General features: G+C 36.4%; 4 protein-coding genes across 5 annotated transcripts; 2 read left to right on the top strand and 2 right to left on the bottom strand.

Moving 5' to 3' along the window:
- Window positions 1–23,332: 23,332 nt before the first annotated feature.
- On the top strand, window positions 23,333–27,909 carry LOC133859217 (cyclin-B1-2). Its single transcript, XM_062294545.1, has 4 exons — window positions 23,333–23,569; window positions 23,943–24,043; window positions 26,324–26,421; window positions 27,632–27,909. The coding sequence occupies exons 1-4, from the start codon at window positions 23,444–23,446 to the stop codon at window positions 27,730–27,732; spliced, it is 426 nt and encodes a 141-aa protein (XP_062150529.1). The 5' UTR covers window positions 23,333–23,443; the 3' UTR covers window positions 27,733–27,909.
- A 1,583-nt stretch (window positions 27,910–29,492) lies between these two features.
- Window positions 29,493–34,978, top strand: LOC133859215 (uncharacterized). 2 transcript variants are annotated; one of them, XM_062294544.1, is made up of 7 exons: window positions 29,493–30,184; window positions 32,109–32,252; window positions 32,554–32,915; window positions 33,221–33,965; window positions 34,052–34,120; window positions 34,230–34,284; window positions 34,563–34,978. In XM_062294544.1, the coding sequence occupies exons 1-6, from the start codon at window positions 29,659–29,661 to the stop codon at window positions 34,262–34,264; spliced, it is 1,881 nt and encodes a 626-aa protein (XP_062150528.1). In that variant the 5' UTR covers window positions 29,493–29,658; the 3' UTR covers window positions 34,265–34,284; window positions 34,563–34,978. The 2 variants fall into 2 exon arrangements, with proteins under 2 accessions (XP_062150528.1, XP_062150527.1); XM_062294543.1 differs by having other exon boundaries at window positions 34,052–34,148.
- Window positions 34,979–36,038: 1,060 nt separating this feature from the next.
- Window positions 36,039–38,335, bottom strand: LOC133859214 (transmembrane ascorbate ferrireductase 2-like). The gene is made up of 4 exons (XM_062294542.1): window positions 37,483–38,335; window positions 37,334–37,382; window positions 36,600–36,799; window positions 36,039–36,486 (listed from the first exon to the last, which is right to left on the bottom strand). Exons 1-4 carry the CDS (start codon window positions 37,624–37,626, stop codon window positions 36,181–36,183), a joined length of 699 nt encoding a protein of 232 aa, XP_062150526.1. The 5' UTR covers window positions 37,627–38,335; the 3' UTR covers window positions 36,039–36,180.
- A 1,213-nt stretch (window positions 38,336–39,548) lies between these two features.
- LOC133859213 (protein decapping 5-like) lies at window positions 39,549–54,977 on the bottom strand. Its single transcript, XM_062294541.1, has 8 exons — window positions 54,694–54,977; window positions 52,530–52,630; window positions 49,478–49,546; window positions 48,440–49,339; window positions 47,543–47,602; window positions 40,458–40,628; window positions 40,234–40,344; window positions 39,549–39,941 (listed from the first exon to the last, which is right to left on the bottom strand). Exons 1-8 carry the CDS (start codon window positions 54,842–54,844, stop codon window positions 39,792–39,794), a joined length of 1,713 nt encoding a protein of 570 aa, XP_062150525.1. The 5' UTR covers window positions 54,845–54,977; the 3' UTR covers window positions 39,549–39,791.
- Window positions 54,978–72,089: the final 17,112 nt, after the last annotated feature.

Here is a 72,089-nt window from a genome sequence, read left to right as displayed (position 1 = left end):
AAATATATACCTTAAAGTAGACTTTCTACTATTTACATAATCAGAAAAATTCAAATCTGAACAACTAACCACCTCCAAATGAAAAGTGTATCTTTAGGTTAAGTTGTACTTCTTGGTTCCTTGCGTATACCGCAAAATTTTATTTGCAGCACTTTATTGACCCAGTATTCTTACTATCAGTCCAATGGTCAAGTCTAGGTTGCATAATGCAGATGCTTACAAAAGAACTTTTCATCTGCCCTTGTTCCAATACATTTTGGGACATTAATCTGTATTGAATTAGTCCCTATTAATTGCTATTGAAGGTGCAAAAACCTTCATTCTAAATCTTTCCAAAAAATTTTTAATGTAGGCCTTCCGAGACAATAATAATGTTCTTTGTCTCTGTGACTCTCTATGTTAAAAGACATAAGAGGTTTCACCAAAATCCTTTATTTCAAAGTTTTGTTAAATGAACTTTATGTAGCAAACCTAAATCTCTACTTGCAAAATAATATCTACATATGGGTCTAGAAATATTACTTTACTTCCACTGACCTTAAGGTATATATATTAATTAACAAGGTTTTCAATAAACAATGAAGCAATAACTTTGTAAAAAGTATACCACCGATGAGAGAGATGTCACAGCCCATGAATATAATTATTTAATTTGCAAGCATTTTGACTATTATTTATAAAACCTTTTGGTTATTTCATGCAAACCTCTTACTTAAGATCCTCATTCAAGAAGGATGTTCTCACATCCATTTGATGTAGCTCTAGGTTAAAATGAGCTACTATATCACAATGTGAAATTATCTCTACTCATGGCTTGTGAAAGCAATTTTGGATCATCTTTAAGTCCGACATCAAAATTAGACTCTTGAGGTATACAACATAATCACTAGAGATTGTTGATCTCCTTATTCTATTGGATTTGAACATATTATTCATGAGTTGACAATTCTAAAACTGGTTGTAGCTCAAGGTAATCAATTTGATTTTCTATAAGTACAATCAAACATCTTTCATACGAAGGAGTTTTAGTCAACTTTCGTATTTCCTCTAAGTAAACCCTTTTGAGGATAGATTCTCCCACTAGGTTCAACATCCTCTAAAAATTCTACAATCAATAACTCTAGAGTTAATAATAAAACTTAAAACCCCTTAGAGTTTACTATGTAGCATATAAAAGATCCACTGGTTGTCTTTGTAAATTCCATCTTTAGCGAGGCAACCTCATATGTGTAAATAATTTAAACTTGGCTTTCATCTATTTCATAAAAGGTGTCTTAATGATAACCTTAGATGAAATCCTATTTAATACACAATGTTCTTCAAGGCTTTACTCTATAAGGGTAATAGAAGATTATTATTACTAATCAATTCTCTTTTGTGTGTACCTACCATAATACTCTTTGCGTATATCAGATCTTACGATCTTCATGTTGTTCCTCTTCTTCTACCTTATAAGCATTGAAAGCATTCAATACCCCAGCTTTATTATTAAGAAGATAGAGATACATAAACCTTATATGATCATCACTTAAAGAGAAAAAATATCTCTGACCATTTAGGCAATGAGTATGAAAATGTTAACACCTATCAATGTACATGATCTCAAGAATCTTAAAAGGTTCTCTTCGGCACCTTTAGTGGTCTTGTTGATATGTTTTTCCTTATGCAGTCCATACAAGTACCAAAATCAGTAAATTATTATTTATTAACTTTTATTTTCTGTATGGAGATATATTTCAATCTTCAATGCCAGAACAAGAGTATTTTAAATTCACAAAGAATCTACTTTACGTCAACATCAATATGCAGAAATAATTTTGTTTCAAAAATTTGGAATATATTTCAATTTTAAATAGACTTTAAATAGACCCTCAGCCAATATTCCATCCAAAATAAGAAAAATTTCAAGTTTAAAATAAAATTGAATTTTTTTTTAACAAACTAAACTAGAAAATAAATTTCTAAAAGATTATGTAATATAAAACATTTTTGAGATAAAAAATTATAGCTGAATTGTAAAATTAACCTATAGATCCCAACAAACTCCAATTATAAACACGTGTTATTCATTTTTAAAAAAAACTCTGCATTTGTGTTGACAACGTGGATTGCTAAATCATAATCAATCCACAACCTATTTAAAGGAGTTAATAAAAGAGATTCACTACACACTAGATATACGAGATTATCTTTATTTTAAGTCATTTATCATATTTTATGCAATCTTTCTTTATATGCTCTCAGTTCTCCTTATTGCAGAAGAAATAAATGTCTTGATTGCCATAGTATTTCTTGGCACCTTATTCTCATGCTTTAACTGATGGACATGATTGCATTTATTGATCTTTTTCTTGAATAATAATGTGAACACTTCATGGATTCTCTCATCTTCTTGAACACACATGGTTAGAAATTCCTTTACTAACCATTTATCCTTATGTATGTTACAAAATAAAATTCTAGACTTAGAAGAGAGAATTCAAAAATGAAATAGACCAATAATGACTCAAAAAATCTCAACATTTAAGGACTTAAGCTAAGCTATAATATCTTTTATTCCCATAATGGGATTAGAAAAACTTTAGAAACTGTAAAATGTTTGTCTTTAAGCTTTTTCTATTAGGGTGCTGGACAAACTTTATTTGAACTTCCTAAAAGTTCATTAGCAATCTTTATAAAATTTTTGACCCTGAAACATTCAGGAATAAATCCCTGATGACTTTGGTAATTATGTTACAATTCATGAACATCTAATAAAATTCTTTATGATGTTCATACGTGTAATCCTGATGTAATTATTATTAAAAATAAGATGATATGGCTCTCCCAAAATTATTATGATAATTACATGTGTGTGTGTGTGTGTGTGTAATCCTGATGCAATTATCATTAAAAATTGGGATGCTGTGGCTCTCCCAAAATTATTATGATAATTGTGATTTCATTAACATCTAACAACTTTATAGATGCCCTATAAATAGCCTCAAGAATAAAACAAACCAATACAAAAATGGGGTAAACAGTGTTCTCCAAGGTACAAGTAGGTGAGTTCCCAAGAAGTGAGGGGGGTCACATGGATGCTCTTAAATTCCAAGACTTTATTTGCCAGAATTTTTTCAGACATTGCATTCTTGGATAGTGCCGTAAACACACTAACATATGTGGTATTGTTAATTATTCTTATGTCTAGGCATCAACCAATCTATAATTAAACAATATAAATTATATTCCTCAGTTCATGCATTAAAGAAACAATAATATTAATACAGAACACTGAAAATAATAAAGAGAATAAAACCTTAATGTGAAAGCATAAAATTAAGCCTACCTTGATGGTTTGAAATTTGTCACTTAATGGACTCAAATGTCCCAAGTTCAAATCCCCACCTAAGCCCAAATTTTCCTTATTTTCACAAAATCCAAATGGGCCACTGTATTGGGTTGGTCCAATTGGTCAGCCCACTTAATCGGGTCGGGTTTCCATATTTGGGTAATCAGGTTGGGTCGCTGTATTTGTCACTTAATGGGCCATTTTTTTTTTAAAAAAAAAAAATAATAATAAATCGGAACGGGCTTGGGTTAAAATAAACCCATACCCGAAACCCTATGGAACCCTACCCGGCTTCCCAAAAATGTGACCCGACATCCTTAACTCTTGAAACCCTAACCTGTGCCACCGCCACCACCCTCTTCCTTCTTCAGTTGCTCCAACCGCTGCCCTTAGCCCAAGCATCCTCATGCGACGGCCACGAGAGGCCGCCGCTCAACAGGCCATAGCGACCCACAGGGGTCGCCAGTTGCCCAGAACCCAGGAGGCTCGTAAGAGCCGCCTTTGCTGTCACAACCCCTTAGTCCCACCACTATCACACGCAATGACGGCGGCCATGAAAGGGCCGCTGCCTACTGCCTGAGGTAGAACTCCCTCACCCTTATGCAGCTTTTCGCCGGCGAATACCAATGTTGCTATGTGAGGATTTTTCCATGGTGACACGGTGGTTTCACGGCTAAAAATAGTACTGACGGCAAAAAAAATTTCAAGATTCTACTTTACAGAGGAAGAAAGCAGCAAAAATAGTTTCGACAGTGAGGGTATTTTACACGGTGGTTTCCATGGCTTTCTTCAGAATAGACAGAGTATATCACAATACACAGAATAGTGATAATCAAAAAATGCTCATATCAAGATTCATGGGTTTTATCATTATGCATTTAAATGGACAATATAACTTAACAACAGCAAGGTTGACAAATCCCTTACAGTCAAGAATAAATAATGATAAACATGTAAACCGAGAATCACAACTTAATGCTGAGCAAAACAGCATGAGGTTGCTCTGATACCACATGTTAGAACATATAAATATATTATGCTCAACTAACATGCGTAGCGAAAAATAAAAGATAAGGATCTAGGTTTATCTCTAGCCATCTTTGCTCAAACGTTTCCACAAAATTCTGAAGAACAAAAATATTATTTGAGGGATCTTCTAACCTATGTCTTACTGTATTACCGTACTGATAGCGTACACAGACTATTAATTTATAGGTTAGGTCAGGGACTATCAAATATGGTAAATACTGTATTATTCCTCTCATCAAGAAAACAATATTATTAATTGATTTTTAATGAATTAAACGATTCAATTACTAATCTAAATTAATAGAAATTACCATAACCGTAATACTATATATTATATTCATTTATTAACAATATAATAAACACCGTAATATGTGATATAAATGTCATATAAGGAGATAATATCTAACACGTATTTGATTTTTGTGCTATAAAACTGAAGCTAAAATGAGTCTTTTGCTGGATGTCTATACACTCCATTAGTGTCAAATCTATGTTGTCTCTTCTCATTATTAGAAGTGAATTTACAGGGTTGCAGTTCATGATCTTTGTTAAAAGAATTATAGATTAATTCCACTATTTCTGTTCACTAGCTAATGTCTAACACCAAAATGCTATATTCAATGTTTATCCATTTTATATATGCAAAATATTCTATGATTCACTTCACTGATATATTGTTGCATAATTTGCATTAAGAAGAATTAAAATGCTCTCTTGGCGTTAAGCAAACGTACGTTTTATGCAAATGCTTTTCTCCATCAAATCTTCCGAACCATATCTTCCACTCTTCTTCTTCTTCCGCGGATGAACAAGATCGATCACAGATGAACAAATAAGCACTTTTTCCTACGCTTTTGCACTATAAAGAACTGTGTCCATATTTTTAGTATCTGTCAAATATTTGGTCTACGGTGCAGTATAGCAGAATGTTTTTGTGTGCCTATGTCCGTGATGTGTATATATATATATATAGAGAGAGAGAGAGAGAGTGACTGTTTCATGCTTTAGAGAAAAAGCTGGGAGTAGTACCTGAAATCTGTAGAAATAATATCACAAATTATTCCTCAGGAAAGTGTAGCTTTTTATTTTTGAATAGTGCATATATCATGTTGGCATGGAGTGCTGTCCGGGCCGCCACTGCACCTGTACGTTAATTAAATCAGAGGAAAACAAGCGGACGGGTGAGAGGGCAAATTAAGAGAAAACGAGCCCAATGACTAAGACAGTCCGTTGGGGCCCAAAAGTACTGATTGGCACGTGTAATTGGCACTTTTCCAATTACTTAAAGCGAAATTTATCAAGTAAATGGGTTTTTAAGATTGATTTACTTAGAGCGAATTTTTACAAGAAAAGCAAAATTTGTGTTGAAGCTATGAGAGTGGCTATCTCACTATCAAGAAAAACGCTAATTACATTCAATATTACAATTGGAGCTCTCTATCACTTATTGATGCAGCATGATGCAGTAGTTCGTAATCACATGCAACGACTCTTCCACGTGTACAAGGCTAAGAAAATTCAAGATTTTGAGGGAAAATTGAAGAAAAATCACCCTTGATAAGTTTCTTATTCAAAAACTGAGATAAACAACATAAACTGACGGTCAAGACGTCATTATATAGAAACTAGGGTCACAGCCTTGAAAAATAAGAGGCAAAATATACCCTGCCACAACTCAATCGACCTAGTTAAATTCTCAGTCGATCGAGCCACTTTTTATTTGGAAAATAAAACCCTTAATTTTTAAAGCGAAAAAACCTTAATGAGCCATCCTCGATCAACCGTGCCGTACACCAAGTGTATTGGGTTTTGTTATGGAGACTTGATACAACATCCTTAACTTCTTGAAATAGCTTTTTGTATTTCTCTTGAGTGCCTATTTTTACCTAGTAAATGTTAGAATTGAAAAATCTTCATGAAATATGACTTTGTAGCTCTTTGAATAAGCTTTCCAACCCTACTAATATTGTTTTTATCTAATGTTGGAATCTCAAGATTGGGCTGATTTAGTAAGATTGGTCTGCTCGTAAACTAACATGCATGCATCATCATCTCCGAGTTGGAAAGAATTCGTCATTGAATGAGGATTGTACTTGCTTCGACCTTTCGGACGTCCAATCAATTCCTTCCATCCCATCCTTCTCAATAACAACAGAAAAATAACTTGCAATCAATCACAAGATAATTCTAAACAGAAATTCTGAAACCTTCACACCAGCTTGAGATAATTCAATTTTCACACGTCCTTTATTTATCTTCTCAAACTCAATCTTCATAAAAATCTCCCAAAAATGATTACTTATTTCTTGTCCACTAAAATTCATAAATCGGTAGGGAATTCCAATCCATAAAACATTGAAAAGAGTCTCCAACTTCCTCTTCATGTTAGAATTCTTCATCAACAAATTCATCTTCCTCATCGACATGAGATGAATTTGGTAGATGGGTTTGAGCCTTGCTAACAATAGTCAAGGCACATAGGCTACGTAGCTGACCTAGTGCATCAAGCTTTACATCCCTCTGTTGAAATTGCATCTCCTCAATTCTAAACTCATCATCCTCTTCCACGAAATGCGGATTTAGTTGATGGCAACGCCCATTCGCACCACCCATGGCGGTAAATTGCTCGGTTAATGTACCAATTTGTTTGCCAATTTGATTTTCAAACTGATCAACTTGCTCCTCCAATCGTTGCAAACGTGCCTTCAATTGCTCATCAAGTGTTATCTACTTGTGCTCATACACTCCACCAAAAGCTTGCATGTTTGTTTGCTCCTCCATGTGCTCCTCTTCATGCCATTATAAAAGAAAAAAAAAAACCTTGGCTCTGATACCAATTGATGTAGTGTGGTATAGTGCTTCGCAGATTAAACAAACACCCAGGTCATAACTCTTCCACAAGACCAAGCAAATACAAGGTTTTGAGGGAAATTAGAAGAAAAAACTACCCGGCCCCTGGTGAGTTTATTATTGAAAAACTGAGATAATGAATATAAACTAGTGGTCAAGGTGTCCTTATTAGACTAACAAAGAAATTAGGTTCACGGCTTTGAAAAACAAGAGATATCTTAATGCAACTCGGTATACCGAGCTATAATCTCAATCGATCAAGCCACTTTCTATTTTGAAAAAAAAAAAAAAAAAAATCTTAAAAATACCTAATGAGCCATCCTCGATCAACTAAGGATCGATCGAGAGATCCACCAAGTCTCTCAAGTTTTAGTATGAAGACTTAATGTAGCATCCTTGATCGATTGAGCATCTACCGAGAAATCCATTGAGCTTCTTGAAACAGTTTTTTTGTATTTCTCTTGACGGCCTGTTTTGACATAGTAAACGTTGTAATTGAAAAATCTTCATGAAATAAGACTTTGTAGTCATTTGAATAAGATTTCCGACGCCATCAAGATTGTTTACATCCAATGTTAGAATCTCAAGGTATGACCAATTTAGTAAGACTAGTCTACTTGTAAACTGGACTGCATTACTTATAAAGCATAATCTCACCTACTAAAAAAAAATCAATGTTAAACTTAACATCAATGCAATACATTTACAATCCACTCATCTAATGTAAGTAATTTTCTAGGATGTCATGATCTTGCCCACTAAAATCTCTTACATCTTTGTCCGAGCCCACGTCATGCCACAGGCACCATATGTTATTACTAGATTTCTCTAATACCATTTATCATGCCTCATGAAAAGCGCTATCACATCTGTGTTATTATCCTAAAATGGTCAATTCATGTTACAATTGAAGTTATCACATCCCGAGCCCAAAGTCGGACATGACACCTACTAAAAACTGATATTAAACCCATTTTAAACATTTCCTTACAATTCTATTTCATCCAATAATCAACTACTTATACCATCAAATTATTTTTAAAACATAAATTAGAGCTTTAGAAATTATCAAACAAAACTTAATAACGATATATAAATCGATAACACACTTTCTCATTAAAGTACTCCACAATGCCAAACATAATAACTCAGAAATGCCAATTCATCTCTAAGATATGTTCCCAAGCAGCATAATCTCAATCCAATATACTTAGGAACTACATACTACAAGTCTCATTTTCCAACAGAACAAATACCTAATACAACAACATATATAAATAATGAAACCTAGCTCTAATTCTAACCAGACTCCAAAGATAGACTTCATTCCAATAACCAGCTAATTGAGTATCTCAACTCGAGGGTCCACCACCTGCTAATTTAAAAAATTCAAAACAAGACTAAGCTAATGCCCATGATAGGGTAATCACTGTTATGCCATGCATAAAAACATCAATTATGCCACAAAGATATCAAATATGCCATGAAGACATCAATTATGCTACAAAGACGTACATCAACTATGATCATAAGCCCAAGAATAATTCCACAAAATACTCATGGGCTTAATTTTCCATGCAAAATAGATCAATAACATTGATAAATCATATTTACAATATCCAATACTCCAAATCAACAATCAAACAATTCCCTGTAGGAATATAAAGAAAAGTACGAACCAAATGCATGTAAATTTATGCAACAAACTAGTAAAAGAAATATCCAACAAAATAAAAAGAATTTAATTTCATGCTTAAGGTTCCCAAAATAATATTTAACCAAGGTATAAATTATTTTTAAAAAATGTATTAACTAAGTTACTTACCTCTTGTTTGCTAACAAACCAAGTCATCCCTCAGAAGTTTCAACTCACTCGATCAGTACCTAAAGAATTTATATCAATTCTTAATAAACTAAATTTAAAATAAGAAAGACCAACACTATGAGTGGAAATAATAACATAACAATAAATATGCCATATATAATTGATAGTTCATCAAGCCTAAGCCTCATTTTTACGATCAAACTACTTCACGTGACAGCCCGGTCCTAATTAAACTAAAATAGAACATAACTGATTCCAAATTCTTCCAAACACTTCTTCTTCTTCTTACTTTTTTTTTTTATTATTTATTTTTTATTTAGAAGAATTTCACTTATAAGTTATAACCCTGGATCTTTCATTACTTTTGAAATAAAGTACTTAAACTTTAAAAAGTGTCAATTTAGGGTATCCATCATTCAATATTTTTCAATTTCAACCATCCGTTAGATTTTTCCGTTAAATCATGTCAAAATTTTCAAAATACCCTTCTTTTTTTAGGAAAAGAAAAGAAAAAAAGTTGTAAGGATTTAGGTGTTGGTCAGAATTTAACAGAATTTGCAAAAGTACTCATGCTAGATCTTTGAAAAATGATTTATAATTTTTTTTTAAACAAAACATAGGTATTTTGAAAATTTTGATAGGATTTAACGGAAAATTTTAACAGAAGGTTGAAATTGAAAAAAAAAATGAAAAATTGATACTCTAAATTGACACTTTTTAAAGTTTGAGTACCTTGTTTCAAAAGTGATGAAAGATCATGAGTTATAAATGATTTTTTTTTTCTTTTTCCATAGCAATACAAGAGAAGGGAAGGGGAAGCTACAAACTATAAGAAATAATAGAGTACAACGGAGAACTACATGGATAGAGTCCAAAAGAGTTATGGGTTGCTGCCCATTTTGCAGCAAAATGAACTCTTTGGTTGACATGTCTTGGACCTTTGACAGCTTCCCATGAAGAGCAGCTGGCTAGATTTGAAATCACATCACTGATAATCGGATGTATATGCCAATGTGAGATAAGAGATGGCTTGTTAATAGCTGAAATTGCAATTAGCTAGAGATTCTCCCTCTAAAATTAGATACCTAACATTCAAAGATAAAGCCAATTAAATTAGTGGCTAACAAAGCAGCCATTGCCTCTCCAATATTAACATCCAAAGATTTAAGTTTCTGAGTACACACAACCACAATATTGCCTTCTAAACTGCTCATTATAGCTGCAGCAACATTGAATTTAGGCCCAAACACTTCACTTGTGCACATATGTACGTAGTTGCCAAAATTAATAATAAAGACTTAACCTGATTTTTTGAAACCAAGCTACAATGACCACCAAATTTCTGAATAGATTTATCACAAAAATCTTGATACTACCAAACTAGCTTTCATTGTACCAATCAACATCCAACAGCCCCCAAGACTTTGTCATGCATGGATAACTACACATTGTATTTACCAAAATAAAGTTCCAACTTAAAGCATCCCATTTACAACTTCATTGTTGTTATTTAGAGTTGGGAATTGATAAGATTCCACTACACAACATCTCATGAAGTGCAGTTACCATAGGGTGTACAATCCATCAACAAGGTTTAAAATTTTCTAAATCATAACCCACTACTAATTAATGAGAACGTTGGCCCTATCAAGACATAACACTACTCAGTACCTCCAACCCTTAGAAAGGCATGCACATCTTCATTTTCCATATTTTTAACACCTCATTCCTCTAATTAACTAAGCATAACATTCCCAACCACAAACATGTCAAACACAACCATCATAACAAATCCCGCAAAACAACTTAATTAAAGACCCCAAAGCATCACTTCAAAATACTAATATTTTTGGCATATGAGTATTAATGAAACCCACAAGAAACTTAAGACTTTACAACACAAGTTTCGGCCCTTTTACACCAAATTTTGTAATTGATAGGATTAATATTTCTTGATTCCTTTAATTCCTAAATAACTGCTTGTATCATCCAAAGGTTTAAGAAAGTTTACATCATAGAGTGTTGTTGTCGTGGTGAACCTAAAAATTATATCACGGGAAAAAAAAAAAAATACGACTACTTCTAAGTAGTGTTCACCACAACTTACAAAAAATCACACGCTACCTAGCTAATAAAAAGAAACCTCTAATAAATGATATGCAAACCTAATATGGAAATAGATAATTGTAATTGCCTCTGCTAGTACAATTTCCGGTTGGTGACGTACTCTTCTGATAGTGTTTTCTTCAATTGTTGTAAGACAAACAAAGTAAGGAAAGGAACTTGCAGAGTGTGCCAGCGGGGTTTCACTCTGATGCCTAAATCAATATTTCAGATAATACGTATAGAGCAGAAAAGCACAATGATCAGATCTCTTAGATACCTTGTGGTGTGGGCCTATTTATAGACAGTGAGTCAAGTTTAACCTAGATTGTTCCCAATTTGAATCTGAATAGAACTCTTATCCCATATGGGGTGGGATAAGAGCTTATCCCGAATAATTCAGGATAGAAGCTAACCCTGGATAAATCGAGATATGGGTGTTAGGAAATTTATCCTATTTCTCAAGACCCGTGAGATGCGAAAAATAAGAAGACAACAAAATTAAATCAATCACACACGATACCAAGATTTAAGTGATTCCCTCAATATGAGGTACGTTCACTGACAAAGGCAATAACGAATAATTTCACTATGAAGATGGAGTGCAAAAATAGTAGAGAGAAAATCACTCAAAACCTCAAGTTCTAATACACTCAAATCTCAGTATCACATAATTGAGATTATTCCCAAAGGAAAATACAAAAGACAGAAATACAAACTCTTCTTTTGTTGAAAACAGATGGCGGCTAATCTCTATTTCTCTCTCTCAATGTAGCACCTTTTCTTTTTCTCTCTTGTTTTGGCTCCTCCAAAACCAAGAAGAAAAGAACCTTATGGTGCTCAATTCTTATTCACGCTGCTGCTCTTATTTTATAGCGGTTAAAGTCCATTGCAACATAAGAAAACCGCAGGTCTTCATACTCCTACTACAAGTTGGTTAAGGAGTCCAAATACTAGTCAGACTTAGAGACAAAACCAAACCTAAAAAGAAGAATAAGGAGCAGGTCCCACTCCTAATTCAAGTCACACTCAACAATGGGCTTATCGTGGATTGAGACCTCGCAATAACTCTTCGGGAATCTCGGGGTAGAATCTTCGTGTGAATCCCTCCTAGCATATCGGGATAAAAACCTACATTCCTGTGATATACTTATTGGTCATGGTCTCTCGGGGCATATCTGCCTCCAAGGTGACCTGATGTGAATATCCTTCATGGAGTTCCCGATATGTGACAATCTCGGTATATCCTCTATCCGCGGCTGTTGAAAACCGAGTCAGCAATGTGTGTAGGTAACTATGTCTTTGTGGACTCCGGCTTTATCAATAAGTCTTCATGGACTTGTGTAGACTAGACCAACCCATTTATTTTAGTGGGATTATTTCCCAACCACCTCAAACTTGTTCTATTTGAACAAAACCTTCAAAACTATTCCCATGCATTGATATAACCCATCACCCATGACATGCAAATCCGAAAAGAACAACTCCCTCAAGTCCAAAATAATTTAATTAAGATCAAGAATAGACTTCACTTCATGCAACCCGATTGAAATGAAGCTGGAAATGAATGCTAGCTAGAGTCTTTACTTTAGTTCTAGGCTAGCTGAACCTAGAAGATATTCTATCATTAAATTCCCAACAAACTAAACAAACTCCAACGAGCTGCAAACAATGCGAGGTGGCTTACAAAATCAGAATAAGAAGATTTAAGCGAAGGGACAATTTATTAGGAAGGAGAAACAACAAAAACCATGAAGAAAAAGGGGTAGGTGGGGTTTAGGTGGAATGTAGTTATGAGAGCACTAGCAGCAATTTCCTTTAGATTTCCTTAAATTTCCTTAAATTTATGGAATCAAACTCCACAATAGCTTCCCTATAATTTCTCTATACCATTTAAATATTCTTTCAAATAAATGATATTGTAGTATTTTTTGTTTCCTTAGTGTTCCATTGGTTTAAGAAACATCAAGAGAGTCTATACGTTGTAGGGTTTTTGAGGAGTTTTCTCTACATTTATGGAAGGAAATGAGATTTAGATAAGTTGCTGCTAGTGCTCAGCTCTTACTCGTGGTTGTTTTTATTATTATTATTATTATTTCTGGCATTACAAAAGCTCCTTAAAATCACTTGTGAAGTTCAATCTGATCACCTAGTAAGGAACTAATGTGAAACATTAACACCTATGCAACACCTTTACAATCCATCAACCTATTGTGGCTTAATTTTCTAGTGTGTCACAATCTTTCCAACTCAAATCCTTAACGTTCTCGTCGAGCTCATGTCAAGCTCCAATGTCCAAGCAACATATGGTGTTACTAGGTTACTTTGATGCCATTTATCACTATCCAAGGAAAGAGCTAGCTACATATGCACTATCACTTCAAAATGACTAGTCAATGTCACAATTGGAGCTTCTTAAAATTACTTACAAAGCTTAGTCCATCTTGTGAGAAACTAATGTGAGACTTAACATCTATGCAATACCTTCATTATCTACTCAACTCATTCAAATCACTGACATCCTCGTCATGAAATAAGTCACATTGTAATGCTCAAGCACCACATGGTATTATTATCCAATTATTATTACTTATGGAAAGAGCTAGTTGTGCTATTATCCAAATAAGACCAATCAATGTTATGATTAAAGTTCGTTAAAATCACTTGTAAAGCTTAGTTGCACTTAATAATGAATCAATGTAGGATGTAGCATCCATGTAATACCTTCACAATCACCCATGTAATATATATATGACTAATTTTCTAGGGTGTCACAGGCTAAAAACAAAAAGTTTGAAATCCTATTATCTCCCATTTTATATTTGGAAATCCCCATGTTGACTCGAGTATATCCTGTGTATCAAATTGAAATTATCAAGAAGAAGGTGTTAATTCTAATTCATTTTTTCGAAAGATTTTATTAGAGTAAGAAGGGCTCCTTTTTATCAACTCTAGCGTACCCAAGAATAACCCCCTAAGAAACAGGCTTTCCTGACCCAAAGTTAGCCCCAACAACCCATTTTTGATTAAGCCTCATGGATTGATTGAACTCGACTAAGCCCAGATAGACAAGCGCACGAGCAATAGAGAGACGTCATGTGTACAATATTTGGACAACAATTGCCACTTGGACTCCTAACACCCTTTTATTCTCAGGGGTTAAAAGAACATTTGCATAATGTAGTTGGGGTTTACGGAATCAAGTTAGTTATCCCATGGACATCCTTCCTAACCAACCAAGTGTGTGAAAACACTCCATAAAGAGAAGAGAATGAGCTCACTCAGAGTTACGCATCATTCTAGCCAAACACTTTTCTTTTACAAATTTCTTAAGCTCATTACCTTATTCAACAAATACAGACTTAAACATCTAATTGATCTAAGTGACCCCCCACTTGTCCTGGTGGGACGCTTTGTGCTTGACCTTTCTTTTTCTTTGCAGGTTCTCTCGATTCAGGATTAATTGGTGTGCAATCGACTCACTCTTCATACTCCATTCCTTACTAAGCTAAGGTTTTACATGTGACAAAAAGCTGCATGCAAACATGCAATTTAAAGAAGGTACTAAATTCCAAATCCCTCCTCTAAATCCACAAATCAAAATGCAACTCGAGTCATGTAATGGTTACATGTGTTTAAATGTTATTTAGATCTTCAGATCAACAATATATAAGCAAATTCTTCTCGTTCTTAGGAGCAGTAAATTTCTCAAGAATAACCTCTGAATGAAAGAAAGAAACTAAAGATATATTAGTAGAACAAATCTCTTGATCACCATCACCCATCTAAAAAATCTCTATTACCATATATCATCATGCATATATATATATATATATATATATATATGTTGAAACTAGAGATCAGTCTTATACGGTATACCCAAAGATAGCCAAACCAATAGACACATTCTTGAGATGAAACTAGATATCAGTCTTCATATATATACAAGAACAACTAATTTGAATGACAGACAAGACCCCGATCAGCAGGAGTATTAAAAGTGTGTACTCTTTGTCTTGAGCATTAATAGATGTTAACTTGAAGGGGTACTCTTAACATCCCGGAACTTTTGGAAAACAAAAATCTTTTTGTCCCTATATATAATGATAATCAATGCAGTGCTCTGAACAACTTTTTGTTCTCTCTTCTTAAGTTTCAGGTATTTGAGCGTTGAGGGTTGAGAAGCCAGCAACTTAACATGGATAGAATATATATATATATATATTATTTGTGGCAATTAACTTCGGAAGAAAAGACCATAATAAAAATAGCTGGAATATTTTGGAAGGCCTTTCCTGCATTGTCTTAGAGCTAATTAATATTCAATTTGTTCCACACTGCCTTGGCCTTTTCTCGTGGAAAAGAAACCAGGCAGTCCCTAGACCTCGGTGGTTTACTGACAAAGTATAGAATTGACTATATCCATAAAGACCACTTTACTTTTGACCTAATGATTGGATTGGAAAATCAACATTACTGGCTAATTATGTAGCTTCAGGCACATTGCAAATGTTTCCCGCTCACCCCAAGAAGTTGATCATGTCATAGCATGTTGTCAGTTCTATATGCCCGATAGAACGTCATAGGTTAGTGAAGATGGAGAGGATGGAGAAAACCAGCAAGGAAAACAAAGCAAAAGAAAGAGGGAGAGAGGGGGCAGAAACTTCCATAATATGACATTTATTGTCATTCTGTTTTACCAGAAAATGGGAAACTGTCAAGATTCACAGATTCTCTTCTCTTCTCCACCCAATTACCTCCAAAAACCCAAAAGGGAACTCATAAATGGGAAAGGGACCGGTCAAAACGGCACTGCAAAGCCATGATTGCTGCCTTTGCTCAAAAACCATGACATCGTTAAATAACTTTTACCATTAATTTAGACAAATCGGAATAGTCACGGTCACAGTCACATGAGTGACCAACACAACAATAAACAGTAGCGTCAAACAGTGATGAGACTTTATGTGTATGAAACTGATCGAAGTCGACCTTCTCTGAGAAAAGAAAGACAAACAGACGTGCGCACACACACACAGACACAGGGAGAAGTAGCAGTACTTACTTGAAAGATCTTCTTGAACAGCAAGAGCGTAGCACAGTAAGTTCGTGGAGCTCCCTGTGATGATAATGATGATGATAGCGACGGACATGGGACACCGATCGACGGGCTTTCACTTCCCGTTTTGTTTTTACTAATTTTGTGGAGTGGATATACACTATTACCTTTTCGGGTCTGTGAGTGATGAGCTTTCATTTCCTTTATGTTTCCTAATTTATGGAGTGGACTGTTACCTTTTCGTGTCAGAATTCCGAGTCTTTTGATAGCGTGGCCGGGACTGTTTTCTGGACAGAAGGTGGCAGCGTACTACTACTTAATTCTAGGGATATTTGAATTGCATATCAATGAATGCAGATTTCCTTGGTTCAGTGTATCTAGTTTTAAATCCTTGCACAGTTGGTATCGTTATAGGGGAAATCTAAAAGAATACCCCACCGAAATCTTCCTCTTAAATCTGTCTTTGACCGACAAAAGAAGTAAAAATGGACGAGATCTTCTTTCCTTCTTTTTTGCTTTGTTTCTCAATAGAATATATATACAATCATCAGTTAATAAATATCATATATATACGTGCAGGCAAATTAGTCCCATCTTACTAGTTACTATCTTAGCCTGCACGGAGATATTCATGTAGGGTGGGGTCGGCCAAACGAGAGGCCTGCCTGCTGACCAAGTGACCAGTATCGCTTGTACCATGCATTAGCAAGGATCACTTCTTTTCCTTCTTTTTTATCTATTAATTTCTCATCGTACGTACACACAAGTTTGTACATAAATCTATATAGTTAGTGTAGTCGTTCAACTAGGTCTTTTCTTTTTCTTTTTTCTTTTTCTCTTTTAAATTTTAAATTTTAAATCGAGTTGTGTAACAGGTCCTTAGTAGCCGGAGGGGTTGAATTGTAATAAGTGAAATAGTTGGTTAGTTAGTCACTTGATTAGTTGAACGTAGTGGTTACAAGCTAGTTAGTTAGCTGTTATGTTAGTTGAGTCTTGAGTTGTATAAATAGAGAAGAGAAGGCTGAGAGAAGCATCTTGGATCATTTGTATTGTTCTTGGAACAAGAGGAGATTAGCACTCTCGAATGTTGCTAAGGAGACCGGCAATCTCGAATTTGCCATTATCGTTACTACTTGATTCTCTTTCAATTGTTCATCTTTTCCCTCTCAAATCTACTTCCATTTTCATATTTCTTGTTAAATTCCGTAACAGTTTAGGGAACTGTTACAAGTGGTATCAGAGCCTAGATCCACTGATTTTTGATTTTGTTCATTTGCAAACCCTAAATCCATGGATCTTCACCATTTTGATGGAAAAAACCTTTCAGTTTGGATGTTCCAGCTTCAGCAAAATTTCCTTTACTATAATACTCCCAATGATCTTCACAAATATATGATGGCCTCATATTACATGGAAGGTGAGGCTCTAACTTGGTTGGAAACAATGGAGAGAAATGGAGTTTTTACAATGGATGCTGATTGGGAGAAGTTTGTGCGACTCATTCACCTTCGATTCGGACAAGAATCAGTTCCTGAGAAGGAAAAATACCTAGAAAATGTCAAGGAAGGAGAAGAGGAGAAAAGAGATGAAGAAGCAACTGATTCGGTTGAAGCTCCTTACCTTCTGTTCGATGAGATTTCCCAACCAAAATGTTCAGAATCTCTAGTGGAGAAGCAATTAACAGATTTAGTTCCTAAGGAGGTAGAAAACCAAGAGGAATTCACGACCGAAGAAGAGGAGAAGACTGAAAAAATTTCTCCAGAAACAGATTCGGATGAAGGCACAACACACACAGCAATTCCCGAATCAGAAACAGATCCTGTTGCAACTACCTACCACGAGAAAGGAGAAGAGGAGAAGAAAGGTGGAGAAGCCATAAATGCGGTTGGAGATGCCTATCACCTGCTTGATGAAATTCCTCAACCGAAAGAATCAGAATCTTTCTTAGGTAAGCCATTTCCAATTCTGGTGGATGGTGATATCAATGAGCAGCACGTGTTTGATGAAAGGCCGGGAGAGTTGGAATTGGTGGTTCGGAAGCATAGATGGAAGTGGAAGCAAGGGGAAGAAGAAAAAGATGCATGGTGCCGTTTTGAACTGGACAAAGACGTCTTCATGGATGGCTTAACAAGTTACGAGAAAAAAATTTCTTATTCTAAAGCTGGAGAAAACAAACAAAACCTTGGGCAGTTGGTAACTTGTGAAAGATGTGCAGAGAAGCTTCATTATAAAAGGCGGGATGAGATTGGAGAGGATTTTGTGCTGCTGAAGCACAAATGGCGATGGAGAGAGGTGGTATCACATGCTGCCGGTGGTCTCGAGCTGCAAAGGCTTCACTTAGAGATTGCTGAATCAGTTTCTTTTCCAGTTGCCTCTAAAGATGGTCATCAAGATTCCGGGAATGGTCATTATTGGATACAACATGAAGAGGAGTTTAGAATTAAGTTTGAGCTTGACGTGGAGGATAGGAAGCTTGAAGAAACTTCTGAGCCACTAAGGTACGTTGTTGTTGGCGAAGAAGTGAGCAACGGCAGATTCTCTTCTGCCATGCGAGCAAGCCTCTCTACAATGGTTGTGTTTGACTTGTGGCACCGATGGCGTTGGAAGGACAGACGCCGTGATCTTCAAGGAGCCATCGTTCAGATGGTGAGCTCAAAGCTGAGTGTCGGTGTAAATGATATTGATGGGTCTTTTCAACATTCTCAAGGAAAAACGTGGCACAACCTTGATTCACCTTTTCCATGGAGTGCCAGATGTGCTCTTTCATGGAGTGCCAGCTGTGTTCTCTACATTGAAAATGGAAGTGGAGAGTTGAATTCAAAGTCAACTTGTACAGCTATTGTCTTGGCTTTTAGGAAGAGTAGATTTTTCTTGAAGGAGACAATCTCACGTGCCTTACCAACCTTGGTTAGTGAAATGTTAAGTAAATATGAAACAGTGGAGGACAACTATCAACGCACTAGAGACTTTCAGAGGAATTTCTGGCTTACTGCATTTGATGTTATTTTTTTTAGACGCACGTTAATACACCCGAGCTCAATCATACCGTGGAGTGTTCATAAAGATGGAGCCCGTGATAAGGGAAGCCTAGAAAAGGAAGCTGGCATGGGAAATGGGGCTTGGAATGCAATAGAGGAGGAGAGTTACATTTGGCTCCAATCACCCGGTCAAGTGGAGTGCTGTATCCCCAAATTTGTAGGGATGATTAATAGTGTATATTTCCTAGGGTGTGACTACGGGGTTTTTGATCCAGGAGGGGAACGAGTACTACCAGAACAAGGAAGAAGAAATAGGGAAGCAACATTCCAATCCAATATGCGGTTACAAGAAAACATTGGTGTCAAAGTCGTGCAATTGAGTCTAGAGGAGGAAGTAGCTGCCAGAGTCTTTTGGTTGCAGATTTAATCTTTGGGTTGCTTTTGCATATGGTGTGCTGCGTCTTATGCTTTCCAGGATACGTTTAAGGGCAATGAGGGCTTACATTTTTTGTTTTGTTCAACCTGCACCTTGAGGGCAAGGTGCTTAAAAGGGGTGGGTAATGTAACAGGTCCTTAGTAGCCGGAGGGGTTGAATTGTAATAAGTGAAATAGTTGGTTAGTTAGTCACTTGATTAGTTGAACGTAGTGGTTACAAGCTAGTTAGTTAGCTGTTATGTTAGTTGAGTCTTGAGTTGTATAAATAGAGAAGAGAAGGCTGAGAGAAGCATCTTGGATCATTTGTATTGTTCTTGGAACAAGAGGAGATTAGCACTCTCAAATGTTGCTAAGGAGACCGGCAATCTCGAATTTGCCATTATCGTTACTACTTGATTCTCTTTCAATTGTTCACCTTTTCCTTCTCAAATCTACTTCCATTTTCATATTTCTTGTTAAATTCCGTAACAGTTTAGGGAACTGTTACAAGTTGCACTTAAGTTTACGAATAATATAGAGGTGGCGGAGGTGTTTGAACTAGGTCGAAAGAGTTTTTCGGGTTTCGGTCGGAGTGACGTTCGGTCAGCGTTCAAACGATGTGTTCAAAACTGAGACCAAGTGAGAAATCTAGGCATCTGATGAGTGTCACAGTCGTTCCTCGTCTAAATGAGTAGTAAGTTTGAGACGTTTTGTCAAAAGGTCGACCGATTGGAGCTCGTCCGATAGAGAATATTTGTAACGGTTTCATCGTGATTCTCATCCGAATGAGTTAGTAGTTTTGTCCAAACGAGATCGCAACTGAGTGTTTTAAATATGTGAGCTACCCCTCGATCTCTTGGGAGGTCGACCTCCATCTGTCCGATTTTTTATTATTATTACTTTAATTTTTAATGAAAAGGGTATAACAGTTTTTCAAGTCATTTTTGTTTATTATTTGAGGAAAAAAAATGATTAGGGGTCTTAGATTTAAAATCTATGTAAAATTAGGTATTAAATTGGCCAAATTAAAAACCCAGGTCTAAAACACAAAATTTGAAAAACACGGGAATTATGGAATATTTTCCCTAAATCTATATATATCCTGAGGCCATACCGGTATACTGCATGTTGTGCAGTCCTATAGAATAACATATATGTTAAAACCGTGACCCCTTTTTTGGTGCCACTAAAGATTAAATTCAATCTTAGAAACCCATAACAAATATTGCTCCCTCTTGAAGTTAACATGGTTGCACTGCCCTTTTATTGGGACATCGATCTCTTATTGTCCTACTCAATATGCATACATCACGTTGCAATATATATAGCTTGACTCACATGATTTTTGCATGTCACGACTAGGAAAGTTTAAGCTACATCAATGATATATTTCAGAAGGACTAACCAATAATATTATAATCGGAGCTTCTTAATATCACTTATATCGTCTAATCTCACCAAATAAGAAGCCGGCCAATATAAAACTTACCACCCATATAACATCTTCACAATTCACACATTAATGTGGAACTTAACTTTTCGAAGTGTTACAATCTTTTCACTCAAATCTCTAACATCCTCATCAAGGTTCAAATCCATGCTATAGTGTCGTATATAGATCGAGCCACTTGGTGCTATTAAATTAACTATGATATTATTTGTCACGACTTAAAAAAATGTTAACCACATCTACACGCGCTATAGTACACCCTAAAATGAGTGGTAAATATTACAATAATTGAAGTTTCTTAAAGCCACTTGTATATAACCTATGATGAAAGTTTATTTTTTGGTGTCATAATTTTTTCCGTTCAAATTCTCGACATCCTTGTAAGGTCCACATAAGTATGTCTCCCAATACTGCATAGTATTACTTGATTAATTTTAACAGTACAATTTGTCACAACCTAAAGAAAGATTAGTTACGTTTGCTCTATCTCTAAAAAGAACTAATTAATGTTACAATTAAAGCTTTTTATGATCATTTAGATTGCTCGGTTTTATCTAATAAGCAATTAACGTGGAACTTAACGCCCATATAATAATATTATTCAAAAATCGTATTTGGGTATTTTAGGAAGAAAAAAAAATCATGGTAATAACCAAGAATTATCACCACGTTGCTCGATTGATTTGCAAATTAACCAAAAAGAGATCGAGTACAAACTAGGAAGAGAAAACAATAATGAGAGCCTCTGTCCCAAAAGTACAATCCACCTCCGAGGCACCAACAATAATTAATAGACAAAAGAGTAATTCTATATGCCCCCTGAAGAGAGCAAATCAGCTACCCTACAGACTACAGTACTGGACACCTGTCGACAAGCTAGACGAGAGCCATTGGGATGGACCACACTAATCTCACGAAACCGAAGGAGCTAGCCGACCACTTGCCTGCCCCCACAATAAACGTACAGCGACACCCACAAGGCCACAAGGACATGCATTTCTTCCCGTTAGAGGAATTGTCTCAAAGTGTTGTATATTTTTTTTTTATTATTATTATTTAAAAAAAATGATAGAAATTATTTCGCTGCATATTTGTTATACATCTATGTAAGAGGAATTTGTAATTTTATTATTGAATTTGTGAAACTCATATATGCAAATTCAATGATAAATTTGCAAAATGAATGAACTGAAAATGTACAATGGAATGATGTCGAACAAATTTCGTTTTTTAAGCATGTAAAAAACATGTTTTTTTTAGTGAGTAATGCTACATATAACACAAACATTCAATGAATATTTCACAAAGTTAATGTGACAAGATTTAGTAGTCATTGGATCAATCTTGTTAAAATATATATATATATATATATATATATATATATAGACCTTGCCACATCAATTTTATGATATATTTATGCGATATATAACATTATTCTTTTATTAATGTTATTGAAAGAAATGTAACGACTACGTGCTATTAAAAAATATGTATTTATAATGGATCCATAACATTTTTAGAAACCACGGAAGAATAAATTTCTATTTCGACCTTCCCGCCTTTATTTTGCATCGCTATTAAGGCTGTATTTAAGCAAAGTCAAGCTTGAGGCTGCCAAACTCAAACTCGAATACTTAATTTGAAAGCTTGAGCAAAGCTTTAAAATTATGTTCGAACTCGGCTTGTTAAGAGCTTAATCAAGCTTGAACTCGACTAAGTTAACAAGCCGAACCTCCAATCAAGCTCGATCGGAGTTTAATAATATTCTACTTAAATAAAAAGCTGTAAAAGCTTAGAGCCGGTAAAAGTACATTGAAATTGTACTTTGAATAGGACAAAATTCATTTATTTCACCTATTCTTCATCCGCTCCCTAACTAAGGCAAGTTGGCTTCCATTTTATAAGCTTTTTCTTGTAGGAAACTACTTGCTTTTCTGATGTGGGACAAGTAGGTACCCTTTTTCTTTTCATAAAGTCTTTCTTATGTTATATACTCTCTTTCTTACTATGTGGGACTACGGAATTTCCTATAATATATAAGCTAAAGACAATCGAGGCCAAATTCTATATATGTAGATGAGCGGAATTTACGAGCAGTTGGGCTCATCTAACACCCCCGAGACTCGCTGTCGATTTGCATTGCGTTTCTTGAACAATTCTTAAGCATGTAGCAGTCCATTCTTTACTCAATTTACTGAGCCATGTAGCCCAGCCCATCGAACGGCCCATCTTAACTTCTCGTTCAAGTCTCTTTCCCTATATCATTAACACTCCACATACGAAACGTCACCGTTTGTGGTATTTACTTTACTCCTCTCATATCTCCATTACTTGCCCACAAAGTTTCTTCAAAGTCACTCGCACAAGAAGAAGGAGAAAGACGGAAATCAGAGCAAGAAACAAAATGGAGGCATCGAAGACCATAGCACACGAAATCGGAGGGATCCAAAACGACGCACTCCGATTTGGACTCCACGGCGTCAAGAGCGACATCGTCGGATCTCATCCTCTTGAATCCGCTTACCAATCTGTATTCATTCTCCCTGCTCTCTATTTTCTCAGTTCTTTTATTTTTCTCTTTATCTTCTGTTTGGTACCCGAGAAAATTTAGGAGACCGGGGAAATATTTGTAAGGTCGTTAAACTCAGGTTTTCTTTCTATTTAGGATCTCTGAAGCAAGTGTGTATATTTATGCTCTCTTAGGGTTACGTTTGTTTTGAGGGAAAATTATTTTCTTCTTCTTTTTCTAGTGAAAACATTTACCGATAAGGATTCGCGGAACTGTTTCCCATTTAAACAAACGGAAGCGAGGGTTCTATCATCTACTTGCTCGCTCGAATAAAATTCTCGTTTTTTAATTTTAATTTTATTTTTGTTTTGTTGTATTTTTGGTGCATTTGTAGGCATGCAGGACACAGGAGGAGATGAAGAGGAAGGTCTTGACAAACACGTACGGAAGTGCGTTTCCGCTGAAGAGTGATCTTGAGAAGCAAATTCTCTCTCGGTATGAGTTTTTGAGCCTTTGTATCAATGAATGGTTTTATGGTTTTCACCGAATTTCAGAAAGTGTTAAAAGAGCTTGCATATGGTGGTAATGTACGTTGGTGATGGTAATTTCTAAGCTTGTATGAGCCTACTTGGTTTTTAGGTTTGAGTTCAAAACTTGAATCATGACATTTTAAACGCCTTCCTTAATCTTAGGACTGTTAAATGGTGATGATTTCACGGGCTGGGATCCTTGATTGCTAATTTGCAATCTACAGAATTGTTTTTTGATAAGTAAAAAGACATTTGCAATCTACAGAATTAAGAGGTTGTAGACAAAATGAAGTGATACTTTAAGGAAGGCTCTTTGAAACATAAAGCCTAACCATATGTGGGAGTATATGGCCCTTTAATGGTATTGGGGTTGTGAATTCGTGCTATAGGTGTTGGACGTACAAAGTTGAATTCTTATGTCTTGGATCAACTTTTACACTGACTTAACCCTAAACCTAAAACTTAAATCAAAATATGTTTCGACACTGAATTGACCAACACTAAAAACCTAACCCATGGAAAATTGAGTAATAGGTGCGAATCTGGTATTTTTGTTTTTTGCTGGTAGGCATTGTGTATTGGTAGAGGGGGTGTTTTTTTCTTGTATTCTTGGAATGAGAGATGATGCATATGGCATGCATAAAGACTCAAAATAGTTTTAATTTCCTTTGTATAGTTAGAGCTAGATTATGGCTTTTTAAGTAACAGAAATTGAATGATGAAGGAAGCAACAAAAGGTTTTGCCATAACACAAGATAAAGTTAAGAACCAGCCTAGTATTGGAACTTCTAGAAGGCTCCTATATTTGAAACGCAATTCAACTAAGAGATTGAGTTGGGAAGTTGTATCTAATGTGTATGTAATGGTTGCAATATCTCTATTTACTAAACGATATTTTGTTAGTGGATTTTGGGTTTTCTGTTATCAGTTTACTGATCCAGTTCTGTTCTGCTCCATTGAGATGAATAATGTGAAAGATTAAGTTGTTATATATGAAAGGGAAAAATAGGACCAAATTTTAGGTGGGTAGCTCAGTAAAGAAAATAACCAGTAAGACTTTCTTTAGAAATCCTTTCTGTTTGTTAGTGGTTGTATAAGAATAGTCTGAATACATGGATATGCCCAATATTTACACTTCTATCAGAAATTAGAGGAAGAAAAATAGCATTTTGCATTTTATCTTTTCTATCAGACAGAAAACTTGAAAAGGTTGTATAATGTTATCTATCACCAATTTGAAACCACCAGAACCTGGATGTTGATTCATATCAAGGTCACATTTCATTTTTCTTTAAAGAGAAAAGAGTTTTTCCAGCAATCTTACAAAAATTTATAAGTAGTTTATGTCATTAAACAGAGTCTCGAGACATTTGTACTCTTCTTTTCCATTCTCTCTATTTCCTCCGAACTTAAATTAGAAAGAAGGAACCATAGAAAGAATATATTTATACACACACACACATATTTCAAAATTCCAAGCTTTCCCATAAGTCTATTTTACTTGCACTGAATGATTTTTAAAAATAAAAAATGCCAGGTTCCTAGTAACGTCTCCATGCAAATGACTTAAAGCACGTATTGTGTTGCTTGCTTTATACAATTTTGTGAATTTTTGGATTCTATGTTGTTTCTGTTCAAGAGATGAGGTAATCAAGAATCTCAGCCTCAGATTATGTGTGCCTGCATGTCCAGAATTCAATCCTACTTGGTTTTCCATTTGGGTACTTGTGTACAATCAGGATGTTGCTTTGTAAGTTTACATTCTTGTATTTTATTAAGATCATACTACAGGATAGCCAGAAGAAAAACAAATAAATAAATGATTGAATGTTGCAATGAATTTACATCATGTAGACCATATAATTGTTTCGTTAGTTCTTGACCAGATTTTTTTGCATGCTGCTGATTGTATCATTGTGATAGCAGTCATATAAGCATTTGCCATGCAGATATAGTGAACCTAAGACTTACCGAACCTTTACCACCTGAACGAAGGCCTAAAGGCATAGTGAATGCTTGTTATTATTTATCGTTGTATGTGCTTCGAGTTTTGTTGCAGACTCAACATTTTTCTGATTTTTTTTCTCTCTCTCTCTCTTTGGTTGTGTTACTGCATGTCAATTTTTGTGCCCTTTAAAATGTAGACATTTATAATATGGATAACTATGCATTTTTCTTGATTTTCATATGTTGGAAGTTGTATACTTTGTTCCATTTGTGATTATTTTTTTTGAAGTAATTGCAGATTTCAGAGGCCTCCAGGGGCAATTCAATCTTCAATGCTTGGTTTGGAGGCTCTTACAGGAACCTTGGATGACTTTGGTTTTGAGGATTATCTGAATGGTAAGGGAACACTGTTCATAAACCAACTAGTTGATTTTTTTTTTTTATTACCTGGATATCTGGGGCTTTGTCCCAACTAAATCCTCGGGACACCATGCAAAGCGCCCCTTCTACATGCAAAGCGCCCCTTCTACATGGGTCAGTTAAAGTTCAGGCTTTCGCCTGCGGGCGTGGCCCCAAAGAATTATTTACACTCAAGGAGGGGTCGAATCTTAAACCTGATGGTTCATGAGGCACCAAGGCCAATTGACCAACCCCTTTTGATTTCTAGCAGTTGCTATTCTATTGAGAACCACTTCAATGTAAATAACTTATCAAAATCCGTTATGATTCTCATATTTTGAGTTAATTAAGTTTTTATATTTATATGCACCTTCTCAGTAACTTAAGTTTGCAGAAAGCTCTAACACCCCTCTTTAAGGTTTAAGAGATTTCTATACGCATTTTCCCCACATTTGATTTTTAATAGAGATTGATCACATCAATAGTAATGTTTCTGCAATTCAGTATTTTTCTTGCAATTCTACTTTTAACTTCTTGGCTAAATAGAAATATGAGGGAGTGAGATTGGTTCTTTTGACTTTCGCTTAATGGTTCAATGATAACTTAAGAAATCTAGGAGACTTTTCTGCTCTGAATTCATGACTTATGGTATTTCCTGGTAAAGTTGGTAACTCTTTGCAAATTTGTGGCCGCAGTGTGTGCTGAGCCAAGTTCTAAGTTTTCAATTTTTTTTTGCATTTTGAGGAGCAGTGTATTTCTGATTTTGGGTTTATGTTATTTGACTTTGAGGAGTATTTGTGTATGCTTGCATGTGTCTGTGGAAGTTGGAATTGTTTGTTTTAGCAAGTAATATCACCTAGTTTCTTAACGGATTTACCCAATTCTGCATGAGTATGAAAATGTGATTCTCCATTGGGGCCTGTTCCCATCTCAGATATTTATGAGGTTTTTGTTGTTCAAAAAAATGGAGATGGGATTGGCCGAGAAGCTCCTCTTTTGTTGTGAATAAAAGTGTATTTGCTTAGCAAAAATAATTTTTATTTTTTTCTCAATTCACCTATAAGACAAGACTTGGCAATTAGTAATAGATGAAATTTGGAGCCATGTTGGCAAAATGAATAATATGATAGTGTCATTAGTGTGTGGTTTTTATTTGCACTCTGGCGTGCTCTGGTTTTTGAAAATTTGTTGTTGGTGGTGCTTGCAGACCCTCGTGAGTCGGAGACTGTCCGACCTCTGGATATGCATCATGGGATGGAAGTTCGTCTTGGTGTTTCCAAGGGAGCAGTGTGCCCAAGTTTCATATGAAAGAAGCATTTTTTAACTTTTGGGACAAAAGGAATCAACCAGGTGGCACTTGCTGCGGTGGTTATTCATGGATACTTTTATTGTGCCTTTACGGATATCATATGGTTTTTCTTCTAAGAATCCGAACATATCCTACCATTTTAAGATTACGCGGTCTTTATCTTTGAGCTTTTGCCAGTTGCTTTAAGCAAATCGACATTATGAGTGCCTTTTTAGACTTAGCGGTGTTCTTTTTCTTTAATGAACGTATTAGGTGAATCCTAGCCTACATGGCCTTATCTTATTCTCTCTCTCTCTCTCCTTCTCAGAAGTGAGGAATCCGGATGGTTGAGACTCGAGAGGGGGTACCCGGGGAAAAGGAAATGCAAGGAAAGTGATGGGTGCCGTTCCTTTATTTGGATGGCTATTTGTGAGGGAATGGAACCCCCATCAATGCTGTTGTTTTCAGTTCTGCCCAAACGGTTGCAACACACAGATGAAATCTTTAAATTCACGTTTCTCCCTTGAGATTTTAAAGTAAAACAAAAACAAAAATCTCTTTATCCTAGAAAGTATATATTAAGAGCATAGCTAGAAATTATATTTTTATTTCAGAACCATTTCAAATGCTAATATTGAATTAATCCTTAGTCTGAAAGTTGGTTATCATATCATAATCAGATTCTTTCGCTACTCTACAAAATATCTCTAAGCAAGATACGTTAATTTTTCCTCTCTTTTCTCACACGTACCTAGATAACAGAGAAATTTATTTTTGTTGATTATATTACATTCCTTCGTATTACCTCTTTATTGTACTCTTTCATCCTTTTCCATTCTTATTTCTTTAAGTCCAATCAATTGACGGGTTTATATCCTTGCATGCAATTGATGGTTTTATAAGGAGCTTCATTGGACTTGCAAAAACAAAAAAAAAAAGCCCTCATTGTAGTGTAATCAATTAAGAGTAATACTATATATTATACCTTCATCTTTTCATCTTTTTGAATTGATGTCTTCGGTCATTAGATCAGTCATTGTTAAAACAAATAAAAAAAACCAAAAAAATTCAAAAGTTGATAAACACTTTTACATTATTAGAGTGGAATAATGAATGAAATATTTAGTATTACATTTTTTTTTTAAAGAATAATACTATTCTTCATACTTATTTATCACATTAAAATGGCTTTATATATTTAATGTGACTTTACAATTACGTAGTTTGACAATGACTTCACTATTATGCATTTTAATAACAATAATAGTGACTTTTGCCCTAATTAGCAGCATTCCATGTAACTGAAATTTGAAAGATCCTTTCAATTGTCGTTTTCTTCCACAAAGTTGATATACCTGAATGTACAAATTTATCATTTTAGTAATTCAACAAACAGCATTAAATTGTATACCATAAGGATATTAAATCAAAAATCAAAATTATTTTAAAAATGAGAAAAGAGAGTGAAAACTGTTTTCTTGTTAGATACATTAAAAGATATATATATATTTTTTTTTAATTTCTCAATTGATACTTCAACAAACCAAAGATCTTAAATTGATACTTCAGCATACCAAAGCTATTTAAAATATAAAAGATGGATATATGGACCGAGTAAAAAACACATAAATATAAAATAAGAATATTTACCACATGATGAACTAATAACGAAAGGTGCGGAGAAAAAGAGGTTGAAAAGGAACAAAAAAAAAAAAAAAAAAAGGGATAAAATCTTTCTCCACTTTTTTTCATTTTATTTTTATATAATTTTAATTCCTTTGGCTGCGCTCTCTCTCACTCTCTACTCTCCACTTCCATAAAACCATCTCCCCATCAATCCAAACCCCCTACTTTTCCGATAAACCCCCGAAAAACGTTTCCATCTCAGAGGAAAATTTTCCTCAACATTTTCCTGCCAGCCTAACACCCAACCTTTCCATGCTCTGATGGAACCCCGCCGAGCCGCGCGCACAGTAATCGACCCCAAGGTCCGCAAGGTCGGGTTTTTCACCCCCGGGGCCCCACCGGACCAGTCACTCTCTGGCCCGCCCGACCCGATCACCTCCTCCTCTCCGTCATCCCCTCCGATCTCCGACCTCTCCCCCTCCGGCAACTCCCTCTCTCCGGTCATGATCCCTCCGCCACGTCACTCCTCCGCCGACCCCGCACTCCTCTCCTCTTCCCGTCCGGTTCCTCCCTCCCCTCTCCGCCGGGACTCCCTCACCTCCGCCGGCTGCAACGACAACCCCTCTGAGTTCTTCCCCCCCCCATCCCCGACGGCGCCGTCCTCCTACGCCGGCAGGCTGGTGGAGTTCCCCGACGACCCCAGGGGTAATTCGGTACAAGTGGCCACCGGTGCGTCGTCGTTTCCCGGTGGAGGGTTTGATCTGACGGCCGTGAAGACGGGTAGCGTGCCCGCGAGTCGGTTTACGATTGTTTCGGTGGTGAAGACGATGCCTCCTGGTCTTTCTGGTAATTGCATTCAGATCGAACATTGTTTATAAAAAATAAAAAGTATTCTTTTTTTTGTTAAAAATGGAAAGTTTTGGAATATTTGTTATTTATTTATTTATTTTTCTCGAATACATTTGGTTCACACACCTTGTCCTTCTCTCTGAAGTTTATGATGGCTTATAGGGTTATATATATATACAGCCATATTAGTTGATGAATGTTAAGCTGCGATGCGTTAGTGGAAGCTTTTTCTTTAATGTGGTTTCTCTAATATTACACACATTTATTATTATTTGTCGATGAGGAAATGCTTAGGAAGTTTCATTTGGATATTGGATAGTGGCATCATTGCCACTATCCATGGACTTTTCTGGAATTGAAAGCGAGAGTCCAAAGGATTAGTCCATTACAAAGCTTCCTTTTAGGGTGAAACTTCCAAACAGTCATAACATTTGATCTGGGAGGAGTTAACAGGACCCAGAGCCTATCAAGATGACCGTCTTGACAACTACTACAACTTCTGAATGGAGGACTCGTCCGGGCCCGTTTTCAGCGTAAAATCCCTTTGTTTTTGCACAATTCTGCGTCATATTCTAGTCAAATATCATTAGTATGTCTTCTATTTTCAGTTCAATCCTTTTTGGTTGTCCTTACTAGAATATCTCTGTTAGTTGGTGGGTTAAGGGTTTAACCAAATTAGTATCCAATAGTCCTAGAGCTTTTGGATCAATGGTTAGGCCTTAACAATTGATATCAAAGCAAGCACTACATCACGGGTTTGAGTCACGGAGAAAGCGACCTTTAGGCTGGATTAAAATGTTTAGTATTCTGTATGGGTGTAGTGTTAAGTCATTGAATACTGATAGATGAGAGGAGCCGCCAAACAAGAAAGGGTTACCATCGAATCAGTGCTAATAGAGTGGGCTGCCATGGACATCATATTCGGAAGCGTGGTGGAATATTACGATTCTATGGGTTTAACCAAATGTATCAATGGTTAGGCCCTTAACATAGAGTTTCTAAACCCTATAAATATGTGATGCTTCAAACTCGTTCAGCAATCAGTTATGAATAATAAGCGTTCAGTTATGCTTACCTGTCAAAAAAGTATTATTCAATTTCTCTCATTTTGTGATCCAGATCCCAAACCTTGTGGGTTCAAGGTGTAGTTAGGATTAGTCGTGTACTTTTCCTGCCTCCACTATCACTCCTGCATTTATGTGTATCGGGGAGGTATTCAATTGTTATATGTATGTTTCCTCTCTGCAAAGTTTAGAAGCTAGAAGCATACAGTAACTTTGTTCTAGCAACTTATGAGATGGTGGGGAAGAGATGTTCAATAATTAGGAGGGACACCTTGTGTAATTATATTTTGGACTCACTAGGCATGACCTAGGCAACATGTGACTAGTTAATGCTATGGCAATGAATTTTTAACTTACTGTTGTTTACCTTCTAATTTCACAAGTTGTTAGTATGTGAAATTAACAACTTGTGAAATTGCAAATGAAAGCAACGGAAAATGAAAATCCGTGATATAACTTTATTCCATATCTGACACTAATAATGAATACTTCATCTCATACAGCAGAAATTGGTAGTGTATGATCTCAATTCTTTATGGGGTTACTTGATGTGACTACATTATTTGCTCAACTCTCCGTTTCTAAGTGTCAAATTTACCAGAGTAAGAAGTGGGTTGGGCTTTTTGCAAGTCAGAACTTGGGATAACAATTTGTTGAGTGGAGCTGAAAGCAGTTATAATTGAATGCTAGTAAGATCTTGTTATCAATGGCCAGAGATAGGTTCCTCTATCGTATGAAAGAGAAGTAACTGTTTATAATTTATGGTTCTTGCTCTTGAAGGTTATATGGCTATATATAAGAGTGTGTTTGTAGTTACATTCCTATGTTATTGACTATTGTTGTATTTTATGACCCAGAAACAATTATAGAAAAGGTAGGAGGATCAGTTGAAGTGCAAAATGACCGACCTGCAAGTTCAAAGCCACTGAAGGAGAAAACTTCAAAAGCTGAAAGGCGTGCCCTTCAAGAGGCTCAACGAGCCGCAAAAGCTGCTGCAAAAGGTGCATATGTATCTTTCGTTCTTTTGTTAATAGTTAGTGGGTTATCGTGCTAGAACCTATTTGAGCAAATGTGCATTTAATTGCATCCTCTTTCTTGTTTGTTCTGGAAGTTTCCCACACCTGCCTTTCTTTGTCCTGTTCTTTTATTTTGTCAATTTAGCATGCCTAAAAAGAAGAATTTGTGATTGTTTTAGTTCTGGTTATGGGTTTTGTCTTGTGGAAGATAGCATTTTATATTCTTAAGCGCTGCATTGTACTGATCCTATTGTTATGCATGCTTCTCGATTACAATATTTATCAGCTGAAGGAAGTGTAGTATCTTCTACTTCTGAGGCAGTGATGTCTGCAAATGTAAAACCAACTAAAGCCACAAAGCCTCCTTCACAAAAGAATGACAGTGCTACAGTTGCTGCTTCTGAGAAGAAGGGAGGTGACCGCCCACCAGAAAAAGATAGAAAGAAAGATGTTCCTCATCCACGCATGCAATATGATGATAAGAGCCGAGTGGAAAAGGCAAAAAGGCGTGCAGTGGTAAAACAAACTGAAGCTAGGAACCGAGTTGAATTGTTTAGGCATTTGCCTCAATATGAACATGGAACTCAGCTTCCTGATCTCGAGACAAAGTTTTTCCAACTTGATCCCGTGCATCCTGCTATATACAAGGTATCATATGTGCACCTTTGATTTAGTCGTATAATTAGAAGTCAAAAGTAAGTACACATAGACAATCCATTTATCTATTTATTTTGCAAATCCATGTCGACCCAACTAAATAGTTGATACTGGCTACTGTATCTCTCTTCAACCATGTCATTCTACCTAGGAGCCAAACAATATTATTTGCTAGATGACCCAGTGTTGATGTGATGGTGTTTGGCAGTTTGGGACTTTACTTGAAAGATATTTTCTGTAGAAGAGATTACTGTGCTTCTGTTTAATTTTTAGTTTCTTTTAATGGTCATTGGCAGGTTGGATTACAGTATTTATCAGGAGATATATCTGGTGGCAATGCTCGTTGTATTGCAATGCTTGAGGCATTTCAAGAAGCTCTCAAAGACTACTCAACACCACCTGAAAAAACTCTTAGTAGAGACTTGACTGCAAAATTAAGTAGTTATGTTTCATTTCTTATTGAGTGCAGGCCTCTTTCAATCAGCATGGGTAATGCAATTAGGTTTCTAAAGAGTCATATTGCTAAGTTACCTTTGACTCTGTCTGAGTCAGAAGCAAAAGCATCTCTTCAGTCGGATATTTATAATTTCATAAATGAGAAAATCATACTGGCAGACAAAGTGATAGTCAACCATGCTGTTACAAAAATTAGGGACGGCGATGTTCTTCTTACATACGGGACATCTTCTGCAGTTGAAATGATTCTATTGCATGCCCATGAGCTTGGCAAACAGTTCCGAGTTGTGGTAGTGGACTCTCGCCCAAATCTTGAGGGGCAAGTTTTACTTCGTAGGTTGGTGGGAAAGGGACTTAGCTGTACATACATTCATATAACTGCCATTTCTTATATCATGCATGAAGTTACTAGAATATTTCTGGGTGCTTCATCAGTATTGTCTAACGGAACGGTTTACTCAAGAGTTGGGACAGCATGTGTTGCAATGGTTGCTCATGAATTTCGTGTACCAGTCCTAGTATGCTGCGAGGCATATAAGTTTCATGAAAGGGTACAGCTTGATTCAATATGCTCGAATGAACTTGGTATGCGTGCCTAAAGTATCGATATTGAAAGTGCTTGTTAAAGTTTATAATTTTTACGGATCAAATATCTGTTTCATCTCTTGCAGGTGATCCAGATGCCATTTCAAATGTTCCTGGTAGAGAGGACATCAACTATTTGGATGGTTGCACTAATAGTGAGAATCTGCAACTTTTGAATCTGATGTAAGTATTGATGATTTAGGTGATAGACACTGCAAAGTTTCCCCAACTGACAAAGTTTCTATCCTGGATTGTTATTGGCAGTTATGATGCAACGCCTTCAGATTTTGTTTCACTGATAGTCACAGATTATGGCATGGTAAGTTATTTTATTATCTCAAAGCTAACTTGCTGCATTTGTTGTTGAAGAAAATGGAGAGTTATTTCACATTCTTTATTTCATCTTTTGAAATACTTGGAGGTACATTCACCAATGGAAGACAGTAAGTACTAGGCCTGTAACCTCACAACTGGATCATGTGGGAGACAGGGAGTGCTGCATGTTCAAAAGACATTCCCTCTGTTTTACCTCACAAGTTGTGTCTTTATATGTTTGTTTTTAAATATACATGTATCTAATGACGGTGCCTCTGCTAGGTCCCGCCCACCAGTGTGCCGGTCATTGTGCGAGAATATCGGAGAGAACACATATGGATATAGGTGGCTTGGATAGCTTCTCCAAAATTTTGTTTGCTGAGTGGCCAATAAGTTGGTTTCTTCTCTCTTTTCCATCTTTTGGGAACAATATTGTACGCCCCATCCAATTTGGGCTCTATCTTTTTGACCCATTTTCACCTGACTCAGTGAAGAGTGCGTTTCCTATGCCTCTCCGAGCAGATTTGGTGTTGTTGCTAGATGTTCACACGTGCTTTAAATTGTATTGCTTTTATTGGTTATCTATCATAAGGTTAGCATCAAACCTGTGCTGTGCTCTCTGCATGTTGTAACAATTATTATTTTCCTGCTGTGGAATGCAGACACTGATATGTCAAATTTTTGTTGCTAGATGTTCACACGTGCTTTAAATTGAATTGCTTTTGTTGGATATCCTATCATAAAGGGTTTTTTTTTTTTTTTTTTTTTTTTTGGGTGTGTTTTTGTGTGTGCTCTCTATTCAATTCAGAGGGGGAAAAAGGGGAGATTACCACACAAGAAATAAAAACAAAGGGTGGGCAACCCAGAGTTTCAATACAACTAAAAATCAATGCAATAAAATTTGAAATTATTGGGACTTGGTTAAATAAATGACCCAGCCCATTAGAAAAATATGGCCGCCACAAATGGCGGTTTGCAGAGGCAATGTTCCATAAATAGAACTATTTACACAACTGCGACATGCGAAAAGATGCTCCACAACAAAATAACAAGCACCGAAGAAAGTTGGATCAGAGCCGCAGAAGGAAAGCTGCACCGTGGTGTCCAATAAGGGTGATACCCAACAGGGAGAGTATGGTGAGCTCACAATGTAGCGGACGGTGACAGCAGTAGCAGCAGACGCCAACGGTGCTGAAGATGTGGCAGAGGGGAGGAGTAGAGCTCTTCCCTCCTCCCCGGGCCGTGATGAACTTGGGAAGACAAGGAAAAAGGAAAGACACTCACAAGGAGGGGGAGAGGGAGAGGGAGAGACGAGGATCTCCAGGGACAACTGTTATTCGATATCCATCATAAGGTTAGCATCAAACCCAATCACTATAGCTTCAAGATTGTTACGTAAGAAAAGTTTTTCTTAACATGAATGTCCAGACCCTCGAGAAGAAACTTTTGAACCCTAGACAAGTCATAGTTTGGATTCAGAATTATTTTATACTTGGATATTCTTACGTAAGAAAAATGAATTTGCAACACACCAACAAGACGAAAGGGGCTTGCTTCAACACTGCTCCTGTGATTTAAAGGTATACCAAAAGCAAATTTGGCAGCCCATTGAGCTGTTGCATGAACAAGCTATGCCCTAATAAGGCTTCAACATCAACAACCATTTTTTGTTTATGCAAAAGTGCTCAAAGGCTTCAACATCAACCCTCTTTTGATGAGACCAACACTAAAGTAATAGCCTTTTTTGAAAACTACGGAGGAACAAACAGAACATAAATGATATTTTGTTAAAATCTTGATCAATACATCCATTTGGTGACAAGAACTTGCCCTGAAATTAAATATGGAATAAAAGTACAACTCTCGGTCACCTGTGAATCATAACAATATACAAATTGTGCTATTCTGTTGGTCCTTTGTGGGCATCAACTATGCCATTGGCAGGAGTAACAGTTGCAAGAGTAACAAAACCACCCAGGACAACGATCAAAATACCCAAAGAGTTGACCAGCAAAGCCTCCGTCGAATAGCGTGATATTACCTGACTGGTTTGAAGAAATGTGGCCTTTTCTAAAATACCAGTAGTAGCAGTAGCAATGGCAAGAGCATATATATAAACCCCGAAGAACACATGCCACGGTAGCAGGGTTACTCTGCTATTTCTTGAGCCACCTGGATACCAATAGGTTGCAAATCCAGTAGCCCACTAAGCAAAAGAAATGGTTGAAAGAAATTAGAGTATTGTAATTGCAGGAACCGAGTTCACAAGAAAAATAATATACTAGTAATGAAGAAGAGGTCAGAATCATGAAAGAAGACCTGAATGCAAAAGAGGAGAAGGCAGGCCAGGCCCAACCATGAATGCAGGCTGTAAAAATTGTCAATCCCCTTATCATTGTGGAACTTTATAGCAGCCCACACACCAATGATGCTTAAACAGCAAGCAAGGAATTGTAATGTGAGATGAACTAATTTTCTGGAGTTTTTTGTTCCTGGGACCGTCTTGTAAGCAAGCATGGCTGCACAAACCCATACCAAAATCAACAACAAAAGAATTCTTGAAAAACCAGCATTACACAAAAATATTGCTTACTCCAAAATTAAAGCAAGAATCAACTAGAGAATATAAACATATTAAGAAAAATATCTTACTACAAACCCTTTTTCTCTTTTATTTCGTTTCCCTCTTTTTTTTCTGATGGGTAAGTTACACGTGCAACAAGTGTTGATCCCACGACCCACCCTCTACCCGTTCTAATGAAGAGAGGAGCCTGACTATATTCAAACATGTTTCAACGAATGCCACCATGAAAGGACAATAATCTCTTCACTGCAATTGGCATTACAAGACAGAGTACACCTTCAGGGCAAGACTTGAGCTTACGCTTAATGGGTTTCATCCATTATTACTGTTCTTCTACTCAATTACTAAGCAAAAAGAACTAGAAGAGACCAAAAATTAACCATAGGTCTCCCCCTATCTCTCAAAAGCTCAGTTAAAACTAATAAACAGTCTAAACCCAACCCACCAAAATAAAAGAATTTACATTTACCTTCGCCATTTAATAGAAGTAGCCCGATCACCATTAGAACAGGATGGACCTATAAAGTCACATTACAACAATAGATTCACCAACCTAATATTCTTAACCGCAAAAAGCTACCAACTAAGAGAAAACTGAAAATGGGCGAGAGAGAGTACGTTGAAGATGAGATCTTTGTTGTCGGAGACAAGAGCCAAGCCTCCTCTGTAATGGAGGGTCCAGGTCAGCACCAGAGTGGCGACCATCAAGCCAATCACTCTTATTATGAGGAAGATCGGGAACCGCACCACGGGAACCGCCATTTCTCTAACCTTAGAGATCAAATGAGCGTGAGATCGCAGCGATTTAAAAGAGCAATTACGTGTGGATTAGGGCTCGATGAGAATAACTTTCAACAAGGATGGGGGATAAAACTAGATCTTTTGTGCCAACCAATAGAGAATGGACACGTCAGACTATTGCACCAAATGAAAGGAAGACGAAAACACAAGATTGTACCAATTCTCTTCATTTTCCATCTACGAAACACCTTCCCAGTTCAAGAGAAAACTACGCCACTTCCCAACCCACCGAGCCACTGCTCCTCCGAGCGCCGCCGACGGCCACTGAACCCCACCAACAGTTCTTCCACCACCGGTAAGCGGACCATCATGTGTGTTAGGGTCGATTGACCAAAAGCAACTGGGTGGGAAAAATGAAAGAAAAAGAGTCTGTACGTAATGCGATTTTGTTGGCTTGTTTGGGTCGTAGAAGGTGGGTGATGGGTGGGAAAAATGAAAGAAAAAGAGTCTGTACGTAATGCGATTTTGTTGGCTTGTTTGGGTCGTAGAAGGTGGGTGATGGGTGGGGAAAAAATGAAAGAACGAGAGTTTTAATGCAATTTTGTTGACCTGTTTGGATTTGGAGGTGACTGGGGAGAAATTGTTGGTCCAAAGAGAAACCCGCCGCCCATAGCTTCCGGCGGTGTCAGACTAGCTTGAACGGGAAAAGGGGGCTTTGAATGGTGGAAGAGAGAGGCAATTAATGGGTTTTATGATTCAGTGTTTTTCATAGTTTTTCTTAAGTTGTTCCGGGCTGACTTGTCAATTTCTCATTGAAGGGCACAACCGTATAATTCTCGGTGAATTTTTCTTCAGATCAGAGTGAGAATCAAAACTTTCAAACTGCAAGACTGACATGTCAGCACGCTGTACGCGTCTATTGGTTGCCCTCACAAACCTTATCAATAAAATAAACAGTAATTATTCATCAAAAATAAAATATAAATAAACACTAATAATCAATCAAGGACTAAATTTTAATATTAGGCTCCCCTTGATTTTCAAATATTTTGTTTTTTTTTTGGCTAGAAATATTTTGTAATATTGGCTGTGATCGAAAAGAGAGATGCTACCATTTTCAATTTTTTTTTTCTCTAAAATTAGTTCTTCCTATGTGATGACACTGACGTGTCACAATCTCATTAGATGATATATTTTTCAAAATAATAAATTTTATTGGAGGTTAACACGCATCACTTAATAACTAAATTTTGAAAGAAAAAAAATATTAAAAAAGTGAAAATTTCTCGATTGAAAAATTGGGTCAAGCTAAAACATTTCCGAACAATTAATTTTTTATTTTTATTTTTAATAAAATGGTTTATATTTTTGTAAGATGTAAAGCATTTTTGTCCACCGCTCTGGTCCGCTCGTCTCTTCAAACCTCCATCCATGCCGAACACAAATCATGGCATATCCCATACATCAATCTCTCTTCCATCGATACTTACCCTTATTGGTGCCACCCCACCAACTAAAAATATTTTCAAAATAACAACCAAACACTGAAAATTTCATAATTTTTTTAAAAAAATATTTTTAACTGAAAATATTTTTTTTTGTCAAAAAGCGTTTTACGTTAATACATAAAGAGCCTTCCTTATTTTGATAATTACCCTCTATCACCAAAGAGATGAACGGTGTAAAAACAACCACATGGAAATAACATCACCTAAGTTATTCTAGACTCTTTTGTTTAGGGTTTTTTGAATAATTTTATGTAACATCCTTTGTTACATAAATAGCTCAATTTTTTACCCCATCAACATGCTTTTTATAGGATCTACGAGGAGGGAATGGAATGACAGGGACGGTCCATCCATAGCTTAAATAATATAGCTGCTGGGACCTGAAATACTCTTTCCCAAGGAATAAGGGCTAGAAAAAGAAGTCAATTACAACACTTGGATAAAGGGCGAAAATGCCTTAACAACTCCGATTGATTTTGCATAAGTCATGAATATGCTTAGCTCACGTTGCAATACAAATCCCTTCTTTGTCTCAGGGTCTACTTATTTTGAGCATTATCTCAAGGATGTAAGCAGCACAAATAGTACACGCATATTCCTTTCTTAGGCCTCTCTGGCTTGATGTGCACTCTAATTGGCTTTGGGTTAGACCTAAATGATCCACCAAAAAGCCGGTGCTTACCAGGCGGCACGGCTTTGATAGCCATTTCCGCGACCCCTCCCAAAATAGCCATAGCCCCTTCCATAATAACCACCGCGTGATCGGCCACCTCGACCAGGTCCACGACCTCCGCGACCACCCCAGGGCCTTGGCAAATAGCCAAATGTCTGCATGAGCATCATCATCATCATCAAAGGAAATTTAATATAAATAATAATGAACGCTGGATGCTGACAAAGAGAAGCAACAGGCGTTGCAATAGCAGTGCATGTTGGAAACAAATTCATCAGTTGAATAATTCAGAAAACTCTGAAAATTGAGTTGAGATACTTGTAAATAATTTGTGATTACAGTATCATACAAAATAATACAGAAAATGAACATTCACAAATAACATGGAATTAATTTCTTTAACTCAAAAATCCTGGCATGTGGGAAAAAAGAACAAGGTAAAAATACCTCGGAATCTTTTCTCAATTGTTCAGAAAACTTGGTCCTCCCATTTCGTGACTCACGATCGAGAGCATCACAAGACAGGGAATCAAAAAAGTCATCCTTAACATAAACAGGCTGAAGAACAAGAAAGCCAATATTAAACAACATCCAATTATAAAAAAATAAAAACTGGATTTTGTAATTTTTATTTAGTTTTAGAGAGAGAGAGACTAATTGGATCATATTACCTTGGTCTCATGGCTTGATACTCCACCATCGACTTCATCTTGGGAATTATCTTCATCTTCTTGAGTTCTATTACTTTTACCAAGATCACCCCAAACTTCATCCTTGTTGAATTTCTCATTCATTGCTATAAAATCAAACTCTTCTGTGAAACTGTTCACAGGGCGTGCAATCTGCAAGACCGAATTTCCAACTAGTGAAAAGTTATACAAAATCACCAACTTGTAATATTTATGGGACCAAACAAATAATCCAGACCAGACGTGCAGTGCCCTAAGGTAAAAAGTGTGAAGTCCTACAGAGGCAAAGAAGTGTAAGTTTGTGTGCGCTGTGTCTATGAAAGTAATAATCCATATGACAAAACCATGAACACAGTTCAAAGTTCTGTCAATTAACATAGATTCATATCCACATACATACATAGATTGAACCATCATTATGCCTAGAAGTTAGATGAATATGCTAAAATAAGTTTTAGTTTTTCTGAAACTTCTGAACTAAAACACATGATATTGGAAAACCCAACTTAGTTCATTTAAATGATTTTCTTTGAATGGTAAGTTACACAAGCATCTAATGGGCCATGAATCCACATGATCTTACGCTTCACCCCATGATCTTATACTCCACACCATTATAAAGGAAGGCAGTGCCATTTGAGCTAGAGCTCATTGGCAACTTAGTTCAGTTAATCATTAACAGTTGAGCAGAAAATTATTCTTGATTTATCTGAAAACTGGTCATATCACGTATAATTACTTAAGCTTCGAGTTAACACATTAGAAATCAGTGAGCTGTAAAAGTCAAGATTTACATGTGTTTTTTAGCATCCCCAAAAAATTTGTTCACAATTAACTTCTTTTTTTTTTTTTTTTACAACAAAGTGTGTACGAAATTTAATCCCACATGAAATTATGGTCTTTTTATTCATTTAACTTTTTGTCTGAAGGGACGAGTGACTGAAAATGTTAAGCTCAGAGTGGCTGCTTCTCACTAAAACAGAAATACAGGAAACCATGTAAGACCAACCTTTTTCAGTTTGAGTTAAGTGGGTTGAAAAAATGGTAAAAACAAAGAGTTAACTTGTGTTCCCGAGCACCAATTCACTAAAGATTCTATGCCTTCTATTTTTATTTTTAGACCTAGTTAAAAATATACTGTCAGCAAAATTACCAGTCATTAAACAGGAAGAACGCATGACAAAGGGCACATGTAACACCAACTATTGTCAGTTAATGTTTTGGGGTGGCATTATAGACTTATAACCATATCAGGCAGGGGGGGTGGGATCGTTCGTGGGATGCAGGTCTCTTGCTTCACCACAGAGCTTCACATTTAATGAGGTTCACTACAAGGAGATCAAGACACTTAACAAAATAGAGGACAATTTAAAGAGATCAAGAAATTTGTCCTATCTTAATGGAGTCTAATTTCATTTTGTAACAGAACTTAAACTGAATCAGTTTGTCCCTTAGAACTTCTGCAGAGATAGTTGCATCAAAATTTTAAGAGTAACATTATCTCATTTCATCTCAACATTGGTGATGTCAACAATAAAACCATGTTCACTGTAAGCATCAATTGCATAGGGAGGGGTTTTGTTCAAACTCTTACTATTTACCAAATAAAAAATAAACCAAAAAAACAGAGAAAAGATAAAAGGATACTGATCCAATGATTCGACAAGCTTGAAAATTAAAGTCAGTGGACATAGAAAAGTATCTTTTAATGATTTTTCATGATTGCTCAACAAAAACATAAATTACTAATTATTCCAGACCTTGCATCTAGGTGTGTGCATATGGGTTGATTCATTAACCAGCAAACAATATAAGACAACCAAAAACAAAAATAGCAACCCAGTGAAGCTGGCAAGGTGCAACCACAGCCACAATCTAAGGGTAAAACTAAAAGTCTCCCATAGATTCACAAGACACTGAACAAATTAATACCTTTGATACCAAATATGATGGTTAAGATATTACAACTAGTCAGTGTTCAGACCTCGAATATTTAACAATAATAACAACAGATCAAATTTCAGAGAGAAATTTGAAGCATCCACATGTTTTGCAACACGCATTTCAGATTATTAAGATGGCTACAGTATTAAAGCACAATCCACTTCCAACTCCGTTCAACCTAAAAAGAGTCCTAGTGAGTGTGTTAAGGAGAAACCCGGTTGATCACAACTACTAGTGACAACCGGTTTCTAAAGAGATAGAGTCCTGTTTTGTATCTACTAGAAGAGTTTAAAATATGGTTTCTAAAGAGATAGAGTCCTACTTGTATTTACTAAAGAGCTGATCACAGTTTTGTATTTAGATTAGGTTTATCCCTAAGAAGTAGTATTAGACTAGGAAGCAAGTACTTTGATGTTATCTTGTATCTTGTATAAACTCTATATAAATCAATAGATGCTCACGAGATGAGTAAGCTTTCAAAAGCCAAATATTATTTGTTTCTACATGGTATCAGAGCTTTCCATAGACTAGCGTCTTTTTCATCATCATGTCCGATTCTACAACCTCCTCAGGAGAAACAAATTCTACTCTTACTCCACCCGCTTCTAATGCTGTTTTTACTATTCCCAACATGAACCACACCCTGCAAATCAAGCTCTCCAATGCAAACTTTCCCAGTTGGAGAACTCAAATCATGGCTTTTGTTAAAGCTCAAGATTCATATGGCTTCCTGGATGGTTCTACTCAGCCTCCAGCCCAGACTATTCCGAATCCGAGCACCACTCAAGGTGCTCCTGCCACCATAGCAAATCCAGAATTTCTAGCTTGGTGCCAACGTGATCAGATGCTTCTCAGTGTGTTAATCTCCACACTATCCGAACCTCTTGTGGTTCATGCAGTCGGCTGTGCCACTGCTCATCAACTTTGGACTACCTTGGTGTCCATGTTTGCTTCCCAAGCCCGATCCCGGGTCCTCCAGATTCATTATCAACTTGCTACCTCCAAGAAGGGAAGTGCATCGATCACTGAATATTTTCAATCATTCAAGGCTCTTTGTGACAACCTTGCTGCTGCCGGCCAACATCTCAACGACTTTGAGCGCACCTCTTATTTTTTGGCTGGTCTCGGATCTGATTACGATCCGTTCGTTACTTCCATCACTACTCGACTGGATCCTTTATCCCTAGATGAAATCTATGGACATCTTCTTGCTCATGAGATGCGGATTGAACATAATCTCACACCCGTGGAGCCTGTATCGCCTGCTGCTAATATCTCTACCCGAGGTGCACCATCACGAGGTCGGGGCTATCGTGGTCGTGGCCGCAGCAACAACAACTATAGAGGTCGGGGACCTGCCTCTTCTGGCCGTGGCAGAGGTACATATTTCTCATCTGATTCTGCACAGTCTTCACGTCCCATCTGTCAATTTTGTGGGAAAATCGGCCACACTGCCCCCAGGTGCTATCAGCGTCCAGATCCAGCTCTTACTGGTTCACCAGCTGCTCCATATCAGTCTGCTCAGGCCTATTATTCTTCTCCTAATCTTCCTCCAGAGGAAAATTGGTATCCGGATACTGGTGCAACTCACCACCTAACCAACAACCTGCAGAACCTGAATATTTCCTCTGAAGAGTATTCTGGCCAAGATCAAATCCGCATAGGTAATGGTACAGGTTTGTCTATATCTCACTCCGGTTCTGCCACTCTTTCACTTTCTCGTCGTAAATTTCTTCTAAATCAATTACTTCATGTTCCTCATATCTGCAAAAACCTTCTTTCTGTCCGTCAGTTTGCTTCTGACAATGATGTCTTCTTTGAGTTTCATTCCTCTTTTTTTGTCATCAAGGATTGCAAGACCAACCTGCCAGTTCATCAAGGCCCACTTAAGGATGGTCTTTATCACCTCTTCCCTCCGTCAGTGCCTTCTTCTACATCACAAGCACTCGTTGGTGAGAGGACTTCTTCGCAAAGTTGGCATCAACGTTTGGGTCATCCAGCCCTTCGGACTGTCAACCTTGTCCTATCCAAATTTCAGCTTCCTGTTTTGTCAAATAAGGCATCGTCTCCCTGCAATGTCTGTCCTCAGGCAAAGGGTCACCAATTGCCCTTTTCTGCTTCTCAATCTTTAATTTGTAATCCCTTAGATTTAATCTACTCCGATGTTTGGGGTCCTTCCCCCACTATTTCAATAAATGGAAATCGGTTTTATGTTTCTTTTGTGGATGCTTTTAGTCGTTTTACGTGGGTGTACCCTATTCAATCCAAATCGGATGTCATGCAAGTGTTTCTTAATTTTCAATCCATGGTTGAACGTCTTCTCAATGCTAAGATAAAATCTGTCCAAACTGATTGGGGGGGCGAATACCGCAACCTCCATAAATATTTTCAATCCATTAGCATTCTCCATCGAGTTTCCTGCCCTCACACTCACCAACAACAAGGTTGTGTGGAAAGGAAGCATCGACATCTTATCGATACCACCTTAGCATTACTGGCAGCAAGTTCCCTTCCAAAGAAATTTTGGGATGAAGCTTGTTTAACGTCCTGCTACTTAATAAATCGCTTGCCAACTCCCTTACTCAAAAATCTTTCTCCCTTTGAAAAACTTTTTTCTCAAGTTCCAGATTATAGGTTTCTCAAGGTTTTTGGTTGCGCTTGTTTTCCAAATCTTCGTGCGTATAACTCTCACAAATTCTCCCTTCGTTCCAAACCTTGTGTCTTCCTAGGCTATAGCACTCTTCATAAGGGCTATAAGTGTTATCATAGTGAAACTGGCCGTATCTATGTTTCTCGGGATGTCATATTTCATGAAGATGTTTTTCCCTTCTCAAACACAACAACCCTTGCAACTCCGGCTTCTCCATCTTCCATTCCTTCTTCTGTTTCCTTATCCATTCCGAATTCATTGGCCGTTTCACCTCCACCTACCGAGAGTATTCCCAACTTAACTTCTTCTCCTACTCGTCCTAGTCCTTCTACCTCGTCCGTTTCTTCTTTTCCATCTCCTGCAGAACCGGATGTGGCCCCTGATCAGCAACCAACCTGTATACATCCTATGCGGACTCGATCTCAGAGTAATATCAGCACAATCAGGAAGCTCACTGATGGTACAGTGCGCTATCCTCTACCTCGGGCATTGCTCTCTGAAGCTGCTATTACAGAACCTACATGCTTCACCAATGCTGTCAAGGTTAATGAGTGGCGTACTGCCATGCAAACTGAATTTAATGCCTTGCTGAAAAACAACACGTGGACCCTTGTTCCAGCTTCAGTTGCACAAAATGTGGTTGGCTGCAAATGGGTTTTCAAGCTCAAACGAAAGGCTGATGGGTCTATCGAGCGTCATAAGGCCCGTCTCGTTGCTAAGGGTTTTCACCAACATGTTGGAATTGATTATGGTGAGACTTTCAGCCCTGTGGTAAAGCCAACAACTATACGTACTGTTCTATCACATGCTTACTCAGCTGGGTGGTCTATGAGACAAATAGACATCCAAAATGCTTTTCTGCATGGTGTATTGTCTGAGGATGTTTATATGGAGCAACCTCCGGGTTTTATTCATCCTTCTTACCCTCATCATATATGCAAGTTGAAGAAGGCACTATATGGACTAAAGCAGGCACCCCGGGCATGGTTTGCTCGCCTTAGTGGGAAACTGATTGAGCTTGGGTTTATTGGCTCCAAAGCCGATTCCTCTCTGTTTCTTTATCATACAGCAGCTGTCACCATGTTCTTACTGATTTATGTTGATGATATTATTATTGTCTCTTCTATTTCCACTGCCGTTGATGACCTCTTACAGCTTTTGAGCAGTGATTTTGCTGTTAAAGATCTCGGCTCCTTACACTATTTTCTTGGCATTGAAGTTATACCAGTAAAGGATGGTCTCTTACTCTCTCAGCAACGCTACATTCGAGATTTGCTTTCCAAAACCAATATGACTGAAGCAAAACCCGTCTCATCTCCCATGGCCTCCTCTTCGACATTATCTGCTTACACAGGTGACACTATGGATGACCCCACACTATATCGAAGTGTTGTTGGTTCACTTCAGTACTTATCCCTCACACGCCCGGACTTGGCGTTTGCTGTCAGTCGTGTTTGTCAGTTTATGCATCGTCCAACCACGCTCCATTGGCAAGCTGTTAAGCGTATTCTTCGGTATCTCAAGCATACTATCTCTCATGGTTTACTTTTGCACAAGAATTCATCCAATTCCCTACACGCCTACTCGGATGCTGACTGGGCCGGATGCTCCGATGATCGACGTTCCACTGGTGCCTATTGTGTGTATCTTGGTTCTAACTTAATTTCTTGGAGCTCTCGTAAGCAGCCTACTGTCTCCAGGTCTTCAACAGAGGCTGAGTATAAGTCTGTTGCTAACACAGCTGCCGAGGTGCTCTGGATTCGGTCTCTTCTTCAAGAACTTCGTCTTCCATTGTCTGGTCCACCAAAGATATGGTGTGATAATATTGGAGCAACTTACTTATCGGTCAATCCTGTCTTTCATGCTCGCACCAAGCATGTCGCCATTGATTTTCATTTTGTTCGCGAGTTGGTTGCATCCAAGGACCTAGAGATTCTATTTGTTCCAAGTGCTGATCAGATTGCAGATGTGCTAACTAAACCGCTTGCTTCTAAAAGATTCCAATGTTTGTCTTACAAGCTCAACGTCCGCTCACTCCCGTTGCCCTTGCGGGAGGATATTAAAGCACAATCCACTTCCAACTCCGTTCAACCTAAAAAGAGTCCTAGTGAGTGTGTTAAGGAGAAACCCGGTTGATCACAACTACTAGTGACAACCGGTTTCTAAAGAGATAGAGTCCTGTTTTGTATCTACTAGAAGAGTTTAAAATATGGTTTCTAAAGAGATAGAGTCCTACTTGTATTTACTAAAGAGCTGATCACAGTTTTGTATTTAGATTAGGTTTATCCCTAAGAAGTAGTATTAGACTAGGAAGCAAGTACTTTGATGTTATCTTGTATCTTGTATAAACTCTATATAAATCAATAGATGCTCACGAGATGAGTAAGCTTTCAAAAGCCAAATATTATTTGTTTCTACATACAGTATACAACGTCAAAGACATTCTGAGAATTGATAGAAAAGTAGCACATACCCCGTTTCCTCTTCCACGTCCTCCTCTATTACTATGATAATGTGTAGGAGCTCCATGTAGCTAGTAGGGAAGGGAGGGAAGTGACAACAAAAAAGCACATGTTAAAATGCATGTCATATTTTTCAAGCCAGGTATTAATCTCCAAGACATGGGTGTGCAACCAAAATGCAGGAAGGAATCCCTGTACCAATTTCCTCGTAAATTCTCTCTCCTCCCAGTCTAAACATTTTTATCCTCCTCTAATGTTATTCTCTATAGTTACAGAGCTTGGAAAAAATTGAAGTAAATGGGCATGACTAGGAAGCATAGCTAGGGACAACAAACTAAAGTGCGGGAGCAGAAAAGAAATCTATTCAAGCTGCTAGAGTTTACAGCAGGAGCTTGGTCTTTTGTTCGAATTATAAAATGGGTTTACATGATGCTCACATTGAATATATGTAATATGCAATGATGCATGTCATACTATGTTGCAGCAAGCAGGTAAAGAAGAAACCTATTGAATCTTGCCCCAATCGTGGTCTGCTTTCTAGGGGCCCTATCTTTAAATAGTCCAGGTCAATAGTGACATGAGGCCCATGTTAATGCAGTTTTTGCTTAATGTAAATAGGTTGATATCTCACGGGCTTAGCTCTGTTTTGGGGTGCTCTTCTGGGGCTTCATCTTATGGCTTTTGTTGTTTTTGGGGGATTGTTTTGCTCTGCAATGTCATTCTGATTTATCTCTTAAACAATAAAGTTTCTTTCTCTTGAAGAACCTCCCGCCCAAAGGAAAAAAATTAAAGAACTTTCCATGGCCAAAGGTATGCCTAAAAATGTTATAGAGTCATGGGATAGTTATCAAAGTTCCTTAATTAAAGCAATGACGGAAGATTTCCACCATGAATTGTGAAACAAATACCTTATGGTCAGATGGCGAAGGCAGAGGCAATATAGGTTCTTGTGCTTCTGTTGCTGCTATTGATGGTGATAATTCTGATGAAGAAACTTGCACCACCTGAACGTCTCTCTGAGCCGTTTGTGAAGGCTGGGAGGAAGATCCTGGTCCAGGCTGCAAAAGCTGGCCTGGGGTTACCAAAGATGGTGTTGCTCCCTCATTCAGTATTGAACTTGGTGTCCCAGCAATGGGGGTTACAGATTCAGACATACTTGTAAATGGCATCACAGGACTAGGGACTTTAGGCTTGTCAGAGACTAATGATGAAATGGCAGCTTTATCCAAACCAGTAGTCAATGGAGATACAAATGGCAAGCTGGTGCTCAAAGTTGCAGTAGAACGAGATTGTGCAGAAGCCTTGTTCGTAATCAAAGTTGTTGATGAGTCTGGAACAATTGCAGAAGACTGGGCAGGAAGTAAAGAAGATTGTGGATTCAGAGTGCCAAGGCTAAAGGGTGGCAACAAAGGAGAGGCTGAATCTAACAAAGGTGAAGTTGGCAAATTAGAAGATCCGGAAGGTAAAGATGCACTTGTAGTGGGATATTGCAGAGTCTGCTGCATGGAAGGTGGCATTGACAAGCCAGGTGGGGGTCGAAGTAAAGACTGCTGTTGGGCTAGGAAACCAGGCGCCCCATAATATCCTTGCCAATACATTGGCATAGCAAGCCCATTGACATTTGTGGTTGGAGGCGGAGGTGATGAACCCCATGACCCTAAACTTCCGCTGGGTTGATATAAGGGAAGACTTGCTTGAAGTATTGGCCCAGGTAGGCCCATTTGCGAAGTATGGGCACCAAGATCTGGAATAGAACCAGGACCAGGACGTACATTTGTAGATGCAGTTGCTGCTTGAGGATAATGAGACTGCATGAGGAATAAGATAAAGGTCAGTGAAGTTGATTACCTCATCATACATTGTACTCAGGCCTGAGATAAGACCAAGTTATAGTCATAGACCAATCTGGTGACATTTCAAATTTAGTCTATTTTATTTGCTTTTACCTGTATAATTGCAGGATCATAGTGCATAGGTGTTGTCTGAACCGGTGGGGAAGATTTGACCTGCAAATCCTGTAACCAGATGCACAAAAGACTACATTCTGAGGCAATTCAACAATAAAAATAGGCTGATATAATTATGCTGTATTATACAAAACTTTCACTTGAAAAAGGAAAATGAGACCAGATTGCAATGTAGCACATAAATCTTCAATCTATAACGCCCAATTTGCAGATGTTCCTAGATTATGTTATCGCAATTCAAGCCAAAAATAAACTACATGATTACAAGCTTGAAGTCCAATATCTTCCAAAGCAAACTGCAGTAAATTGCACAAAACAATAATCAAAAGCGGAAGTGATCACAAATAAACTGCACTAACCTGCAGTCTGCAATCAATCTTTTCAAAAACAAACTTCCACCACAACCAACAGCTTTTGATAATACTTTGGCAATAGGCTCACAAAGAAATCTTTCTGATTATGCTAGGGGCATCCCCACCCATTTTTGTTCAAGATAAGCACGATGGTAATTCTTTTTTTATTAAGTAATTGGCCCCAAGGGAGAGAGAAGGGAGATTCGGTGATGGTAATTTTTTACTTTTTTTGGGAAACTAACTACCATCCTTTTTGCAATGTCCCCCCAATGTTTTTAATTTTTGCAATGTCTCCCAATCTACCATTGACTGTGCAATGTCCCCCTTCCACAACCCAAAATGAAAAAAAATATCCTCCATAAGATAAAAAAATTCAAAAAAAAAAAAAAAAAAAAGGTAAGTCATTTTGAATTTTTTTATCTTATGGGGGTATTTTTTTTCATTTTTGGTTACAGAAGGGGAACACTACAACCCCAATGGCAAATTGGGGGGTACATTGCGTAAATTGAAACATTAGAGGGGACATTGCAAAAAAGGATGGTAGTTAGAGGGAGGTAAATTTAGTTAAGCCTTTTTTTTATAAGTAATTGTAATTTATTAAAACGAGCAAAAGGCACAACCCAAGTACACATGAAATATACAAGAGAAATATCTAGCTAGAAGAAGAAAAAAGATCAAGAAAAATATGAACGCTAGAAATGATTTTAGTCAAGGGTAGATGTCCAATGATAAAGAATCTTGAAGAAAAAATGATTTAATTCCTCCACCGTCCATTCGTGGTCTTCAAAACTCCGATCATTTCTTTCCCTCTAAAGATGACACATAAGACAAGATAGAGCCATCTTCCACATGGCAGTATTTCGAAGCCTACCAAATTGCCCCTTCTAGTAGGAGAAAAGATCTACTACTCGACTAGGCATAACCCAAGCCAATCCTACAAGACCGAAGATGGTATGCCAAAGAGCACTAGCCATCTCAAAATAGAGTAAAAGGTAGTTCACCGACCCCCCACTCTTCTTACACATACACCACTAATCAATCACCGTGCATGCCGCTTTCTTAAATTATCCATAGTGAGTATCTTCCCTAAGACAGCCGACCAAGCAAAAAACGCTACTCTCATAGGAGCCTTATTCCTCAAAATACTCTTCCAAGAGAAAGGAGTGTTATCATGGAGAGCAAGAGCATTGTAGTAAGATCTAACATTGAACAACCCTTTCTTGGAAGGTACCCAACAAAGCTTGTCTTCACCACCCCGTCTCAATCTAAAGGAATACAACAAATTGAAGAACAAGGTAAATACGTCCACCTCCCAATCATGAGCCACTATGAGAAAGTTAACATTCCATTGAGAGAGTGAGAGTCCCTCTAACCAGTTATTGCATGGATACAAATATTTATGATAAGTTGAAAAAGTCAAGTGAAGCATCACCAAATTTCTTCTTATGCTCAATCAGGTGTAGCTCAAACAGGAAATTTCTACCAGAAGTGTTGAGTGTTCTCTGTTGGTGTAACTTTGGTTGTTTGAAGAATGCTTTATCAATGGGTCTTTCTAGGATGTTTTTGGTAAACAATTTCTACTGATGATGATGGTAATATTACTCCAAAGGCTTCCTAGAAGCAATCATATACGGGTCAAATGTCTTTAATATAATCTCGGTTTGCATAAAAAGTTTGGCTAGCAAACCAGCTTAGTTTCAGGCACACATCACCACCAATCTTCAGTCATGCCTAATTTAGGCTGATTGGATCAAGCCCAAAATTTGGCTTTAAAGTTGACAGACATGGAAGATAGTCTTCAACATAAGTTCCATCATTTTCCTTTTTTATTATTAATACAAATATTTACTAAATACGTGAAAGCATCAACAAATGAATTGAAGCATAAAATACGATCTTGGTCATGTAATCTAGTTGATACCTATTGTCTTCTACCACCATTCTGGTTTGAGAGTAAATTTCATAAAATAAAGGGAAAATTACACATAACCCCCTTAAACTACTACCTCATTGTCAATGTCCCTCCCCAAACAACCAATTGTGTCAATGTCCCCCCTAAACTACCAAAAACTGTCAATGTCCCCCTAATGACAAAAATACCCTTCATAAAATTATTAAAATAAAATATAAAATATAAAATAACAAAAATTTATACAAAAAAAAAAAATTAAAAATTAAAAACTGTTTTTTTTTTCTTTTTTTTTTTTGTTAAAACAAATTATTTTTGTAAGTTTCAGTTATTTTTTCGTTTGGTTTTTTTTTTTAAAAAAAAATCATTCTTTTTCGTTTTTTTAATTTAATAAAAAACTGGTTTTTCCTTTTTCTTTTTCGTTTGTTTTTAAAAAAAAAAAAAAAAAAAAAAAAAAAAATTGTTTTTATATTTTTCAGTTATTTTTTCGTTTGTTTTTTTTTTCGTTTTTTATTTAATTTGTTTTTTAAAAAATAATTTTTTAGTTTTAGTTTTTTTTCTTTTCGAATTTATAAGGACATTTTTGTCTTATTCAAAAAAATTTAGGGTTATTTTTGTCTTTTTGTTGGTATTAGGGGGGACATTGACATTTTTTAGTAGTTTGAGGGGAGTAATTGACACAATAGGTAGTTTGGGGGGTACATTGACAATTGAGTGGTAGTTTGAGGGGGATATGTGTACTTTTCCCTAAAATAAATATTTGCCATACCTTGATGTCACTTCCTCGGAAGAGGATGTACTCATAAATTCTATCACTTGGAAGAACTTGCGAACCATCCTTTTTTCGCCCTTCCGTTCCAAATGATCTCACTGCAATGTCAACAAGTATAAATTAGAACCAAAGAACTCAATTTGCATCTCTATAACATCATTGAAAAAGAAACATGGAATAACTTAAGACAAGTGTACCTAGTTTATTTTTCTTCCTCTCCTCTTTTACTACTTGATTTATTTTATTTTTATTAACTAAATAATTTATATATTTCTGCTTTTGTCTTGGTTCTCATTATTGATATTTCTCTTACTTATCAAAAAAAAAAATTTGACCATTCCATTTATTGTAGGAAAGAACGGAATATTTTAGCAAAGAAGAAGAAGAAGAAGAAAATCACGTTTGGCATAGATTCCATAAGTAAAATGCTTACTTCTCTGGGCAATTTATGATTGGACCAATATCCAATAAGAAATACAAAACCCCGTCATTACCAGAGAGTTTTACTTGAACTAATTTGTATAAAATTAAGAGCCCCAGATTCTAAGATCTGGATCAGAATCTTAATGACCCTAAAAGAATAAGAGCCCCAGAGAGACACACACACACAGAGAGAGAGAGAGAGAGAGATGCCTTCCCATTGTCTGAAAAAAGTCATACAACCTAATTGAAAACAACCAAACATCCATTAATGGAAACTTTGGCGGGGACAAAGAAAGTAAATGGAAGTTTTATAGATGAACTTGAAAAAATTTTAAATTTCTCTCATTGGAAGAGGCATTCCCATTCATTTTCTTAAACTCATTCTTCTTGCCAAACTCAGAAGTCTTAACATTTTTTTTATTTTTTTTCCTTTCCCAATTGCAACAGTTTTGTTCATTTACTTCTTAACAGCAGTTTTCTAGCTTTGGTATATAAACAGCATTCCCTCACTCATCTAAGTAGCATTTCCATGCAAATGAAATACGAAACTATGGTGTAAACTGTTAGCCAACATGTGTTGCCTCAGATAGCAACAACTAAGAGTCCCGAAAGTCATGCAGCTGAAAATCCTGAACCAACAAATTCTGCAGATCACGTGGATAATGCAGATGGGAGGATAAAAAACATGGCTTCAGTTATGTAGAGACCAATGATAGGATTGTATTTGAATTTCAAATGTAGTTTCAGTTGTACAGGTTCAGTAGCGTAGTTTATCTTTGATTTATCTTCAACAAACTCAAATTGTACAGAGCATATAAATGTTAATACAATACACTATCTTGGTTGCTTTGAACCAAAACAATTCTACAGAAATTTTCATAGACATCCAAGAACTCATTATGCAATGGTGTGAAATAAGCTATCATTATCCTCCGAGCCCATCATCAAGTAAAAAGATCACTGAATGACTTTTTTAACCATAACCACGATTGTGAATTAATTTCTCATATAATTCTTCATGTTTATTTTGTTCAAAGTTGAAATGATAGATAATCGTCCTCAAAGAATCACGCTGTCTAAAAAGAAGGGTTTTTACAACCAATGCAGTGATCGGAAGGTTATTAATGCACATAAAATTATCAGTGAAAAGAAAAGAAAAAAGGTGCATCGCAAAGTTCAAATCCATAATGCATATGTTCATACACGCCATGGCCTCCTTTTTTTTCTTTTTTTTTTTTATAAGTAATAAGCCAATCTCATTAAAAGCATGAGGCGCCCCTTAGTACACTGGGAGTATACCTCCTCTTTTAGCTGACACAGCTATACAATCGAACATTTTATATGTCAACTTTAGCATATCTCACCCTATTTTCCAATATATTCCATCACACTTGCATATATGATCAGACCCTTTCATCTTCATTTTCAACTAACCCTTTACTATGAACCATTAACGAAACTATATTTCTTGAATAACATAGGAGTTGTTAGAGATGACCATAAACACATACACATTCCATAAACATGCATTATTATACACGGATAAAAATGCTAAGCGTCGGGAACTTTCCAAAGCAACACACAAAACAGCTCCAATCTCTCTCTCTCAGTAACAAAGCAACAAAAACCCGTTACAAATTAACAAAACCCCCAACCTCAGAACCCAAAATAGCACAGACCCAGAAAGCAAAACCCTACTTCCATGCATAATAAACGTAAAAATGCATTTTTCATATACCATTTCTCAAGCCGATGCTGGACTCCTCGGTATTGATGTCAAAGAGAACGCCTTCATAGCGAATTTCGGACTTGGAAGTCAAGCTAATCAAGCTACCGAGATACGAATCAGCAGACCCACTTGAAGATCTGGGAGCTTCTGCTGCTGCCATGGCTTTTCTTATGGTTTAAGGTTTCGGTTTCTTCTTCTCAAGTAGAAGAAGCAGAGAGAGAGAGAGAGAGAGAGAAAGAGAGTGGGGAAAGCGAGCAAAGAATCTCTTGAGCCCTACTACATTGAATAGTTCAGTCATGAGTGCAAGTGGCCAAAACTGATCGTTTTTGTCTATTTTCTGGTTTTTTTTTTGTTTTTTTTTATTATTATTTTGTTCCTCTGTCTCTCCGTCTTTAATAATAATAATAATAATAATAATAATAATAAATAAAAATAAAAATAAAAAGAAAGAAATTTGTTCTCATTGGCCATTGCATCCTCTTCCCAAACCCTCGTTATAGCCGTTAATAACGAACTGGAAATGAAGTTCACGAGTTAAGCTTACAATAAATGAGAGCATTGTAAATTAGTAATTTTTTTTTTTTTAACTAAAATTTAGCTAGAAATTTTGTATTTTTAGTTAATTTGTTACTTTCTAAAATATTACCATTTCAATTATGAATAATTACACCGTTGGTCCCTATTATATGCCATAATTATTCTTCACTCCCTATGGTTTAAAAAGTTCATGGGAGGTCCCTGTGGTATGCAATAATTACGTTTTACTCCCTGGATCGATTTTCCTTCCACCATTTTGACGGAATCTGTTAGCCCTACACGTGTCCATCTTAATAAAAAAAAATATAAATTTATTAAAAAATAAATAAATAAACTTATTTTTTTTTAAACAAAAAAAAAAAAAAAAGTTTGTTTATTTATGTTTTAATAAATTTATATTTTTTTTACAAAGATGGACACGTGTTACGTGTAGAATTAACAGATTCCATAAAAATAGTGGAAGGAAAATCGACCTAGGAAGTAAAACGTAATTATTGCATACCCCAGGGCCCAAGGACCTCCCATGAACTTTTTAAACCATAAGAAGTGAAAATAATTATAGCATACCACAAAGACCAACGGTGCAATTATCTCTTCCAATTATCTTGTTTGCAGTTTTATTGCTTCTTTTTTTTTTTCCTAATAGCGGGCTTTTTATTTGTTTATAAGGGTTTTTATTACAAAAAATAATTTAAAAATAATAAGCGATCAAATGTATTAAATATAATATTTGGATGTACCATGTATGAATATATTATCGAATGCCAGAGCTTTAGAAAAAATAATAATAATAATAATTAAAAAAAAAAAAAAAAAACCTTCCTAGTCACTAAGGAGATAAAATAGGTGTCGCACTCACCGTCCATCGTGAAGAAAACAATTGATCAATGACACGACATAGTGTTCATCCTATAATCTATTCTTTTGAAGGGCGGTGAAAGTTGAGATTGATAGAAGAAACCAACTACTTGGTGGAGACCTTGCCTTTCTATGTTCTTATGCGGATTTTTTTAGGTTTGGGTTGGTTGCTCGTCGGCTTTTTTGTTCCGATCTTTTTTGATACCAGTATATCGATAGTTCTGCAGTTTCGGAAGGAGAGTCATTTGTGGCCGCTTAATGAATCAGATCATTTGTTTAACCAATTCTCAATTGGTCGCTTGTTTTTTAATTATCTCACCATTTTCTAGTTGTTTTAAGGCTGTTGTTTAGGTTGCTCACCCATATTTTGTTTAATTTTATTGTAATTCCCTTTTTCCCTCTCCCTAATAATAGAAGAAACCAATGGAATAATCTACTCATAATCCCTTTTACTCGCATAAACTAAAAATCAATCACCAAAATTAATCGTATGCATATACATATTACACACGCGAATATATGTATATGCATATAGATCCAAGAAATGAAATTCAAATGATCTTTCTCTAATGTCTTTCTTGCTTGAATCAATTGTTATATTAAGACTCGAGGCTGCATGGTATGGGCCACTTTTGTTTACATTTGCATGTTTTTTTGTAATGTGCAATTGTTTTTGCTTAGATAGGGCTTTTTTGATTTGATTTTTTGTTGAAAGATAATTTCAATCCCAATGTAATTAAGTAGACAGCCATATCTCTCAGGAAACTTCCTTGGTCACAAATCTGTACTGCTGGCATTCACATGGTTTTCAGTTACCTGCCTACCTTTCCTTTTTATATATTATTAGCTATTTGAAAGCTCATCTTATTTATTGGATTTTTATGAGATCTAAATGTTCATTTTATTTTATTTTTTTCAATCATCATTGACTATGTTGGTTGGTGCTTTCACTAGCTGGGCTACTTTTCACCCATATTTTGGCTGTGCCAAAGTGGCACCCGTTCACGTGACGAGTTTTAAGTAATTTTTTATGTCAGTCAACAACAAAAATACTTAAAATGCGAAAGGTCAACCAATATAAAATGAGTATGATAAATTAGTATGAAGAGTATCATTACTCGTCAAATTTACACCCATAATTCGCTTTTTGGTTTTATTAGTATTCTAATATATAAATGTGTTCTCAGTCAATTTTTAGAAAATTGAAGATAGTTTATTAAAGGATAAATCACTCCTATATGATCAAAAGCCTTAGTATAACAAGTGAAGGACCAAAGTGGGTAACTTTAAATATTTTGGTTGTTTGTGTATTTTGAGTTGTAATTAGTCGTAGTTTGAATGTGTAAGTGCAAGTGAGTGGTAATTTTGAAGGGACAAAATGTAATTGAATGTGATGGCTGCATGGCGTGCTGTAGAGTTGGGAAGAGATTTGGACTTTCAAAGGATTATCCTGGAAGACGATTATTTGATTACCGTAAGTGCGCTTAACCAAAGTCACATTTATTTAAGCAATTACGGACAGATGATAAAAGACATTCGGGTTCGTTTATTATCCTTCCCTTTTTCTGTTGTTCGTCATGTAGGCGGGCAAGCTAAAACTGCTACCCATTCATTAATAAAACATGCTTTGTCTTTGAATTCTAAGATGGTATGGATGGAGGAGTGTCCTCCTTCCATTCTTCATATTGTAATGGCTGAAAAGCTTACTGCCGATTAAAAAAAAAAAACTATAATATATGAGAAATATCGGACACAAATTTCAATTGTTATGATTTTCAGAAAATATAATTATTATAGAAGTTGATGTCATTTTTCTCTTTTTTTTTTTATATATATAAAAAATAAATAAGTAAATAAATAAAAGAAGTTGATGTCCTTAGTAAAAGCACTTAATGGCACTTTTTGAATTTCTCGAAAAGAAGAAGTCTCTTCCTTATGCTTCCCAATATTCAAAAAAAAAAAAAAAATAGGAGTCAAAAAGAAAAACAAAAGGTAAAATGATTGTTATCATGTTTTACATCGATGGTGCAATAAGTACTTTTATACACTACCTTTTTTTTTTTTTTTTTTTTTTTTTAATAGATACTTGTATACACTTTTGACTTACGGGAAATTGGGAATGGTTTATGTTACAGTTTTTGGGGATGTATAACACTCCACAGTTGACTAAGATTCTAATAATTTCAAATGAAATTTAGTATTAATTTGATGGTGATGATTTAAAATCAGCGTATCAAATGGTATACATGATTTTATATTATTTAAATTTTTTAAAAGACGTACTAATATTGAAATTATAAAATAAATCATATCCATTAAATATCCATTTAATTTAAAATTGAGAGGATCTTAGTTCATCCTGAAAAATGTATGGCTCGTTTGACAATGTTTTTTATGGTGTGACATAAATATAGTTTTTTTTTTTTTTTTTTGAGTATTTGTGTTTTGAGTTGTTTGTTAACATTTTTTTTTTTTTGTTAAAAATAAATAAGTACCCTAAAAAACTTTATCAAACGAGCCCATAAATTTTATTTAGAGGATAGAAGTAAAACATTATTAGTTGAGGAGATGATTACAAATTAAGAGTTTTTATGGTGCGACATATATATATATTATTTGAGTATTTGTGTTTTGAGTTATTTGTTTACACTTTATTTATTTTTTGTTAAAAATAAAAAAAAAGTACCCTAAAAACTTTATCAAACATGCCCGTAAACTTTAATTAGATGATAGAAGTAAAATATTATTAGTTGAGGAGATGATTACAAATTAGAGTTTGAGTACCAACTTTTATCCTAAAATGTTTGTTAATAGAAATAAAAGTAAAGAGATTTGTTCCAAACCTTATGTTATATATATATATGAAAATGACATCTTACATTTGATAACCTCAAATTTACATATTAATAAAATTTTAAATCCACCAATGAATTGTGTAAATGGTATTTTAGTACTAGCTGCTAGGGATAATAAATTACACCATTTATAGGCTTATATGTACCATCATAACGGAGGATTGAGATCCCGTGCAGTACCTAGGCTATTGTATGAGGTGCAATAGCTGTAATTTGAACTATTTTAAATGAATGTCTCAGAACGTGACAATACATATGAAAAAGAAAATGGCTGACAAGGTACAAGCCATCAGAGGGGGAGTTTCAGCAACCTCTAATGGCTAGGTTGTGGTGGCCGAACCATCCTAGTGGTGGACCGGGAGTGTTCAGCCACTCATGTGGCTTGTATTGTCCCCGTTAGAATATACGGAAAATATATTATATTTTCTATATATTCCATATTTGGTTGATATTATAATATTCTCTATTTACAGGTTAATTGATTACCATATTTTGTATTTACTCTAAACTTTATAAACTTATAAATGAGGACCTTTATATTGTAGACAAACAAGTCAATGAGCACAATATAGCTATTGGGGCTAATTCGTAGTGCTAGGCGTAGATGTCTAACACCGAACCACCTGTAAATTCTTGGGTTATTTTCTCTCTCTTATTTCCGCATTTATTATTTTATTTTAGTTTTTTTCAGTCCCTTTCCTCTCTTTTATGTGATGTTGCATTTTATATAATTTATTTAAAATAAAAATTGGTTAAATTAAAGTCACTGCACTGCATCCTTGTAAAGGATAAACACCATTCAAATCATCCACAGATTTGAACTCAAAAGATAAGTCTCAAAGTGATAATCATAATATTCAAACTCAAACTCTTATAGATACAAATAAGAGATAAGTAGTTATATAAGATTAGCTCTAGGAGTTTTGTATTATTCAAATTGTATTTACATTAGTTATCTCTACAAGTGATTGAATATCACTTAAACTCTATACCTGTATACACGTTCAACATTCTTTATATATAGAACAAAGCTCTACTCAATTAAGTAAGGAAGCAACAATCAATATATTCTATTATCTTACATGGTATCAGAGCTACAGTGACTAACGTCCAAAAAAAAATTTCCATATCTCTTCCGTACTTTTTCCATGGCCTCTTCATCCGGTACTCCTTCCACAGTTCCAGCTCTTGTCACCTTCACAAACTTCAATCCTGTCAAACTAACTCAGGATAACTATCCCACCTGGCTTCCTCAAATTGTCCCTCACCTCAAAGGTGGAAATCTTTTTGGCTATGTCAATGGAACTTTTCCTTGTCCAGATCCGGCTATCACCACCTCCAAAGATGGTGTCAGCTTCACTCAAGCCAACCCAACATTCCTACACTAGACTATGCAGGACAAATATTACTTGGAACAATCAACTCAGCTCTCTCCGAGAAAATGCTCTCGCATGTCACTTGTTGCACTATGTCCAGAGACGCTTGGACAACCTTGGAGACTTTTTTTGCATCCCGATCCAAGGCCCGTACTATACAGATTCATTTTCAACTCGCCACGTTGAAGAAAGGCAATGCCTCTATTGCTGATTATTATCACAATTTTCAAAACCTCACTGATTCTTTGGCTGCTGTTGATCAGCCCATCAATGAATTTGAGAAACAAGCATTCTTGCTTGCGGGACTAGGATCTGATTATGATCCTTTTGTAACTTCTGTCACCACACGAGTTGAACCACTCTCTATTGAGGAACTGTACCGCCACTTACTCACCCATGAGTCCCGCCTTGAACATAATCAACCCACTATTGATCTTCCTACTGCAGGTGTTCATCTTGCATCTCGGCAATCTAGCCATCGTGGAGGCAGAGGCCGCACCACCAACTCTTATGCCAGATTCGGTCGTGGTAGGGGACGTGGATTTACTGCTCGTGGCTCCCCAACTTTTGCCAACCATGGATCTGCTGGTCGTGGCTCCTCCACTCGCCCAATGTGCCAAATCTATAACAGGATGGGTCACCGTGCTGCTGATTACTACCAGCGTTATGATGCTTCTGAATCCAAGGATTCTAACGTGCAAGCCTATTTCTCCACTCCGTCGAGCATAACAGATTCAGCTTGGTACCCAGATTCAGGTGCAACCCATCACTTAACTTCTGACTTTGCAAACTTGAACTTCCATGCTGAGTATTACAATGGTCCTGACAAGGTTCACATGAGTAATGGAACTAGCTTATCTATTGATCATATTGGTGACTCCCTTTTCTCCTCCCCTACTGCATCATTTCTTTTACATAATGTTCTTCATGTGCCTTCCATAACCAAAAATCTTTTGTCTGTTCACAAATTCTTCTTCAAGGCCTGAATGAGAACGGGCTCTACAAGCTCCCTCCCAACGTCTCTTCTCATCATTCTCTCTCCTCTCAATCCCAGTCCCAGTCATCTCAGTCCCCCAAGAAATCCAGCATCTCTCCACATATCTATTCTAGTGAAGTTTCAGCTTTAGTTGGTGAGCGCACGTCTCTTCAAAATTGGCACTTCAGACTTGGTCATCCAGCTTTTCTTTTATGCTCTAGTGTTCTCTCCAAATTTAATTTACTTGTTTTTCCCAATAATGAGCCTTTGACTTGTCCTACGTGTCATATGTCAAAGAGCCATCAACTTCCTTTTTCGCAATCTTCTCCACGTGTTAATCATCCTCTTGAGATGGTCTACACTGATGTATGGGGACCCTCTCATTTATGTTCTACTGTTGGTAATAAATATTATGTTTCGTTTTTAGATGCTCATAGTCGTTACACATGGGTATTCCCAATCTCTCTTAAAAGTGATGTGTGCATAATATTCCTGCAATTTCAAAAATATGTCGATCGATTTTTTAATTCTAAAATTAAAATTGTTCAATCTGACTGGGGCGACGAATGTCGCTCCCTTAGCAAAATTCTTCAAAATATGGGTATCTCTCATCGACTCTCATGTCCTCACACACATCAACAAAATGGTGTTGTGGAACGCAAACATTGTCACATAGTTGAAACTGGCTTAGCTCTTCTTTCTTATGCCCATGTTCCCACTCAATATTGGGATGGTGCTTTTCAAACGGCTTGTTTTCTTATAAATCGCATGCCTACACCAACTCTCAAAAATTCTTCCCCATACGAAATTCTATTTTGTACCTCTCTGAATTACTCTTTATTACGTGTGTTTGGTTGTGCCTGTTGGCCCAATCTCCGTCCTTACAATTCCCATAAGCTTCAACCGCGTTCTATTCAATGTGTGTTCTTAGGTTACAGTCTGCGTCACAAAGGATATCGGTGTCTCAATCCAATCACTAATCGTATCTACATCTCAAGAGATGTTGTTTTTGAAGAAAATATCTTCCCTTTTTCCTTTGTTTCCCCAACAACCCCACTGACTTCTATTCCAACCAACACTAGTCATTCACCACAACTCTCTATCATTTTTCCACAAAACACGTTCAACTCACCTACCCAAAGACTAATCCCACCAAATCCTCACTCTCTTATATCCACACGTCCAGCTAGTGTCTCTCATCAATCAACACGTACAGCTCCTGCTTTATCACGTGTCCCTACTGTTCCCCACTTTCCAAGTCTTCCATTCACCCTTGCGTCATCCCATACATCACCTCCTATGTCATCCCATGTGTCACAACCTGATTCATCACCCTATCCACACCTTCCTCAATCTTCCACACTCAACGAAGACGCCTCTCCTGCACCTCCAGATTTGTTGTCTTCACCCAGTATCTCTGCCCCTCCCTCAAACACACATCAGATGATCACAAGAGCCAAAAACAACATTATTAAACCCCGTGTGTTCACTGCTGAATCAACAAGATATCCTCTTCCCTGTGCATTGTTAGTTGTAGTTGATTTAACCATCACCAAACCTACTTGCTATACACAAGCTGCTGCAGATATAAATTGGCGGCATGCCATGAATACCGAATTTGATGCTTTGTTGGCTAACAATACTTGGCGACTGGTTCTTGTGTCTAAAGCTAAAAATTTAGTTGGGTGCAAATGGGTGTTTCGCATTAAGCGAAAGGCGGATGGTTCAATTGATCGGTATAAAGCCCGATTGGTAAAAAAGGGATTTCATCAACAGGCAGGTGTTGATTATTCAGAAACCTATAGTTTAGTGATAAAACCAACTACGGTACGTTTGGTTCTTTCTATTGCCTTTTCTTCTGGTTGGTCAATAAGGCAAATTGATGTACAAAATGCATTCCTCTATGGTAATCTCTTTGAAGAAGTGTATATGTCTCAACCATCGGGATTTTCTCATCCCCTCTATCCGAATTATGTTTGTCGGCCTCAAAAGGTTCTCTATGGATTAAAACAAGCCCCACGAGCTTGGTTTTCTAGATTGAGTAGTAAACTCGTTGATCTTGGCTTTGTGGCATCCAAGTTAGATATTTCTCTATTTATTTGTAAGCCTGCATCATTTATCATGTATGTGTTAATATATGTTGATGATATTATCATCACTGGCTCCAACTCCACTGCTATTGACAATCTGTTGATTCACTTAGAGACAGAATTTCGGATCAAGAATTTAGGTGATCTGATTTTATTTTTTTGGGCATTGAAGTCTCTACCACAACAGATGGAATTTTATTGTCTCAACGCAGATACATTCTAGATATTTTGCAGCGCACAAAAATGGCTGATGCAAAACCTATTTGCACTCCCATGGCCATGTCCACTCATTTATCTACATATGATGGTGAAACATTCAGTGATCATACTCTCTATCGTAATACAGTCAGTGCCCTTCAGTATTTAGCAATTACTCGGCCAAATATTGCTTTTACTGTATATCGACTTTCCCAGTTCATGCACAACCCACTGCTTGCACACTGGCAATCTACCAAACGTCTTATGTGATATTTGAAACAAACAGTTGATTTTGGTCTGAAAATTCAAAAATCAAATTCTAATAGTTTACAAGCTTTCTCAGATGCAGATTGGGCTAGCTGCCGTGACGATCGTCGTTCCACAGGTGGATATTGTATATTTCTTGGCAAAAATCTTATCTCGTGGAGTTATAAGAAACAAGCCACGGTCGCCCGGTCAAGCACTGAAGCTGAATACAAAGCTTTAGCAAATGTTGCAGCTGAATTATCCTGGTTAAAGTCATTGCTGTTGGAACTCAGCATTTCACTTCATCAACCACCTGTCTTATGGTGTAATAATATTGGTGCTACTTACCTGTCAGCCAACCCAATTTTCCATGCCCGCACCCCGCCAAAAACCCCTTGCAACCGTGAGGGGCGGTTGGGAATGGGGCGAGGATGAATGGGGTGGGGATCCATGGGTATGCGGGGATCCCCGCAGGTATGGTTCTACAGCAAAAATAGGCCAAGAAAGCCAAAAAAGCGAAAATAACATCCACCCAGTGAGATTAAATTAAAGACCAAAACGAAAAACAAGACATAAAATCACGAATTTGGGCGAAGAAGATGAAGAGACGAAACAAGAAACAAAATCACTAATTTATTCAATATAGAATCAAAGACCAAGAATGAGAAACAAAATCACGAATTTATTCAACACAAAATCAAAGACCAAGAACGAGATAATAGCATATATATATATATATATATTTATTTCTTTACAAGAGTCATAAAACCAATATAAGATTACATAGGCGTACCTTAAGATTTGGGTAGATGAAGTGGTTAAGATGTGAGGTTTGAAGTAGGGCTGGCAATTTTGACACGACCCGACACGAACACGACACAAAATTAGCGGGTTTGGGTTTACCTTAAACGGGTCGACCCGTTTATATTGGTCTGGCGGGTCACCCGCCATACACGATTAACTTCTTCCTTCTTCTTCTTATTCTCCTCTCTCTCTCTCTCTCTCTCTTTTGGGTTAAAAAAAGAAAAGAAAAGAAAAGAAAAGGGAGAATGGCCGAATAGGAAATTGGGGGAATGGGGGAATGATCTGAAAAGTGAAAAGTTGAAAACAAAAGATTCAAAACTCAAAAGAATCAAAACAGTGAAAAGTTGAAAACACAAACAAAACCGGAAAAGTGAGAAAATTGAAAACCCTAACTTTTTCTTTTTTGATTTTTCCTTCAGCCTCGCCGAGTCCCCGCGCCGCCACCCTTCTCTTCTTCAGCTCCTCGCCACCGCCCCTTCTTCTTCCTCCCGCGAGGCCCAATCGGAAACTAGACCCGCTCGACACACTCTCTCTCAAGTCTCTGCTCTCCTTGTCTCTCTGCCGCTCTCCCTCTCTCTCTCTCCGGCCGATGTCGCATCCGGTACCGCCGGGTCCGCCAGTATGTTTGTTGATTTCTATTTTTAATTTTTTATAGCCTTATTATTGTGGGTATTAAAATCATAATCGTGATGCTTGGCCTTGGGTTTTCTTGGGTTTCATGTTATAATGATAGTCTGCAATCTTCAAAGGCAGGGGTTTGTGAAGTTTTTATAAGTCTACAAGCAACAAGTAACTGTGCAGAAAGTGGAGTTGCAGGAATTTTTTATTTTTTTTTGTCAATGGGACTCTCTGTTTTGTACAGTAGGTCTGGGTAGTTCTTTTTGTTTGTTGTTTGTAGTTGTTTTGATTATTGTTTGGATGGTTTTTTATTTGGATTGTGGACTGTCAATCATTTAAACATAAGAATAAAATATGGAAATAATTTGATCAAATATGTTGAAAAATATTTATCTTCTCCACTCTGATCTTTCTTCATCCTTTTACTCTTCAAAAGTTGCTATTGAAGATTCTATCATATACTTTAGTTTTTGAAGATAAACAATTATCAAAGAGAAAGAACCAAATACATCATCAATATATATATAAGAGACAATATTTACATGGTTATCACTGTGCTTCTGGACACAGTGATAAACCCAATACCAGTAGCCTTATTATTAGCTGTCTTATAGTTTGGTCAACCAGATCATATATTGTAATATTCCAGATTTTTATAATAATAATAACTTATAAAAAAAAAAAGAAAAAAGAACTTGCACGGCAAGTTGATATATTCTTTTATATTTTTCTTCTTTTCTCTCTTTTTCTGGGTCTTCTTTCTTTCTTCTCTACTCTTCGTTCCTTCTTCTTTCTTCTTCTACCCGAGAACAGAGAGGGAGCCTGAGAGGAGAGAAACAGAGACGAGAGAGTGAGATTGAGAGACTAGAGAGATGAGATCAGAGAGCGAGAGAGGGAGATCGGGAATGAGGATCCGGTGGATCCGTGAGAGAGAGAGACCGAACGGAGAGGGAGAGAAACCGGGAAGATCGAACCCAATCTTCCGGTGGATGAGCTGGGTGACGCCGGCGAGACCAGGGAACGCCGGTGATGCGACTTCCGACGAACCCGTGGGCTAAAACCCGTTAACCCAGGAGCTTGGACCTGCGACCCGCTAGCCAAACCTGATGGATCCGGGAGAACACGTGCGACCCGAACCTTCAGGAGGTTCGATCCTCCATGTTCGGGGGTCCCAGTAGCGGTTTTCGGTGAGCCGTGACCTGTGAGCAGTAACCCAGCCGAAGATCCGAAGCCCCGTGAGGCCGTGATCCATAACCCGAACTTGTGACCTGAAGACCCGAGAGGAAGACCCGGTTTTTCCTATGCGTTTTCCGGCAGAACCAGTGGCTTTCCCGGTGAATTTCTAACAACCTATGATGATTTATTTTGGGATTGATTTGATTATTGTGAAATTAGGGTTTTATGATTTTGGGGGTTTTCTATGGATTGATTAGGGAATTTTATTGATTAATGATGGGGTATTGTTGGATGTTGATTTTCCTGTTTTATGTTCTTGTTCCGGCAGTGTATGTGTATATGGGTTTTCTGAGTGGGTACCTACTGTTGATAGACTATGTGGGAGATTTTTCTAGCCAGTGATATGTTGATTTTAGTTGATAAATTATGGATTGAGGGATTGCTCTTTGTTGTTGACCGAATGGTTTTTGGATGGGATTCTTTGTTTTGTGTTGTTTGGCCTTTGGTGATTCGGTCATGTATATTGGAGAAACCATATGTTGATTTATTTGGCTATCTTTGTTTATATAGGAGAATATTTTTTTGAGATCTGAATATGTTATCCCTGTTTTGATGATGGCCGATTATTGATGAATTTTAGTGGTTTTGGATTATGTGTTTGATGATCCGGCTAGGTATATTGGGTGTGGATGTTGATTTGTTATTTTTCTCTATTTTAGGTATGTTGGCAGTGAGGATGTTGAGTTGTGCTTTGAATTGGGTTAGCATTATGGGCTAGCATTATGGGCTTTGATAGTTGTCTTGATGATATGTGAAATGAGGAGTTTGGTTGTCTTATTTTGGATTTATATTTTGTGGTCTATAGGGATTGGCTGAATGAGTTGGAAGAATTTTTATATCACTTGTTGGATTGAATTGTTAATTGAGGGTTAACATATTCAAATAAATGTGTTACTTATGATTCCTAGAGTTGAGTATTGACTATAGCTTTAGGTTTGATTATGAGCTTAGTTATTGTGAGCTATTTATTAATGATATCAGATATCTATAGTAAATTTGGGTAGAGATTTTGTATTGATAGGAAATATTTGAAGAATTATGATTGCATGTTATGTAGGATATTTATATAGGATATCTTAATTTAAGTATTAGGCTTCAAATTTTATAATATTTCTCTAAACTTATTCTTGCAATTTATTTAGGTAAAATGTCGATCCTAACGCTAATGACAAATCCAGGTAAGGGGATACAACACCGAAAAACCCCCAACAATATTTTATTACAAATCTTTTGAAAAAGTGTTGGGGAATTTTACAAGCGTTTGCTTTTGTGATTTTTAATGCCAAGTTTTATTACTCATATGTTATTGTTCAAGAATTTTGTGCATAAATCACAAATATGATTAAGAGCATATTTTAAAGCTATGACTTATGCATAATTACAGTTATAATTAAGAGGATTTTTAAGTTATGGATTATGCATACTTATAGTCAAGAAAAAGAGCATTTGAAAGTTAAGATTGAAAGAAAAGAGGTTCTAAAGTTAAATTCTGCACATGACTACAGTTATGAAAGCGGTTCTTACAGTTTTGAAATAAAGTATACAGTTATAGCAGAGCCTACAGTATTATAGAAAACGTTCATGTGCAGTAATTGTTTAACCCTGAGATACTATTACAGTTAGAATTGGTACCCATAGGGTAGCAAGGCAAGCATAGCGTAAGTCGGTGTGTGCTACCAACCGGGGTTGGCCTTCACCTAGGGAAGATCCCCAACCCGGATGACTCTCATCTGTGACAATAGACTGAGTCCATAGGTCCTTGGGGCAAAAGCCAACATTCTCCGCTCACGGGTAACAGCGGTTTAGAGTCTGTAAAGGGTTAAACCACAGATAAAGGATTAAAGGGAAAACAGATAAAAAGAATTTATTAAATCATTATAAATTTCATATGCCATTATTTATATTCCTCATTCACTTGTTCTGTTAATTGTTCATATGATTATGCCTCCTGCTTTAAAACAATACATTTCATATCACGAATCATGCTTTAATACGTGTTTTCTTATAAAATATAAACAGTCTAGCATATTATTTCTTAAACAATTTTCATAACATGAATCTCCAACGTATACTCAGTCTAAAATCACATATCATATTCATACTTCTAATAATTATCATAATTTTTAATATACTCAAAAATACTCAAATCATCCAAAATAAATTAAAATCAACATACATTTGGTTCAGGTTGTAAAACAATATTCATTATGCAATTCATCATATGTGAAATTAATTCTTATCAGTGAGTAGAATAAATCTGTCATTATGCATTACTAAAGATTATGGCATAAAGGTTTATAACATGTGTTATTCTCCTGGTGTTGTATTTTTCTTACTGAGTTGTCGAACTCACCCTTTTTTCCCTCAACCCTTTTCAGATGACCCAATAAGATGATGTCATTTCTTGGTATTGGCGTAGATCTCGCAAAGAGCAATAGATCATTGCGGACCGACCAAATCTTTATTTTGTATAGTATGTTTCTCTTTGAGAATTCATGGTATTGTAAAGAATTATTAATAGAAAGGTATAATATAGCAGGAGATTTAAATTTATATGTTGTAAATGCACGCTTCCATTTAAAATGTTTTGTTTGTTTTTAGCACTCAATTTCGCATTTCCCTTATATCCCAAAATGGGGGTGTGACATATATTCACATATTCTAAATGTTTCAAGTCTATTTTATAGGATGGAACTTAATTGCTTAAACTCTTTAATTGCAACAGTTTCTTTTAAAATAATCTTTTTTTTTTTTTTTTGGGGGGTGGTGGGGGTTTGAAAATAATCAACAGTTTATTTGTTTAAAGTCTATTTTGTTTTAATTGCAGAAAAACAAAATGCTCTTACCAGTATAACCCTACTAACAAGAGAGAGCTGTGGTGCTTCATACTAGAGCATACACACAAATATATATATATATATATATATATATATATATATATAATGATACTAATTTTGAAAACTCTTTAACATTGTGGATCCATGCTATAGTACTGTTGAGATTTGGCTTTACTTCTTGTAAAAAATATTAAATTATCTATCTTGTGACATTTTCAACAATGCAGAGTTAATTTCAATTTTTTTTTTTTTAAATGAGAAATTGAGAGAGTTATCCATAGTACTGTTATCAATTTCCATGATTGGAAGCTTCCTTTATGTTGGTAGTACTTTCTTAGATAATTGTTAGATAATTGCTAGTACTGTCTTATTCCAAAATAATAATAATAATATATTTTTTTAAAAACACTTTTAAGTTAAATGGGTTTCACGGGTTGTGTCGGGTGACCCGTGAAATTATCGTGTTCGTGTCGTGTCTGGAGCCCCGACTTGTTAACATAAACGGGTCGTGCCTAGGTTTATGCTAAACGGGTCGCGGGTTTTAACGGGTCGTGTCGGGTGACCCGTTTTGCCAGCCCTAATTTGAAGTATTCTGAAAGCTGAATCTTGAGCTGAAGAACCATGGTCGCCACTTGCCAGTCTTCCTCAAAAATGGAAAAAGAAGAGGGAGTCTTCTAGTCCTCCTCAGAAATGGAAGGAAGAAGACGAAGGGCGGAAGGGGGTGAGGGGGTGAAGGAGAAAAGGAAGAAGATGAAGGGTAGGTGGCGAAAGGGTTTCCTGGCAACTGCAAAAAAGAAATGAAGAAGACGAAGGGCGGCGGCTAAGAAAATATAAATGAATAAGGGGTAGTCAGGTAGGGTTTTTAGGATTTTAGGTTTTTAGAAAGGTCCGTGGGGCGGGTCCCGAGGGTTTTTTAAAACCCCAACCCATAACCCGCCCCGCACGGGTTGGATTTGTAACACATAAAAGCACTTAAAAATCGAGAAAACTGGAGTGGGGCGGGGCGGATCCTGCGGGTAGGGTTGGGTTTACAAGTTTTTGCTCAGCCTTAACAAAAAGAATACCCATAACCGGATAGATATCCTATACAATTCCTTGCCCAAAGAGAAAGGGGTGGGGAAATTAGATCAGCATCCTCTCAAATGATTTGTTTGAATTTAAGAAAATTCGGGCAGGTAATTATGAGAAATTACTTATAGGATCCACCTGACCGGATAAGTGGTTGGGCAATTCAATTTTTATTTGGTCAGATGGATTCTATAAGTAGTCTCTTACAATCACCTGATTGAATTCTCTTAAATTTGAACAAATAATTTGAAAAATTCTAATCAACATAAATTATAAGGGAGCCAAGTGAGGGTCTTAAATTCGAACGGCCTGAGACAAATTGTCTGGATAAGTTAAGAGTTTGGTGGATGTCATGTCTGCCGGGGCTGCAACAGAAACATGAAATGCAAAGTTCTGGTGAAAGAAAATATAAAATAACCTTTAATAAACCATCAATGATCTTCTAAGTTCTAAGCTTTAGCATGTGATGGCTGAAAAACTATTTTAAATTGTGTGTAGATAATCTGAAAGATACAAAGAACACAGTTAAATGAACAGCACAATCACAATTAAAAAAAAAAAAAAACTATTTTTTTTTTATAATTTAAATGGGGTTTGTGGACAAACATCATTGAATGAAAATGATCCAACATTCATCCTCTTTGCCTACCTAGTGTCATAATCATTCACCCAAAAGTACATCCTCGTTTTTCCTCTGCATGTTCATGTCACATTTTCCTGGTAAAAAAGTAGTTGGAGAACTACAATTTTATTATAAATTTATGTGAAAGTTCATATGAGTGTTACTTAATGCCACGCGAATAAAAAAAATTAAGTAATAAAATTTGTTAGATAAATTTAGTTGTTTAGCTATTAAGAGTATTCACATTTGGCTTATCAAATATTTAGTTAAAGAATATCTATATTTTAATATTTTAGCTATATGCTTTTTTAAAGCATCCACATGGAGCTTTGTATTTTAATATTTCGCTTTCATTATTTCATTTAAAATACTATTTATTTATCTATTTTTTTCTATTCTCAAAGAGGAAAAAGAATAGATTGCCTTTTTTTTTTTTTTTTTTTTTTTTTTTTTTTTTTTAAATGTAACTTATGCATTGAAATTTGCTGAGTACTATAGTAGCTAGTCAAATTTTTAGTTAAAATAGCTAGCCGGATGTTGAGTGTTTTTTTTTTTTTTTTTGGGTATGTTTTTGCTACAAGACTAGCTAAAATTATCTTTGAATTATTTTGACTAGTTCAATGCAAGTGCTCTAACACAATAAATATCACGTGAATTATCACATTAATTTACAGGAACATCTTATATGTCATTCTCCATCTCATCTTCCAACCATCTATTTACCCATCCACTATATGGAGAGGGGTGGAAGATGGATTGGAGAATAATTTTTATCATTTTCTTTAATTCATAAAGAATTTATAAAAAAGATAAATATTATTTAATAAACTATTATATAATTAAAATAGTATGACAGTAAAAATCAACAATTAATTTTTCTTTTTTATAAAGCCCCGTTAATCAAAGGATCATTTTTATTCTGTAACAAAAAGTGTAACATCTCTTTATTCTTTCTTTAACCAGTTTTTCTTTCGAAATAAAGAGATGTCCCTCTTAAGCCACCCGTTAATGTTATCCTTAACCCTTTGCTAAAGGCTCTTACTTTCTAGAGAGAGAGAGAGAGAGAGAGAGAGAGAGTTTAGTC

The sequence above is a fragment of the Alnus glutinosa genome, chromosome 2, assembly GCF_958979055.1.
Source record: "Alnus glutinosa chromosome 2, dhAlnGlut1.1, whole genome shotgun sequence".
Taxonomy (NCBI): Eukaryota; Viridiplantae; Streptophyta; class Magnoliopsida; order Fagales; family Betulaceae; genus Alnus; species Alnus glutinosa.
Note: the sequence above shows the minus strand (reverse complement) of the source record. Positions and strands in the feature narration are given on the sequence as shown.

Bases quoted from the DNA above. Each gene is read 5' to 3' on its own strand.
- LOC133859217 (XM_062294545.1), top strand. From the start codon at position 23,444: ATGGAGGCATCGAAGACCATAGCACACGAAATCGGAGGGATCCAAAAC. The intron at 23,570-23,942 runs GTATTCATTCTC...GTGCATTTGTAG, and splicing joins TTGAATCCGCTTACCAATCT to GCATGCAGGACACAGGAGGA. The intron at 24,044-26,323 runs GTATGAGTTTTT...AAGTAATTGCAG, and splicing joins GAGAAGCAAATTCTCTCTCG to ATTTCAGAGGCCTCCAGGGG.
- LOC133859215 (XM_062294543.1), top strand. From the start codon at position 29,659: ATGGAACCCCGCCGAGCCGCGCGCACAGTAATCGACCCCAAGGTCCGC. The intron at 30,185-32,108 runs GTAATTGCATTC...TTTATGACCCAG, and splicing joins GATGCCTCCTGGTCTTTCTG to AAACAATTATAGAAAAGGTA. The intron at 33,966-34,051 runs GTATGCGTGCCT...CATCTCTTGCAG, and splicing joins AATATGCTCGAATGAACTTG to GTGATCCAGATGCCATTTCA.
- LOC133859214 (XM_062294542.1), bottom strand. From the start codon at position 37,626: ATGGCGGTTCCCGTGGTGCGGTTCCCGATCTTCCTCATAATAAGAGTG. The intron at 37,383-37,482 runs GTACTCTCTCTC...GTGACTTTATAG, and splicing joins ACAAAGATCTCATCTTCAAC to GTCCATCCTGTTCTAATGGT. The intron at 36,800-37,333 runs GTAAATGTAAAT...GGGTTTGTGCAG, and splicing joins ACTTCTATTAAATGGCGAAG to CCATGCTTGCTTACAAGACG.
- LOC133859213 (XM_062294541.1), bottom strand. From the start codon at position 54,844: ATGGCAGCAGCAGAAGCTCCCAGATCTTCAAGTGGGTCTGCTGATTCG. The intron at 47,603-48,439 runs GTATTTGTTTCA...CTTCCCTACTAG, and splicing joins CTTCGCCATCTGACCATAAG to CTACATGGAGCTCCTACACA. The intron at 40,629-47,542 runs GTATGTGCTACT...TCGGTCTTGCAG, and splicing joins GACGTGGAAGAGGAAACGGG to ATTGCACGCCCTGTGAACAG.